The sequence below is a fragment of the Thalassophryne amazonica genome, chromosome 1 (assembly GCF_902500255.1).
Source record: "Thalassophryne amazonica chromosome 1, fThaAma1.1, whole genome shotgun sequence".
In the NCBI taxonomy this organism is placed as follows: domain Eukaryota; kingdom Metazoa; phylum Chordata; class Actinopteri; order Batrachoidiformes; family Batrachoididae; genus Thalassophryne; species Thalassophryne amazonica.
This window is the reverse complement of record NC_047103.1, coordinates 159,592,169-159,663,216: the sequence shown is the minus strand read 5'-3', so window position 1 is coordinate 159,663,216 and position 71,048 is coordinate 159,592,169. Positions and strand designations below refer to the sequence as shown.

Below are 71,048 nucleotides of genomic sequence, written 5' to 3'. Positions count from 1 at the left end.
ATGACATATCCTGATCAAAAATGACTCCAAGATTTCTCACAGTATTACTAGAGGTCAGGGTAATGCCATCCAGAGTAAGGATCTGGTTAGACACTATGTTTCTAAGATTTGTGGGGCCAAGTACAATAACTTCAGTTTTATCTGAGTTTAAAAGCAGGAAATTAGAGGTCATCCATGTCTTTATGTCTGTAAGACAATCCTGCAGTTTAGCTAATTGGTGTGTGTCCTCTGTCTTCATGGATAGATAAAGCTGGGTATCATCTGCGTAACAATGAAAATTTAAGCAATGCCGTCTAATAATACTGCCTAAGGAAAACATGTATAAAGTGAATAAAATTGGTCCTAGCACAGAACCTTGTGGAACTCCATAATTAACCTTAATCTGTGAAGAAGATTCCCCATTTACATGAACAAACTGTAATCTATTAGATAAATATGATTCAAACCACCGCAGCGCAGTGCCTTTAATACCTATGGCATGCTCTAATCTCTGTAATAAAATTTTATGGTCAACAGTATCAAAAGCAGCACTGAGGTCTAACAGAACAAGCACAGAGATGACTCCACTGTCTGAGGTCATAAGAAGATCATTTGTAACCTTCACTAATGCTGTTTCTGTACTATGATGAATTCTAAAACCTGACTGAAACTCTTCAAATAGACCATTCCTCTGCAGATGATCAGTTAGCTGTTTTACAACTACCCTTTCAAGAATTTTTGAGAGAAAAGGAAGGTTGGAGATTGGCCTATAATTAGCTAAGATAGCTGGGTCAAGTGATGGCTTTTTAAGTAATGGTTTAATTACTGCCACCTTAAAAGCCTGTGGTACATAGCCAACTAATAAAGATAGATTGATCATATTTAAGATCGAAGCATTAATTAATGGTAGGGCTTCCTTGAGCAGCCTGGTAGGAATGGGATCTAATAGACATGTTGATGGTTTGGAGGAAGTAATTAATGAAAATAACTCAGACAGAACAATCAGAGAGAAAGAGTCTAACCAAATACCGGCATCACTGAAAGCAGCCAAAGATAACGATACGTCTTTGGGATGGTTATGAGTAATTTTTTCTCTAATAGTTAAAATTTTATTAGCAAAGAAAGTCATGAAGTCATTACTAGTTAAAGTTAAAGGAATACGGCTCAATAGAGCTCTGACTCTTTGTCAGCCTGGCTACAGTGCTGAAAAGAAACCTGGGGTTGTTCTTATTTTCTTCAATTAGTGATGAGTAGTAAGATGTCCTAGCTTTACGGAGGGCTTTTTTATAAAGCAACAGACTCTTTTTCCAGGCTAAGTGAAGATCTTCTAAATTAGTGAGACGCCATTTCCTCTCCAACTTATGGGTTATCTGCTTTAAGCTGCGAGTTTGTGAGTTATACCACGGAGTCAGGCACTTCTGATTTAAAGCTCTCTTTTTCAGAGGAGCTACAGCATCCAAAGTTGTCTTCAATGAGGATGTAAAACTATTGACGAGATACTCTATCTCACTTACAGAGTTTAGGTAGCTACTCTGCACTGTGTTGGTATATGGCATTAGAGAACATAAAGAAGGAATCATATCCTTAAACCTAGTTACAGCGCCCTAGCTGTCTCCCTCACCACATCTGCAGTACTTTTCCAGTTGTCCAAAATTGCTTCCCCTCCAACTAGTGCTTCTCTCACCTGCTCGCTAAATTTCACACAACAGTCTTCCTCCTTCAGCTTCCACCATCTGATCCTTTGTTGAGCTCTCACTCTCTTCTTCTTCTTTACCTCTAAAGTCATCCTACAAACAACCATCCTATGCTGTCTAGTGACACTCTCTCCTGCTACCACCTTACAGTCTGTGATTTCTTTTAGCTTGCATCTCCTATAAAGAATGTAGTGCACCTGTGTGCACCTTCCTCCACTCTTATATGTTACCCTGTGCTTCTCCCTTTTCTTAAAGTAGGTTTTCACCACAGCCAATTCCATCCTTTTTGCAAAATCAACTACCATCTGTCCTTCCCCATTCCTATCCTTGATACCATATCTACCCATTACTTCCTCATCACCTCTGTTCCCTTCACCGACATGCCCATTGAAGTCTGCTCCTATCACCACTCTTTCATGCTTGGGCACACTCTCCACCACCTCATCTAACACACTCCAGAAATCTTCTTTCTCCTTCATCTCACAACCTACCTGTGGGGCATATGCACTGATGATATTCATCATCACCCCTTCAATTTCCAACTTCACACTCATCACCCTGTCAGACACTCGCTTAACCTCCAACACACTTTTAACATACTCTTCTTTTAAAATGACCCCAATACCATTTCTCTTCCTGTCCTCACCATGGTACGACTTGTACCCACCGCCAATGCTCCTGCTCTTACTTCCCTTCCACTTGGTCTCTTGCACACACAATATGTCTACCTTTCTCCTCTCCATCATATCAGCCAGCTCTCTCCCTTTACCAGTCATACTACCAACATTCAAAGTCCCCACTCTCATTTCCACCCTTCTAGTTTTCTTCTTCTCCCACTGTTCGTGGCAGCGTTTTCCTCCTCTTCTTCATTGTCTTCGCCCAGCAGTAGCCCAATTTCCACCGGCACCCTGTTGGGCAATAGCACAGGTGGCGGACGTTGTTAACCCGGGCCGTGACCGATCCGGTATGGGAATTCGATTCTGAGTCTGCATAGTTGGGTTGACTTGTTTTACGCCGGATGCCCTTCCTGACGCAACCCTCCTCATTTATCCGGGCTTGGGACTGGCACTCAGAATGTACTGGCTGCACACCCCATGTGTCATCTGTGAACTTGAATATGTAATTTGTCTGATGAATGGGAGAGCAGTCATGTGTGAAACGTGAGTATTAAAGAGTGGACTGAGAACACACCCTTGGGGGGTGTCAGTGTTCAGGATAGTGGTAGAGGAGATGAGGTCTCCAAGTCTCACATTCTGTGATCTGTTGGAGAGAAAGTGCTTAAACCAGTTAGAGAGGTGGGGCCTAATGACAGCAACTTGTCAACCAGCTTGCCTGGGTTGGTGGCGGAATTGAAGTCGACAAACAGCATCCTCACATGTATCCAGTTGGTCTCAAGGGTCTCCATTTGGTTCAGAATGATGATGCTAGGGAAAGTTTAATCACATTCCTCCAACCTGACTTTACGATTTTGTTATTAACAAAACCGTAACACACAGCTTGGGACTCCGACGAGGGCGGTCGCATCTCCTCCACTCTCCCTTATCTCTCTGCCTCTGCCTTTAACCTTCAAGTCCCTACTTACCAGACGGTGAATTCCTCAAAACTATATTGGATTCTGGATCTATTGGACTACTATTGGATTAACCATGGAATTTATCAACTGGTCTCTGAACGCTATTGACACCATTTTTTCTACAAGAAGGTCAGGACCGGGGGATCCTACCTGCCCAGATGGAACATATCCTGCGGGCTATGTCCTCGACTCCTGGGGGTCTTGGTGTGTTGCATGCTTGGTGCCTGTCTCCGTGGAGGACGTCGAGGATTTATTCATCTTTGGTCTCATGGTAGTGGGGCTGGCACTTTTTGTCTTATGTGCTGCCCTGATCTACCGGAAGATTGGCAAGACGGCGGCATCAAGAACCACAGGCCCTCGCTTGGCCGTCATGATTAACGAGGTTGGCAAGGCAGTGCATTCTCAGACTGCGATGACTATTGAACTCAGACGCAAAGTGGATGACACCCTGGAGCTGATGTGTGCCTTGCAGTTGAAGCTGAAGGTTTCGGAGGCCGGTGAAAATTCTTAATTCATAATTGGGAATATTCCTAATTCACAATTGGTTTTGGTTTCGAGTGAAGCTTCAAAAAGTGTTTTTCACTGCTGTGAGCCATAATCAAGGTCAAATTGCCCACTGTTTTTTCTCCTGAGGAATGTGGCCTTGGTGAGATATTCGGCTCTTCATATTTCAACCCACATAGACAATATCCATGGTAACGGACAGACTTCTGAAGCATGGTTCCACTCCCTTCCCCCTACCCCCTCCCTTCCCTGATCAACACCTCCCCTCTCCGGCGCCGTCAATGTCACTTTCCCAAGCTGGCTGACTGGCGGCGTGACTCAAGGTTGCAGCGGCTGTAACACACCACATCGCCTCAATTGAGAAAACGGACTGTTCAAGTTTTAGTGCACATAACAATGTCAATTAATTTCTGATGTGTGCCATTATTACGATGAACAAGTAATAATTGTGGATTAATTGCGGTTTGTCTGTGGTATGTGAGTGTGCAAATCTCATTGTTGTCATGACAATGATAAATAAAGCTATCTATCTATCTATCTATCTATCTATCTATCTATCTATCTATCTATCTATCTATCTATCTATCTATCTATCTATCTATCTATCTATCTATCTATCTATCTAACAATACAAAAAGCTAAAACACTTCACTTAAAATGTAAGTAACAGTGCATCTAAAAAGTATTCACAGCATTTCACTTTTTCCACATTTTGTTATGTTAGAGTCTTATTCCAAAACAGAATAAATTCATTTTTCCCCTAAAAGTTCTACTCACAACACCCCATAATCATAACACAACTTTAAAAAAAAAAACATTTTTGCAAATTTATTAAAAATAAAAAACTAAAAAAAATCACATGTACATAAGTTCAAAACATTTGCTTAATACTTTGTTGATGCACCTTTGGCAGCAATTACAGCCTCAGGCTTTCTTGAATATGATGCCACAGGCTTGGCGCACCTATATTTGGGCAGTTTTGTCCATTCCTCTTCGCAGCACCTCTCAAGCTCCATCAGGTTGGATGGGGAGCATCGGTGCACAGTATAGGTGTCAACCTGACTCCAGAAAGGGCAAAGAGGGTGCATATTGACATGAAATTTTCACGAGATGTTGGTTACAACCCAAGCAATCCGCACATACAAACCAATTACACCTCAGATGTTCATAAATTAAGATAGGTGTAATAATGTGAAATGACATGAAAAAATATTGAACACCTGAAGAAAGGGAGGTGCAAAAAGGCATGGAAAGCCAAGACTCCAGCTGAAGTCTATCAGTAATTAGAAAGCAGTCCTGCTCCTTGTCAGTGCTGGTTCAGTCAAGTTTGTTTAAAGTTTACTGCCCATCATTTAGACATTCATTCATTTTTCAACTGCTTATCTGAGCCAGGGGCACAGCAGCAACAAAGCAAGCAGCTTCCCACACTTCCCTTTCTTTGGGCAAGTTCTGTAACTCTTCCTGGGGGATCCTAAGATGTTCCCAATCCAGCTGGGAAATATAATCTCCTGGTTGGACGTGCCTGGAAGACCTCCCTAGGGATACAACCAGGGGTCATCCTCACCAACTACCTGAACCACCTCCACTGGCTCCTTTCTATGCAAAGAAGCAGTGACTCTACTCTAAGTCCCTCCTGGACAGTAGTGCATCTCAGGATCTGGGAGATGTTTCTTCAGAGGTGTGAGCTGAAGGTCATTTGGACAGGCTCTTCCACCAAACGTTCCCAGAAAACCCTCACCACATGTTTAGATGTTACATGTTTAGGTGTCACACGTTAGGCCATCTGAGCCTACTCATCACCAGGTGATGATCACTTGACATCTGTACCCTTCTCTTCACCTGAGTATCCAAGACACACGGTCACAGTTCTGATGACACGATTACAAAATCGATCATTAATCTTTGACCTAGGGTGTTCTGGTACCAGGGTACCTAGGGTACTTGAGCACCCTTGTGTTCAAACAAGGCGTTTGTTATGGACAATTCATGACAAGAAGTCCAATAACAAAACATCACTCGGATTCAGATCAGGGGGTGTTCCTCCCAATCACTGCACTCCGGGATTCTCCATTGTTGTCCACGTGAGCATTGAAGTTCCCCGGTAGACCTAATAAGTCTCCAGCAGGAATCTTTTCCAGGATCCCACTCAGAGTCTCCAAGAAGGCTGGACACTCTGAACTGCTGTTTGGTGCATATGTACAAACAACAGTCAGATTCCTCTTTGCAACACAAAGTCACATAGAGGCAGCCCTCTCGTTCACTGGGGAAAACTCCAAAATAAAAGCACCCAGTTTGGGACTTATGAGTATCCCCATACCCACGTGGCACCTCTCATCCTGGACAATTCCCGAAAAAGAGAGAGTCCAGCCAGGAGTATGGTTCCATAGCTGGTGCTACTATTGGTAGTTGGTATGTCTCAACCTCCTGCACAAGCTCAGGCTCCTTCCCCACCAAGGAGGTAACGTTCCACACTGCAAGAGTTAAGCTCCATAACCGAGTGTCAGTCTATGTGGGCATTTGGTCCTGTCCACTGCCAGAAAAGCAGTGCACCAGACCCTCTACAGATTCCCTACAGGTGGTGAGCCCACTTGGAGATGACACCATGCTGTTTCTTTGGGCTGAGCCCAGCCAAGTCCCACAGTGGCAGACCCAGCCACCAGGCACTCGCCCGGCACCAGGAGGAGGTCACATGGTCTCACTAATCCAGGAGAGGTGACTCCATCACTAACTGTATCAATCATAAAGGGTAATGAAAATTGCCATTTTCCTGTCTCCCCACCTGGGACCAATTTGTCGAGGGTGGCCCTACCAGGAGCTAATGCTCCAGACAACACAGCTCCCAGGATCACTGGAGTACACAAATCCTCCACCACAATAAGGTGGTGATCCAGGGAGGGGCATTTAGACAAGCCTGTGAAATACTGGGAGAATATAGTCTGGTCAGATGAGACCAAAATTGAACTCTTTGGATGCCATAATACACGTCATAAATGCCACTGCACATCAGCCCAAAAACAACCACGCCAACAGTGAAGCTTGGATGTGAGTGTATCGTGTGTGGGGCTGTTTTTCAGGATCCGGAACTGGCAAACTTAATATAACTGAAGGAAGGATGACTAGAAAAATTTGTCAAGACATGAGAAAAAACTACCAGGATGATGAAAATGAAACAAGGGTGGACAATTCAGCAAGACAATGATCCCAAACACAGGCAAAGAAACGCTCAACTGGTTTCAAGGAATGAAATTAAAGTTGTCCCAACGAATCACCTGACTTGAATCCAACAGAAAACCTATGGAAACAACTGAAGATTAGAGTTCATAGAAGTCCACAGAGCTCTCAAGATTTGAAGACAGTTTGTGTGGAAGAATAGGCCAAAATCACAGCTGAGCAGTGCATGTGACTAGTTTCTCCATAGAGGAGGCATCTTGAAGCTGTCATTACCAACAAAGGCTTTTGTACAAAGTAAATACATTTCAGTATGTGTGTTCAATACCTTTCCCTGTCTCGTTCCATTTTATTACATATAACTTTGTTTCTGTACTTATTTGTTTTGGGGTTTTTTGCATGTGTGGATTACTTGGGTTGTTACCAACATCTAGTGAAAATTTCATGTCAGTAGGACCTTTAAAATATATTTACTGATAAAAATGGTGACATGTTCAGACTTATTTACTCGATATATATATATATATATATATATATATATATATATATATATATATATATATATATATATATGAAACCAAGGCTGGAGTAATATTTTTAAACTTTCTTCTCAGAGTTAGAACTCTTGCTGTAGCGTACTGAGCCATCTGAGGACCCCTAATACTTATATGTGGCAAACCAGAAAATAAAACATTACAATAATCACTTCTAGATGAAATGAAGGTATGAATCAAAGTTTCTGAATCCGCCATTGATAAAATTAGTTGAATCCTTGCAATGTTACAAAGATGAAAGAAGTCACTTTTTGTAGTCTCTCTAATGTGCAGCTCAAGAGATAGTGCAGGGTCAAAACTCATCCATGATTTCTTCACTATGTTACTCTTTGCAACCTTAATGTGAAGTGCTCAGATTGGCTTTTGTGCCTCACAGGACCAATAACCCTCAATTCTATCTTCTCTGATTTAGGGACACCCATTTTCTCAGTGACTCCACACAATCTTTCCAAGTCCCAAATTAAGAGGTATCATTAGCATTAATCAGTACAGTATATAAAGCTGGGTGTCATCAGTATGATAATGAAAAGTGATTCTCTAACTTTAAAATTTATGTCCTAGCAGCTCTGAATAGAGAGAAAACAGCAAAGGATCCAATACAGAACCCTGTGGTACCGCATAATTCATCTGAACTAGCTTTAAATTGACATTGCTATACAGAACACATTGATAGTAGTTAGACATGTAAGATGTCAACCATGATAAAACCAGAGTAGTGATACCACAGTGGATGGTGAGCCTATCCAATAATATATGATGATCAATCATATCCAGTGCTGCACTAAGGTCAAGCAAAAGCAGCACTGTGGTGGTGCCCAAAAGGACATTCACTAGTAAGCAGCATAACTCTGTTCTTAGTAGCATTGCATTTTTTTGTGTTGATATTTGCTTAACTATCATGAAAGTCATCTAAGATATCATCACTTCAAATGTGAGATTGAAACTCTCTACAAACAAATCAAACAATGAGCTTATGAGAATTTTAAAGGACCCAGTTCCTTCTGCACAAGGCGGCATGCCAGTATCCACTTGACAAGGCGCGGCAACACTCTCGTCTTCAGCATCATCCTGCTAACAGGAACTCCCTCGCTCCTCTCCCAGTTTCCTGCCATTGTTCCCGTCAGCAGGCACAGGCTCCTCCCAGGATCTGGGAAAAGGTGGGATGTTAAAGCGACCAATTTCCCTTTGGATCAAATGAAAGGCGTGTACGTGTGTGTGTACTTGTGCATGTATATACGGTGGTTGTTCATTTTCACTTCTTTTCACTTTTTTCACCCAAACGTGTAGCTGAGGACACTGTGGAAACATTGCAGCTGCTCACATCAACACCAAACTGGAAAACAGGCATTGACCTTTACCAGGTCTTTGCTGTTCTGAACACACCTGTGTTTGGTTAAATGGATGTGAATTAAAACAGAAGAACAGACAGGCTGGCCATCAGATGAGGAAAAAAACACAATAAACTGAGAAGGGTGCTCGGAAATTGTCAAGACCGAGAGTCAACTGTTCTAAGATATGTGTTATACAGTATCCTCCAAAAGTATTGGGCCGCTTGATATTTCACACATATTAATTTGCTTTAAATCGGGCTTCTCAACATAAAAATTTCTAAAATCATCTTCCTTAAATTCAAACTCAAAGCAAATCTCTACAACTTGATATAAAGTAATTACAAATACACTAAACAAAAATATAAACGCAACACTTTTGGTTTTGCTCCCATTTTGTATGAGATGAACTCAAAGATCTAAAACTTTTTCCACATACACAATATCACCATTTCCCTCAAATATTGTTCACAAACCAGGCTAAATCTGTGATAGTGAGCACTTCTCCTTTGCTGAGATAATCCATCCCACTTCACAGGTGTGCCATATCAAGATGCTGATTAGACACCATGATTAGTGCACAGGTGTGCCTTAGACTAGAATTAGTAGAATTCATCATAGTACAGAAACAGCATTAGTGAAGGTTAAAAATGATCTTCTTATGGCCTCAGACAGTGGACTCATCTCTGTGCTTGTTCTGTTAGACCTCAGTGCTGCTTTTGATACTGTTGACCATAAAATTTTATTACAGAGATTAGAGCATGCCATAGGTATTAAAGGCACTGCGCTGCGGTGGTTTGAATCATATTTATCTAATAGATTACAATTTGTTCATGTAAATGGGGAATCTTCTTCACAGACTAAGGTTAATTATGGAGCTCCACAAGGTTCTGTGCTAGGACCAATTTTATTTACTTTATACATGCTTCCCTTAGGCAGTATTATTAGACAGCATTGCTTAAATTTTCATTGTTACGCAGATGATACCCAGCTTTATCTATCCATGAAGCCAGAGGACACACACCAATTAGTTAAACTGCAGGATTGTCTTACAGACATAAAGACATGGATGACCTCTAACTTCCTGCTTTTAAACTCAGATAAAAAGAAAAAAGTTATTGTACTTGGCCCCACAAATCTTAGAAACATGGTGTCTAACCAGATCCTTACTCTGGATGGCATTACCCTGACCTCTAGTAATACTGTGAGAAATCTTGGAGTCATTTTTGATCAGGATATGTCATTCAATGCGCATATTAAACAAATACGTAGGACTGCTTTTTTTGCATTTGCGCAATATCTCTAAAATTAGAAAGGTCTTGTCCCAGAGTGATGCTGAAAAACTAATTCATGCATTTATTTCCTCTAGGCTGGACTATTGTAATTCATTATTATCAGGTTGTCCTAAAAGTTCCCTGAAAAGCCTTCAGTTAATTCAAAATGCTGCAGCCAGAGTACTGACAGGTACTAGAAGGAGAGAGCATATTTCACCCATATTGGCCTCTCTTCATTGGCTTCCTGGTAATTCTAGAATAGAATAGTAGAGAAGCTTGAATCTTCGACTGGACTGGGTTGCTTGACACGAGGACTTTTCGCTTCAAATCGCAGAAGCTTACTCAGCTAAAATTCTTGCTCTGGTGGTCTGACTTCTGTCTTGACTCTTGTAGAGAATAATAATCAAGAAGTCACAAAAGCTGGAGTTTTAAACCTAACCAGACCCCTCCTACCGAGAGGCAGACTGCTATAGGCTGGTGACTAAACAATAGCTCTAATTAGCACTTATTGTGCTCTAGTTCGCACCCTCCTAATGACAGGGCAGCTGTCCCTCTCCTGATGGCTCCCTTGACAACTCTGCTGATGACGTGAATCACTCATTACCATGAACAAAAGACTGAAACTGCTTTGATCTGAGTACCCCATTGTAAACAGGGGATAAAGTGTGTCTCAGACCCCCTCCCCGGTTAAGGCTGGGTTTCAAACGTTTCACAAAGAATGCCTCCTTGACCCCTCTCTCAAACCATTTCTTCTGTCTGGCTAATATTTTAACTTCCTTGTCCTCAAACATGTGGTTAGTGTCTTTAAGGTGGAGATGAACTGCAGACTGAGGTCCACTGGCGCCCTCTCTGCGGTGCTGGTATAGCCTTTTGTGTAAAGGTTGCTTAGTTTCACCTATGTAGTGTTCGTTACAGTTTTCCTGACATCTGATAGAATACACTACATTACTCTGTTTGTAACTAGGGATCCTGTCCTTAGGGTGAACTAATTTCTGTCTCAAGGTATTAACCAGTTTAAAGTAAACTGGGATTTTGTGCTGTCTGAAGATCCTCTGTAGTTTTTCCCCGACTCCTGCTAAATAAGGGAGAGACACTCCTCTTCTTCTTGTCTCTGTCTCCTGTCTATCTGGTCTCTTTGTTCTCTGGGACTTCTGCACTTTGTCCAGGGACCATCGGGGGTACCCACATACTGTGAGGGCTTTCCGGACAAGTTGTTGTTCTTTAGCCCTTCCCTCTGCAGAATAGAATTTAAAATTCTTCTTCTTACTTATAAGGTTTTGAATAATCAGGTCGATCTTATCTTAGGGACCTCATAGTACCATATCACCCCAATAGAGGGCTTCGCTCTCAGACTGCAGGCTTACTTGTAGTTCCTAGGGTTTTTAAGAGTAGAATGGGAGGCAGAGCCTTCAGCTTTCAGGCTCCTCTCCTGTGGAACCAGCTCCCAATTCGGATCAGGGAGACAGACACCCTCTCTACTTTTAAGATTAGGCTTAAAACTTTCCTTTTTGCTAAAGCTTATAGTTAGGGCTGGATCAGGTGACCCTGAACCATCCCTTAGTTATGCTGCTATAGACTTAGACTGCTGGGGGTTTCCCATGATGCACTGAGTGTTTCTTTCTCTTTTTGTTCTGTATGCACCACTCTGCATTTAATCATTAGTGATCGATCTCTGCTCTCTTCCACAGCATGTCTTTTTCCTGGTTCTCTCCCTCAGCCCCAACCAGTCCCAGCAGAAGACTGCCCCTCCCTGAGCCTGGTTCTGCTGGAGGTTTCTTCCTGTTAAAAGGGAGTTTTTCCTTCCCACTGTCGCCAAGTGCTTGCTCACAGGGGGTCGTTTTGACCGTTGGGGTTTTTCCGTAATTATTGTATGGCTTTGCCTTACAATATAAAGCGCCTTGGAGCAACTGTTTGTTGTGATTTGGCGCTATATAAATAAAAGTGATTTGATTTGATTTAGACTGTCCACAATAAAAGGCCACTCTGAAAGGTGCAGTTTTGTTTTATTGGGGTGGGGTGGGGTGGGGGTGGGGGATACCAGTCAGTATCTGGTGTGACCACCATTTGCCTCATGTAGTGCAACACATCTCCTTGCATAGAGTTGATCAGGTTGTTAATTGTGGCCTGTGGAATGTTGGTCCACTCCTCTTCAATGGCTGTGCGAAATTGCTGAATATTGGCAGGAACTGGTACACGCTGTCGTATACGCTGGTCCAGAGCATCCCAAACATGCTCAATGGGTGACATGTCCGGTGAGTATGCTGGCCATGCAAGAACTGGGACATTTTCAGCTTCCAAGAATTGTGCACAGATCCTTGCAACATGGGGCCGTGCATTATCCTGCTGCAACATGAGGTGATGTTAAGGTGTGGGCTTTGTTTCAGCCCACACCCTTTTGGACTCACTAGTTTTGTCTGTGTTTGTTTGTGGAATTGTTCATTTTTTTCTATTTGAATATTTTGTGTGCCGAATTAAAAACTTTGTCAAACTTTGTCAATGTTCTTGGATGTATGGCACAACAATGGGCCTCAAGATGTCGTCACGGTATCTCTGTGCATTCAAAATGCCATCAATAAAATGCACCTGTGTTCTTTGTCCATAACAGACGCCTGCCCATACCATAACCCCACCGCCACCATGGGCCACTCGATCCACAACACTGACATCAGAAAACCGCTCACCCACACGACGCCACACACGCTGTCTGCCATCTGCCCTGAACAGTGTGAACCGGGATTCATCCGTGAAGAGAACACCTCTCCAACGTGCCAAACGCCAGCGAATGTGAGCATTTGCCCACTCAAGTCGGTTACGATGACGAACTGGAGTCAGGTCGAGACCCCGATGAGGACAACGAGCATGCAGATGAACTTCCCTGAGACGGTTTCTGACAGTTTGTGCAGAAATTCTTTGGTTATGCAAACCGATTGTTTCAGCAGCTGTCCGAGTGGCTGGTCTCAGACGATCTTGGAGGTGAACATGCTGGATGTGGAGGTCCTGGGCTGGTGTGGTTACACGTGGTCTTGCGGTTGTGAGGCTGGTTGGATGTACTGCCAAATTCTCTGAAACACCTTTGGAGACGGCTTATGGTAGAGAAATGAACATTCAATACACGAGCAACAGCGTTGGTTGACATTCCTGCTGTCAGCATGCCAATTGCACGCTCCTTCAAATCTTGCGACATCTCTGGCATTGTGCTGTGTGATAAAACTGCACCTTTCAGAGTGGTCTTTTATTGTGGGCAGTCTAAGGCACACCTGTGCACTAATCATGGTGTCTAATCAGCATCTTGGTATGGCACACCTGTGAGGTGGGATGGATTATCTCAGCAAAGGAGAAGTGCTCACTATCACAGATTTAGACTGGTTTGTGAACAATATTTGAGGGAAATGGTGATATTGTGTATGTGAAAAAAGTTTTAGATCTTTGCGTTCATCTCATACAAAATGGGAGCAAAACCAAAAGTGTTGCGTTTATATTTTTGTTGAGTGTATAAAAGCCAAAATGATGGGTTGCATAAGTAATGGGCTCCTTTGGTGTAATACCTGTAAATAATCAGTTTTATTGCCAGATTTCTTTAGACAAGTCAGAGGATGGATACATGAACATTTCCAAGTCATTGGATATGTCTTCAATATCAATTTTCAATTTATTTTCATTTATATAGAGCCAAATCACAACAGAGTTGCCTCAAGGCACTTCACACAGGTAAGGTCTAACCTTACCAACCCCCAGAGCAACAGTGGTAAGGAAAAACTCCATCTGGGGAAGAAACCTGAAGCAGACCAGACTCAAAGGGATGACCCTCTGCTTGGGCCATGCTACAAACATAAATTACAGAAACAATTCACGGACGAATATACAAGAATTGCTGTTGGTGCACAGGACAGGAGGGTCGCCAACACAAATATAACTCCCATCTCTGGATGGAGCTGCACCTTAAACAGAGAAAAAACAGAATCAGGCATCAGAAAGATAAAAAATACTGTATAATTTGCCAGCATTAAACAACAAGAAAAACAGAAGAAATACTAAGGTGACCGCCGGCCACTAGCCCTAAGCTTCACTAAAAGAATTTAGGTAAAGCTGAGGCCACGGCCCACTCCAATTACTAATAACATGAATTAAAAGAGTAAAAAGCGTAAAACAAAACTGTACCAGTATGCTAGCCATATGAAAGGGAAAAGAAGTGCGTCTTAAGTCTGGACTTGAAAATCTCCACAGAATCTGACTGTTTAATTGACGCAGGGAGATCATTCCACAGAACAGGGACACAATAAGAGAAAGCTCTGTGACCCGCAGACGTCTCATTCACCATAGGGACACAAAATAGTCCTGCACCCTGAGAACGTAAAGCTCGGGCCGGTACGTAAGATTTAATTAGGTCAGCTAGGTAGGGAGGTGCCAGTCCATGAATAATTTTATAGGTTAGTAGCAGAACCTTAAAATCTGATCTCACTGGGACAGGAAGCCAGTGAAGAGACGCCAAAATGGGTGTAATGTGGTCGAACTTTCTGCTTCATGTCAAAAGTCTGGCTGCAGCATTTTGAACCACTTGGAGACCCCTAATGCTAGACTGTGGTAAACCAGAAAATAGAACATTGCAGTAGTCCAAACTAGAAGAGATGAACGCATGGATCAGGGTCTCAGCATCAGCCATAGACAGGATGGGATGAATCTTCGCTATATTTCGCAGGTGGAAGAAAGCAGTCCTAGTAATATTTCTAATATGGAGGCCAAAGGACAACGAAGGATCAAAATTACCCCAAGGTTCCTCACTTTGTCAGTGTGATGTATGACACACGAGCCGAGGCTGAGTGTTAACTGGTCAAATTGATGCCAATGTCTCACTGGACAAAGAACCATCATTTCAGTCTTATCAGAGTTTAAAAGTAGGAAGTTTCTAGACATCCAACTTCTCACTGCTGCAAGGCAATCTTCTAAGGATTTTATGTGAACGAGATTACCAGCCGTTATCGGCATCTATAACTGAGTATCATCTGCATAGCAGTGAAAGGTAATCCCAAAACGCCGCAATATGTGCCCAAGGGGTGCTATATAAAGGGAGAAAAGCAGCGGGCCTAAGACAGACCCCTGTGGAACCCCACATTTCATGTCACTAAGGTTAGAGGTAGTGTTACTGTACAAAACACAGTGAGAACAACTTGAACTTTATTTACATCAGTTATGAAGAAATACAAACAGTATGACACTCTATGGTAAATCTGTGTGGAGTAGCAAGTTCTCAAAAACTGAGTGACTGTGCAAGAAGGAGAAGAGTGAGGAAAGCCACCAAGACACCCAGACAACCCAGAAGAAGTTACAGGCTTCTCTGGCTGTGATTGGATAAAGTGTGCACAATGCATGTTTTGCATTTTGTATCACCAGTTATACAGCTTCATGATGAAGTGGCACAGAGGAGGATTCTCTTAAAAAGAAGACCTGAAAGTTCAACTACAATTTGCCAGAGATGCAAGCCTAGATTTGATGTTTTGGTGAAAGGGAATTCACTGACACCCCCCGCATTCCCATAAAGATCTATCTAATATTTCTAAAAGAAATGAATAAAAACAAAAAATGAGTGATTTCTTCCTTCACTGATATTCCATCCCTCCATCAGGTGATAAACAAATAAATAGTCATGAAAGTCTTTCTTTTCTGGAAGTAAATATACTGGACCAGAAAATCACAATTTTATGTAAGAAAATAATGTGTGCAAAAGAGAGAGATTTAGCTAAATATTTAACTAAATATGAAGCTAAACCTTTATAAATATTTACATATTTTGCTAAATGTGTAATAAAATATTTTCCAATGTTTTTTGCATTTACTGAAATATTTATTATATAATTATATTTAACTAAATATTTAAGTAACTATACTGCATGTTTAGTTGTTTTGCTTGACATATACTATATATACATAAGATTTTCTCTTTAAACTCATTTTGTAAACAAAAAATAAATCTAATAAAAATTTTTAAACGGAAGATGACATTGTTCCATTTGAATGTCACTCACATATAAGGTAAAAATATGCAGGCTGATTTATTATTATTAGTAGTAGTAGTAGTTTGATTGTGTTTTTATTGTAGCTAAAGGTAAATTATTTATAATGTTGGTGCAAGACAAGATTTACAGATGTGTTACAAAGGTCAAGGTCACAACACCTGAAGGGTTTGTCTGTCAACACTGTAAAGGTCAAGTTATGTTTTGTACATCCAGGTGTGTGTTGGCATGAGTGTTTCCAGGAGTGTGCATCAGTGTGTCACTCCTGTCTTGCACATATGCAGCTGTGCGTGAGTGTAAGTGTGCAAGCAGCACGTGCATAAGAACAAGCCTTTTGGTTCAGAGTGATCGTGTGAAACCTGTGGTCATCCGCATGTGCACAATTTGTCTGTCAAGAGTGCAAAGATGATCACCTAAGCTCAGGCCCATAAATATTTGGACATATGTCAAGCAGTTGTTACTGTAATTTATCTTTAATTTTTTTTTTTTTATGGGTCACAAGACAAAATGTTTCTTCTATAAGCAACTAAATGAACTCAATCTTTGCAACAAATTTCACTTCAGTGCAGTCTTTCACAGTAAAATGAGGCAAAAAGCTCCAGCTTTTTATCATTTAGTTTCCTTTAAAATGTGACACTGTGAGAATTTCTGTTTCCCCACTGATGAGAATAAATTAGTGATCTTTTCTCATGTGGCTTAAGTGTTTTTGAGGGGCGGCGTTGACGTGGGGGGTCAAAGGGTGCACAGGAAGGAAAAGGTGTAGCTGGGAAATCTCATGGAGGCTCCTCAGTGAACAAGGGAGACCCCAGCCAGGATCTGGGCGTTGCTGCCAAGTCATCTCAGGGTCGTAGACTTCAACACTGCAGGCTTTAGGTGCGGAGTCCACAGCACGTCAGAACGCCGCAGTGAGAGTTAAATATGACCAGAAACAGAAGAAAGAATCACCTCCGGGCTCATACATTATCTCAGGGTACATGAAAACCTTGAAAAACCTTCTTTATGGATACGAGCTGACTGAAGGAGGCTGCTTCTGTAAACCAGCACCACCATGTGTCTATTTGTGACAGACACATGTAATAGCTATTATGAAAGGATATTCAGTTAACATCCAGTCCAGCATAATAGGATGTTAGAAACTGAAACTGACAAACCGCCACAGATATTAAAGGAATGCAGCAGAATTTAAATTGCTATATAAATCAATTTAAAGTGTTTTATATAGCAATTGATATATAACTAAAACTCAATATATAAAAAGAAGTCAACAGAAATCAGCAAATGTCTCAGTAGGTGTGCCTTTGAGAGCAGTAAGGAGCTCAGCTGTGGACTTCTGTGACATACAGTGAACAAAAATATAAACACAACACTTTTGTTTTTGCTCCCATTTCTCATGAGCTGAACTCAAAGATCTAAACATTTTCTATATAAAAGACCTATTTCTCCCAAACATTGTTCACAAATCTGTCTAAATCTGTGTTAGTGAGTATTTCTCCTTTGCCAAGACAATCCATCCCACCTCACAGGTGTGACATATCAAGATGCTGATTAGACAGCATGATTATTGCACAGGTGTGCCTTAGGCTGGCCAAAATAAAAGGCCACTCTGAAATGTTCAGTTTATCACACAGCACAATGCCACAGATGTTGCAAGTTTTGAGAGAATGTGCAATTGGGCATGCTGACTGCAGGAATGGTCCACCGGAGCTGTTGCCCATGAAATGAATGTTCATTTCGCTACCATAGGACATCTCCAAAGGCATTTCAGAGAATTTAGCAGTACATCCAACCGACCTCACAACCACAGGCCACGTGTAACCACACCAGCCCAAGATCTTCACATCCAGCATGTTCACCTCCAAGAACATCTGAGACCAGCCACCCGGACAGCTGCTGCAAAAATCGGTTTGCAGAACCAAAGAATTTCTGTATAAATTGTCAGAAACCATCTCAGGGAAGCTTATCTACATGGTCATTGTCCTCATTGCGGTCTCAAACTGATTGCAGTTCTGAGTGGGCAAATGCTAACATTCGATGGTGTGTGGCACGTAGGAGAGGTGTTCTCTTCATGGATGAATCCCGGTTTTCACTGCTCAGGGCAGATGGCAGACATCATGTATTGGTGTCATGTGGGTGAGTGGTGTGCTGATGTCAGCATTGTGGATCAAGTGGTCCATGGTGGCATTGGGGTCACGGTATGGGCAGGCATATGTTAAGGACAATGAACACAGGTACATTTTATTGATGGCATTTTGAATGCACAGAGATATCGTGATGAGATCCTGAGGCCTGCTGTTGTGCCATTCATCCCACACCACATCACCTCATTTGAGTGATGTTGCAGCATGATAATGCACGGCTCCATGTCGCAAGGATCTGTACACAATTCTGGAAGCTGAAAACATCCCAGTTCTTGCATGGCCAGCATTCTCACCGGACATGTCACCCATTGAGTATGTTTGGGATGCTCTGGATCGGCATATACGACAGCGTGTTCCGGTTCCTGCCAATACCCAACAACTTGTCCAAGATGAAGTCCAAGGCTTTTAGTGACCTGGTGGTACCTGCTTGACACTACACAGTGACCTAAGGTGACAACTGGGACTAGGTATCTTTGGAAAATCCATTGGGTATCACTGGAATGACTTTCAAATGAGTGGGTACTGTTAGATATTTCATTCATTCATTCATCTTCTACCGCTTAGTCCAATTAAGGGTCGCGGGGGGCTGAAGCCTATCCCAGCAGTCGTCATAGAGTGCAAGGCGGGGTACAACCAGGACAGGACGCCAGTCTGGGCCACAAATAGACAAACAAACACAGACACACCCACACACATACACCTACGGACATTTTATTTTGTTATAAAGATCCCAATCCACCTAACCCGCATGTCTTTGGATGTGAGAGGAAACTGGAGCACCCAGAGGAAACCCACGCAAACACGGGGAGAACACGCAAACTCCACACAGAAAGGCCACGGGAATTGAACCCACGACCTTCTCACTGTTAATATCTGTGCTAATGGTTTAATTTATGCTAGCTATCATGTATTTGTCTGTGTTATTTGTTTAGAAGTTCTGAGGCATGTAAGTAGACTTTCACTTCTATCGTATTTCTAAGTTTCAGACACAGGGAGAGCTCCCCCTGTTGGTGAGAGCAGGTAACATTAGAAATGTGAGACTAAACCACACCCATTGTTAACATCCACATTGTATAAAAGTGTTGTACAAGCTACTCCCTCGTGCCTTCACAAGATGAACACTGTCTGTGAGGGACACAGGCCTGGTTTTTGTTGTGACCTTTAATAAACTAAAAATGAGGAATACAGTGGTTTTGTTCTTCGTAAGGGGCAGTAAATTACATGAACCAGGTAGAAATAACTTTACTTAGCTAGACAAAGATGAAGAGTATCATTTGCACTGTGAGGGAGCATCAGCTTCAACATTATGGTCATGTGGAACGGTTCCCTATACACTGGCAGGAGTGGTAGCCAAGCACCTAACTGTGCTCATTTCCAGTGCAGAAGGTTAACTCTCAAACAACTGAGTGGGGTCATGTATGACCCTGGCCATATATTTTTGCACACCATTTTTCTAATCTTAATTGCAAAAAATGTTTCCAACCATGAATTTCTATTTGTCCTGCATTTGTTCATAGAATTTTGCAAGGATCTGCCGATCCGTGTGGCAAGTATAATCCAACCTTGTGCGGCGTCACTTATGACCCTGGGAAGATTTTTGACATTATAGCTTCAGATGGTATTGTAGTTTACCAACTTTGCAAGGAAGCCAACAGACCTACAACAGCAAGATTTACAGCTCCACAAGTATTGAGACTGATTCTTGATGCCCAGAATGAGAATGAAAAGGATGATGGACAAATACGAGGTCTGTGATAAAAGTAACGGACCTTATTATTTTTTTCAAAACACATATGGATTTGAATCACGTGTGATTACATCAGACATGCTTGAACCCTCATGGGCATGCAAGAGTTTTTTCACGCCTGTCGGTTACGTCATTTGCCTGTGGGCAGTCTTTGAGTGAGGAGTCGCCCACCCTCTCGTCGTTTTTTCATTGTTTAGGAATGGCTCAGAGACTGCTTCTTTGTTTGATAAAAATTTTTTCAAAAACTGTAAGGCACAACTGAGTGGACACCATTCGATAAATTCAGCTGGTTTTCGGTAAAAAGTTTAACGGCTGATGAGAGATTTTGGTCTGGTAGTGTCACTTTAAGGACGGCCCACGGCGCCTGACGGCGATCTGCGCTTCGAGGCGGCAGCGTCACGCCGTTTCAAGTTGAAAACTTCCACATTTCAGGCTCTGTTGACCCAGTAAGTCGTCAGAGAACAGAGAACTTTCAGAAGAAGTCGGCATGAGGCGTTTATTCGGACATTCCATTGTTAACGGACATTTTGTAATGAAAGAACGTGCGGGCAGAGTCGCATGTCGGGCCGGACCCAACCGCGGGGGGTCGCAACAGGAAAAACACCTCCGTTGGAAACCTTAAGGGGCAAGTTGGAACATGCCCAAGCTGTTAAACAGTTTCTCAGTTACTCACTTGTTGAAAGCCATCAAAAGCCGCCTGAATTTTACAAATGGTTTTCAACACGGAGGTGTTTTTCCTGTCGCGGCACACACAGATTTGCCGAGTCGTCACGGAAACAACTCGGCGAATTTGTGCGCACGTCTTTCATTACAAAATGTCCTTAAACAGTGGAATGTCCACATAAAGTCCTCATGCCGGCCTGTTCTGAATCTTCTCTGTTCTCTCACGATGTCCTGGGTGAATTAAGCCTTAAATTAGGATGTTTTCAGGTCGAAACAGACGGCGCCTGGAAGCGCTGCGCGACGTCCCCCTCCGTGGGAAGTCCTTACAGCGACAGAAACACCCCATAATCTCTCATCAGCCGTTAAACTTTTCACCAAAAACCAGCTTAATTTCTCGAATTCGGATATTCCTCACAGGTCCAGAAAAAATGTTGATAAAGCAAAGCGCGCCATCCGCAGCGGCTATTCAGACAAAGAGATTCCGACGGGCGGGGTGGAGCACTCCTCACTCAAGGCCTGCCCGCAGGCCTTGAGTGAGGTCACCGACACGCATGAAAACACTCACGCATGCGCACGAGGGTTCAAATCCATTTATTTTTTGAAAAAAATAAAAAGGACCGCTTTTTCATCACAGACCTCGTATATTAGTGAGGGAAATAACAATGAAGAACCCTAAAACAATCATTTATATACAAATATTCTAATATAAAGTCAGTGGGGTCATACAGTAAATAACCCCACTCGGTCATATTAGTCACCAAACTAGCTTGGTTGTTTGAGGGTTAAAGGTTGCTACCCCTGCCCATTCTCCATATAATGTGGAGTTAAATGAGGAAGGACATTCCGCATAAAAGTTGTACCAAATCAACATGCAGATCCACGTCAAATCTGCTGTGGCAACTCTGAGTGAAAACAAGAGAGCAGCCAAAGGGAGCGTTTCCGTGCATGATCCAGCACAAAAGCACCTGAATGTTGAGGAACTCAAGGGGAAGCCCACACTTCACCAGGCTGCAGCTGATCATGGTTCTGTTTGAGATGTGGGGATGGCCCTGTTTTCTGCCCGGATGGTTGCTGTCTAGGACCAAAAGAGGTTCCGTGGTGTTGTTGATGCAGTGCAGTGCGGCACCACATCATGCTCCTAGACTTGACTGTTGTGCTGCCTTGGGGTTTTGCTCTGCTCTCCCTCCCCTCCCTTTCTGTTTCCTCCATCACGGAGCTGATTACCTCACCTGTCATCAATCAACCCACCTGCTTATAAGCCCTGGTTCAATCACTCCAACTTCACCACCTTGATTCAGTGGTACATGGCCTCCCTTTCAGTGTTGATAGTTTTGTTATTAGCATTCCTGACTCTGTACCCCGTCCTGACTGATCCTGTTTCTCTGTATTCCTCAGCGTTCCTGCATCCGTCAGCTCCGTGTGCAGCCACCTGGTCCTGGTTCCCTGCCATCTCCGTCATTCTGGTCCAGCTGATGTCTCCTGCCTCCGGTGTCTCTTTGCACATTTCCAAATCCTGTAAAACCCATCTGTACAATAAATTGTTATCCTGTTTTGCACCACAGCTCCCATCATTCTTGAGTCCTATTTCGGTTTCGTTGGCTCGATCGTAACATTGACTTGATTTTGTAATAAACATCCTGAACACAATATATGTAATAAATTTCCCCACATTTTGTAATAAATGATTACAGATTATTCCAACATGTCGGCCTTACACTTATAATATGTAATAATATAGTGTAATAACCTATTAAAATGTGTCCCCATGTTTTGCTCATGTTTAGACTATAGCTAAGCACAATATGCTCTAAACCGTACGGTAAATAATTTAATCCAATATTAATATCCCTTATTATGCATCGTGGTCTTTGGTAATGTGCAACAAAAAGTGAGACACAAAAGTAACATTTTGTGTCTCACTTTGACTGTGTATTTTAGTGCACATTTGTAAAATCATGATCTCAATACTGTGATCGGGCTCTTTATTACAAAATATGACAGATTTTTACAAAATGCAGGTGGTATTACAAAAGTCCTCTACAGGCCACGAGGTCTGTTGGTGCTGATGCTTATCTCTGGATGATTCCGTAGTGTGAAGCAGATGAATCCGAGTCCCAGTGGAAGGGACATCAGTACGACACAGGTCACTACCCCACCCAGGGCTGGTGGCCATCTACAGCTGGGTGGACTGAGACAATGCAGATTCAGTGTCTTGTCCAAGGACACAGACAGGGATAGCAAGCAGGATTCAAACCCATGTCTATATATTGGCAGATCAGTTTCTTGTCCACTGAGCTGAGGTGGGGTTCACCCTGGACAGGACGCCAGTGTGTCACAGTGCCACATATAGACAATCAAACACAACCACACCCACACACACACACACACACACACACCTATGGACAATTTAAAGATTCCAGTCAACCTAACCTGTGTATCTTTGGATGTGGAAGGACGCCGGAGCACCCAGAGAGAACCCACGCAAACACGGGGAGAACATGCAAACTCTACACTGAAAGGCCGCAGGTGGGAATCAAACCCATGACCTTCTCGCTGTGAGGCAACAGTGCTAACCACTAAGCCAATGTGCTGCGTGCTTATTACAAAATGCATTTCTACAGTTTTTTTGTTTGTTTCTTTTTTTTAGATTTTGGCAGTGTCTTCTAAACACGGCCAGCTGAGATGATGTCACAGTAGATGATGGGTGGTAATTTTAGCCAATCATCTATCATGATGTCATTTCAAATCGCCTGGCTTAAATGACATCACCAAAATCTATTGCACAATAAAAATGCACCTTATCCAGCACCAGAATATGCAGCTAAATATCACTTGGCATAATTTTGTCAGGAAACCTGTGTCACAATCAAAAACATGCTTATTTAGAGTCTGCTCCTTTCTCTGCCCCTGATCAAGGTAGCGCCTACATCTGGAGTTGGTCCACGGGTGCCAGACTGTGGCTGCTCACTGCTCCTAGCGGTTGGATTGTGTCTAACTGTATTTAGGATGGTTAAATACAGAGGGCAAGTTTTGTTGTATGTATATATGTGATTATCTTGGGACTCCGACGAGGGCGATCGCATCTCCTCCACTCTCCCTTATCTCTGCTTTAACCTTCAAGTCCCTACTTCACCAGACTGTGAATTCCTCAAATTATATTGGATTCTGGATCTATTGGACTACTATTGGATTTACCATGGAATTGATCAGCTGGCCTCTGAATGCTATTTACACCATTTTTTCTACAAGAAGGTCAGGAGCAGGGGATCCTACCTGCCCAGATGGAACGTATCCTGCGGGCTATGTTCTCGACTCCTGGGGGTTTTGGCGTATTGCATACTTAGCGCCTTTCTCCATTGAGGACGTCAAGGATTTATTCATTTTTGATCTTATAGTAGCAGGGCTGGTACTTTTTGGCTTATGTGCTGCCCTGATCTACCGGAAAATTGGCAAGACGGCAGCATCAAGAACCATGGCCCCTCGCTTGTCCGTCATGATTAACGCGGTTGGCAAGGCAGTGCATTCTCAGACTGTGATGGCTCTTGAACTCAGATGCAAATTGGATGACATCTTGGAGCAGATGTGTGCCTTGCAGTGAAGTTGAAGATTTCAGAGGCCAGTGAATATTCTTAATTCATAATTGGGATTTGATTGTTCAAGTGGAACTGGTAAAAAATGTTTTTCACTGCTCAACCACAACACTCCAGGCTTATCAAGCCTGAAGGACAAATTGCCCAACTGTTTTTCCTCCCGAGGAATGTCTTTGGCCTTGGTGAGATTATTCGGTTCCTTTCTTATCTCAACCCACAAAGACAATAAACTGACAGACTTACACGTGGACAAGATTGACGCATGCTCCATTTTTTTTCGCTATACCCCCCTTCCTGCTCCCCCATCACACACCCCATCCTTGGCCACCGCTCACGCCACCCCTTTCCCCTCCGGGGGCTGCACGGTTTTTAGCTGTGGCAGGACCCCGTTCCCCCCAAGCTAGCGGCACCGTGACTCTAGTTGCAGCGGCCTTCACCCACTTTGCCTCAATTCGGGTGACGGACTGCTTCAGGTTTAGTGTACATAAACAATGTCAAATGTATCAATCAATCAATCAATCAATTTTTTTTATATAGCGCCAAATCACAACAAACAGTTGCCCCAAGGCGCCTTATATTGTAAGGCAAGGCCATACAATAATCATGTAAAACCCCAACGGTCAAAACGACCCCCTGTGAGCAAGCACCTGGCCACAGTGGGAAGGAAAAACTCCCTTTTAACAGGAAGAAACCTCCAGCAGAACCAGGCTCAGGGAGGGGCAGTCTTCTGCTGGGACTGGTTGGGGCTGAGGGAGAGAACCAGGAAAAAGACATGCTGTGGAGGGGAGCAGAGATCGATCACTAATGATTAAATGCAGAGTGGTGCATACAGAGCAAAAAGAGAAAGAAACAGTGCATCATGGGAACCCCCCAGCAGTCTACGTCTATAGCAGCATAACTAAGGGATGGTTCAGGGTCACCTGATCCAGCCCTAACTATAAGCTTTAGCAAAAAGGAAAGTTTTAAGCCTAATCTTAAAAGTAGAGAGGGTGTCTGTCTCCCTGATCTGAATTGGGAGCTGGTTCCACAGGAGAGGAGCCTGAAAGCTGAAGGCTCTGCCTCCCATTCTACTCTTACAAACCCTAGGAACTACAAGTAAGCCTGCAGTCTGAGAGCGAAGCACTCTATTGGGGTGATATGGTACTACGAGGTCCCTAAGATAAGATGGGACCTGATTATTCAAAACCTTATAAGTAAGAAGAAGAATTTTAAATTCTATTCTAGAATTAACAGGAAGCCAATGAAGAGAGGCCAATATGGGTGAGATATGCTCTCTCCTTCTAGTCCCCGTCAGTACTCTAGCTGCAGCATTTTGAATTAACTGAAGGCTTTTTAGGGAACTTTTAGGACAACCTGATAATGAATTACAATAGTCCAGCCTAGTGGAAATAAATGCATGAATTAGTTTTTCAGCATCACTCTGAGACAAGACCTTTCTGATTTTAGAGATATTGCATAAATGCAAAAAAGCAGTCCTACATATTTGTTTAATATGCGCTTTGAATGACATATCCTGATCAAAAATGACTCCAAGATTTCTCACAGTATTACTAGAGGTCAGGGTAATGCCATCCAGAGTAAGGATCTGGTTAGACACCATGTTTCTAAGATTTGTGGGGCCAAGTACAATAACTTCAGTAAATGTATATGTGTTGTCTTTAATTTTGATGTGTGCCATTATTACGGTAAACAAGTAATAATTGTGGATTAATTGCTGTGTTCTGAGGTAATTGGAGTGTAAACGTAATTGCCCTTTTTTGGGATCAATAAAGTTGTCTGAAGTCTGAAGTATATGTGCAATGACGATAAAGTTTCTATTCTATTCACACAAACCGAGACATCTGCGTTATTCTGATTCCTGCACATGAGTCTGGATCAATTCCGAATGTAAATCCAAAAGTCCATTAAAAGGGATTTATTATAGGAACACTCCATCCATTCAAACATTAGATGGTGCCCCCACAGGTCCTTGGTTGTCATGCAGTGGTTGGTATTGCTTCTGTTATTATAAGTTGAAAGCGGAAGTTCTAAACTTTCCAAAAAAAAGAGACTGTGATTGGCAGAAATTATCACATGACTGATTAAACATAGCTGATATTATTTACAAGAATTTAGCTTTTCTTTTTCTTTTCTTGCCTCAGGGGAAAAACACCTGTAAATAAAAGATAAGTCTTTCTGTTGCTCATCATCCTCTGCCTTGTGAGCCACATCCGGCTCTTGGGCCACCAGTTTGAGACCTCTGAACAAAAGAGTTGACAGATGCATCGTTCAGCTTCATCTTTATGCAGCAACCACCCCACCTCAACCCCAATAAATAAATAAAAACACCTGTGAGCATCACAGTTGAAACTAATATTGGAAAATTTCTAATGTTGAGTTTACATAACATTACATGATTTTTCCACCACTTTCAGCTCCATCTGTGAGGTTTTGCATCAAAATGAAAAAGTCTAAAAATGACCACAGCAACAGATGTGGAGCTGAGCCAGGCTGCAGGAAATGGAGAGAGTGCCACGTCTATCAGTGTGCACAGAGGTCAGGCCACGAACATGTGCTGCTTAAACTTTGGCTCTTTTGCTTCCTGTGAGGACGCGTTCTCTCCTTTTCTTTTAATCTTGTTCACTCACTCAACCTTCCAAACACTCCCACTGAGATGACTTAACCTCCACTTCAGTAAATTATAAACTATCTACAGCTGGGCTGATCAGAGGCTCATCTGAGATGAAAAGTGTTTTTGTGTGTGTGTGTGTGTGTGTTATATTAATTTATATAATTGCATACAAAGCTTCAGAAGTCCCGCCCCCAAAAAAAGTTAAACAAGAAAATTATTTAATCATGAACTTCTTGCGTGTTCAAAACAGTCTGTAAGCAGTTTATCTCTGGAGCACCTCTGGTCAAACTTTACCTTCTGCACACAAGATATGATCTTCAAAGATGTCGCTGTTATCTTGTACAGAAAATATAATTTTGTTGGAACAAATGATTATCTTATGTACACAAAAAGTGAATTGTCTTTTGGGAAATGTTATTTTATAGATACAATAAACCTGTAATATTTCTGGTCTTGTTGGAGTAGAAGAATGATATTGTAGGAAGTTGCTTGTGTGCACAAGATAATAATCTTGAGGAAAAATATCTTCTCCATACAAGATGACAATGGTGGAACCAATGGTCATTTTGTGTGCACAATCATAATCTTATGAGAGCCTTATATTTTGTGCACAGACAATTATTTTGTGAGGAAAAAAAATGTTTTTGTGCACACAAGAAAGCTAGCAAGCTATATTCTACTCTAATTAAATTTTTTCCACAAATCTGATTGGTTAATCGTGTGAGATTTCAGAACAGGTAATAATATCAGGCTAACAGTGGCAAAATATTTGACCTTTTCACATTTGGATGTATCACTCCACGCCCTGACCGGTGTTCTGACGAGATGTCATTCCTGTCATATATCATTCCTGTCTTCCGTACAATTGCATGCATGCGCACGCACGCGCAGTATTGTCAGGACGCGGAACTGTCGATTTATGCGACGAGACACGCAATTCGACAGAACACCGGCCGCACGTGCTGCTAGCTGTTAACGCTGCTAGCTGTTAGCATTGTTAGCTGAGAGCGAGAGAAAGTTCCGTACCAATGCTGCCGCCACCGAAATGGGTGAATTTAAGCTACCATACAAAAGTATCGATGTGGATTCTGATATAGAATTACCTTTTCACATTTGATGGATTCCGCACCCTGACCGCTGTTGGAGTGACGCTGCCTCACGGTAAGCCTCGCAGACCGAATTACCTACACAAAAATAAACTGTGTAAACAATGGAATTGGATTAGAATGGGAATAATCCTGTTGTGTCTGATTTGCGGACGTTCGTGCTAGAGTCCGACCGATATATCAGGCGGCCGATATTATCAGCTGATATAAGCACTTTTCAAAGTACTCACTATCGTCTGAAATTTTGCCGATAGAACGCCGATAATTTCTCATAAACAGAACAGTTACTGAAATAATGTTTGTGTCGGCAATGTAAAATGTCCTTGCACCGTTTATCCAGTAGATGGAGCTCTGACTCCATTCAACTGAGAGCTGCTTACACCCCTGCTTAAATGTGTTCACCACCAGCCCCGTAGTTCGCCGTCACACTGTACTGATCAGCTGACAAAAGCATACAAGTAAGTTTATAAGGATGTTGTTTGTAATAACTTGGTGATTACATTCATCCCACATTTCTCCCATTTCAGTTCAACTCAGTTTGATTAACTCAGTTTATGTGGTAATGTGTCAAATGTGCTCCATTGCGTCGGTCACGCTTTTTATTAAGCCCACATTGTGTAGACCTTATTTCTAGCATGAAAAACTTTCGTTTACTGCTAAGAGGTTGAAACATTCAGTTGATCTGCTGATTTATCGGCTATCGGCAAATCAGCTGATTTATCAGTTATCTGCTGTTTTTTTTCATCCAAATATCATTATCGGCTGGGCTCTAGTTCATGCTGTTAAATATCCATTTTACTGCAAAACACCTTTTTACAGTAAAACTCAATTTGCAACTGTATAACCAGCATGAACATTCACAAATCAGACACAACAGGGTTATTCCCTAAGTGTGTGAACAAGATACTGCAATTATTGGACAAGTTGTCTAATGCATACAAAAAATTATATTACGAAGAACAAGTTATCTTTTGGGAAGAGGAAAATTATGTTGGAGAATTATTATAGAGTGCACAAAAATAAAAAAAATAATGAGTGCACAAGATACTTTAATTAGGCTGAGGGGAAATATATTGTGTATCTAAGACAACTTTTTTAGAATAAATATTGTCTTGTGTGTACATGAGAACTATTTAGTTGGAACATTTTACGATGCTCTGCACACAAGATATACTTGCTAGAACAAATTCTAAACAAATTTGTCATAGACACAAGAAAATGATCATGTTGGAGCAGGTATGTTGGCCAATGTCCACACAGGATAATAATCATGTGTTTACCACTAATTATGTTATACAGACAAGATAATTGTCATGTGCACACAAGACAGTTATTGTATGGGTAAAAATTAGTTTATGCGTAAGACAATTTGTGTATTTTGTGCACAATAAATATGCTTCTTTGTGGAAAGTTATCATCTTGTGTGAACAAGATAATTATTTTGAGCGACAAGTTAATTTGGACATTTAAAAAAAACCTTAGTAAGGCCCGTGTTTGCACTCAGGGTCACCACAGTAAATCCGAGGTGGAGCTGCATGTTGAATTGGCACAAGTTTTACACTGGATGCCCTTCCTGACACAACTCCACATTAAATGGAAAAATGTGGCAGAGGTGGGGCTTTGAACCAGGAACCTTTTGCACTGAAACCAAGTGCACAAACCACTTACACAAACCTTGTTGGAACAAATTATCATCTTGTGTTTTCATGACAGTTGTCTTGTTCCAATTATTTATTACGCTTATTCTCACAAGAAAAAAATCATTGTCAGTGTTACTGTCTCCAGAACAGTACTGGTTCTGACTCTGCTTTGGACTTTTACACCTGGTGTGTCACATGTCACATCGCTGTCTCCCTCTAGAGGTCAGTTTTGGTCATTCAGATTTTTTGCATTTCAGGAGGGTGATGAGTGTTTATTTAAAAATTCTGTCTTTTTTTTTTTTTTTTTTTTGATTTCTGGGAAGAGCACAGTAATTTTAAAGAAATACATTTATTCCACATCCACAGTCGACAATAAAATAATTAGCAATTTACAATCATATACCGCATTTACAGTTTGCACTTGAGCAAATGTAAAAATGAAATGAAATATTTTCATTTGAAAGACTAAGCGAGTTCCAGCATATTACTTAATAATTTAGGTTCAAGAACAATTTTCATTATTTTTAAAAGTTCATAAAAATTAAAGACTAAGTGTAAAAAAAAAGAAAAACAATCCTCCACCTTCTACATACCAAATAAAAATAGCTCATTAACATTTGAATTAGCGTTGGCTGTATTTCATTTTATGCAAGTGTTTGCTCTGTCTGAGGCAGGTTTTGGATGTAGGTAGGCCTCGCACTGAACATCTGAGGTACGTTTTTGCATTTCCTCACAGAGAACGTAGGATTACCAACAACAAGAATAACGGACGTCAGCGCCCTGTGAGTCATGTAGCAGAAACGCTATGAAACATCTAAACTCTGATGATGCTACTCCACTGAAACAACCTTTTTCTATCCGTCTGATGATTTGTGTTTGTTTTAGGAGAAGCAAACAGGTCCAATGTCCAAGCCGAACTCGTCATCAGCCTGTCCGGCGTCCACAGCGGCCACGTCCACGATGGGAAGCCTGGCCGGAGTTTGAGTCCTGTACTCAATCACTGTCTTACCCCACTGTGCACTTGATTTCTGAAGGGGAAAAAAAATATATGTGCAGATATATGAGCAGAGCGTCACCCAGTAGCTATCAGATGTGTATTTGGTGCACTGGAGACTTACTGAGCAGCTGTCCTCGATTACGGTGTATCGGAGGCGGTTGTTGCCCTGCATCCTCATTTCTTGGCCGCTGGAACCTTTGAGGATCAGACCTTTCTTTGCACCACTGCTCTTCTCGTCTTTGGATGCTCCATTGTTCTTGCAGTGGTAGGTGATGTTCTGGTGCGACTCTTTGGAAAGAAGCTGCAGCAGCTTCAGTTGAACTGCCACCGCGTTTGGCTGATCTTCCTTATTTCCATAGCGGAACTGAAATTGGCCACATTTCACATCACACAGATATCATGACTTTACTTCTACTACATAAAGCACGTTTTCATGATGATTAACTAAAACCCACATCTCACTTTCATGGATGTGTGTCCCTGAAGCTCAAGGTCTGAAACCTTGCCCTTACCTTGGAAAACCTTACAAGGTCTGGTATGGTGTCCACGGTGAACTGGGAAATTCCGTCATTGTGCCGTGGTTATGTTTGAGCAGTGGAAGAATTTTCAAGATGTTCAAAAATTTCCTCTTTTTTAATAGTCACAATCTTTGAAATACTTTGATAATGCCTTGTCTTGCTTGAACCATGCTTGGGATAAAGTTGTACTACAGCCATGCTAGGGCATCTACAGTTGTTTCTGCATAACTGGGATAGTACAAGCCTCACACTGTGTTGGATGACACTGTGGGCAACCATAACCTTCACATGTCAGTTTCTCATGGTTGTAGGTCCTGAGCTCCAAGGCTGCACATCCACGAAAGTTAGAACAGGGCCTAAAACCGGTTTCTTACTCTGGTTCCATCATTTATGTCAGCTCCAAACCAGATGGGTCTCTTGGCGTTGGAATTGGATTTGTTCCACCAGGCTTTGCGAGGAATGACGGCAGGATTGGCAGAAATGCAGGTTTCACCACTCTCCATGTTGCAGAACACCTTGATTGCATCTTTAGCGCTTCCTTGGTTGGGATCAACCCAGTACTCACCTGGATCAAAAGCATAAACAATTTGGCAAATGCAAACATGAAACCTTCACGTTCCTGCATCGATTTATGAAGCGACACAGTAAAACTATAACATGTTCGCATGAAGCATTTCATATCAAATGGAAAGTTAAGCACCATATTTTGTGCATAATCCTATGAATTTCCATGTGCTAAAATATGTTTTATGCAAATGGGTTACAGTTAGGCTTAGAATAATAAAATAAAAGAGAATGTTTTTCCAGTCACAATTCACTTTTTTTTTGTTACAGTCACGTGATCACAGCTTCCCGACTGACAAATACATGGAATATGTAAGAATTTTTGTGCATTAATTTTTTTATGTTTTGCTACAATTTCTTTTTTTTGTGGGGACACATTGAAATGTAACAGAGGTTGTAAGGCTATGAGTGAAATGTTTGCTTTGCGGTAAATTGTCTTGAACATTTTTGTTGTGCCTGTAAGTTGCACAAACAGTTATTACGTCCGCCATTGCCGTTTATTTATTTGTCTGTCTGTCTGTCTGTCTGTCTTTTAGCAAGATTACGTCAAAACTACTGCACGGATTTTGATGAAACTTTCACCCCAGATAGATGTTAGGCCATGGAAGACTCCATTAAATTTTGTAGTGCAGCAAATAAGTGAAACAATCATGCAAATGGTGATAAAAGCATCAAATTCGGCAGAAATACTCCTTAGACCCTCTTTTGAAAAAAACGATTGCCCACTTGACTTTTCAATTGGTGGTCAGGTAGGGGTCAGTTGAAGAATTACACAGAGGTCAAAATTAAAAGATGCTCCAATCATATTGAAAAATATTCCACATTATTTGCCTGATCATAAAGATTCCAAAAAGGTATAGTTCGGACTATCTGTGACTGAATTCTATGGAGTTATGGGATAAAAACAGCAAGAATGGTGACAAAGGTCGGTGTCATCTTGTACAGGGGTCAAAAATTAAAGTTGGTCCAATTTTGGTAAAAAGTGGTGCAAATTACTGGTTGAGTTAATAGGATTAATAAATGGAATAGTTTTGACTGCGTTGCGTGCTTGGATTGCAAAATAAAGGTTAAACAATGTCGGCATCCGTTGGATTTTATGACATGTGACATATGTTACCCTGTAACATGATAACTAAGCATAATACATGATGCAAACCATCCATCCATTATCTTCCGCTTTATCCGGAGTCGGGTCGCGGGGGCAGCAGCTCAAGCAAAGCTGCCCAGATCTCCCGATCCACACACACCTCCCCCAGCTCCTCCGGGGGGACCCCAACGTGTTCCCAAAACCATATTCACTCAACTAATAATTTGCATCACTTTTTACCAAAATTGGAGCAACTTTAACATTTGACCCCTGTACAAAATGACACTGACCTTTGTCACCATTCTTGCTGTTTTTATCACGTAACTCCATAGAATTCAGTCACAGATAGTCCAAACTATACCTTTTTGGAATCTTTATGATCAGGCAAATAATGTGGAATATTTTTCAATATGATTGAAGCATCTTTTAATTTTGGCCTCTGTGTAATTCTTCAACTGATCCCTATCTGACCACCGATTGAAAAGTCAAGTGGCCAATATTTTATTTTTTTTTTTCAAAAGAGGATTGTCTGAGGACTATTTCTGCCGAATTTGATGCTTTTATCACCATTTGCAGGATTCCCCTCTAAATATTCTCTTATCTGCTGCACTATTGGAGGTGATCCGGATGCAGATTCTGGATCAAGTTTCACTTTATATAGGCTTTGAAGGATTACATCAAAACTACTTCATGGATTCTCACCAACGTTTCACCACGGACACTTATTAGGCCATGGAAGACTCCAATAAATTTTGGAGGTGATTCGGTTCTGGATTCTGGATCAAGATTTCACTTTATATACGCTTTGAAGGATTATGTCAAAACTACTTCATGGATTCTCACCAACTTTTCACCATGGAAACGTATTAGGCCATGGAAGACTCCACAGAATTTTGGAGGTTATCCAGATCCGGATTGGCGGACGTCAGGAATCTCTGATTGCTCTTGTTTTAGCCTGTGTCGTAACATGAAATGTGATCAGTTGATATACAAGCCGTTACAACAAAACAAAAACTCTCACCGCTCTTTTTCAGAGGGTAGCACTCTCTGATGTCCTGGCAGGTTTTAGCTGGATTCATCTTGCTGCCATCAGGACTTCGCAGGTTTTGTAGATATCCGCTGAGCGTCTTCAGCGTGGTGTGGACGCCAGTGTCGGTGCGCAGAATGCCTGGACCAGTATTGGGAAGGGCCTCATCTTTGTTGATCTCTGGAGGTGGAGGAGGCTCAGCCGCGACATCGTCTTCAACAAATTCCGCAGCTTCTGGTCCGACGCTGTTTGCAATGTAATCAACTATGTCACCGAAGCTGTGCTCCTCAGCTGCTCTGATAGGCCCAGGTGGGCCTGGAGGTCCTGGGGGTCCAGGTTCACCTGGTGGTCCCTGACAAAATAAAAAATAAACAGAAATAAAACAAAGAAATAGATATTTGTTTGCCAGTTTTCATCAATAGCATTTACTTTTACACAAGAAATACAATTGTGTTCAAAATAACAGCAGTGTGTTTTAAAAAAGAGGATAAAGCACAAAATCCTTATAGCAGATTTTCTTTCCACACACACACGTTCACTGAGAACACTGCACATTCTATTCCAAATCAAAACATGAAGAAAAATTGATCAAACTTATTATTTTACAGAAAGTGAAGAAAGGAGAATATTAGGCTGTTCAAAAATAGCAGTGTCTGTATTGTTCTTTACAAACTCAATCATTTACTGTATAAACTGAAAAATGCTTGAAGATTTATAAGTTTTAGTTTTATATTCATCGTTTCTGATAAATGCTTCATATCCGTGTTGCATGGAGTCGACCAGCCGAGGACGGCTTCCTGCTCATAGCTTGACTTCACACTGGCCTCTTCTAATTGTTACAGGACTCACAGCTAACTTTAGACCTTCTTTGATCACCCTTCGATCCATTTGAATGGCGGTTTGCTGTTTTCTTCCAGGTCTTTCTGGTTTTGGTTGTCATTTGAAAGCATTTGAGGTCATTTTAACTGAGCAGCCTTCTTTATATCTACCATAGCTCACGGCATTTCGTGATTCAGCATCACAAAATATACATTAATCTATTGGTTTGTGATACAAAAAGTGCCACATTTTCATAACGACAGCACAAATTAATTCAAATACATTCTGTGGCGGGAGCACGAAATGAAAAGTGATGAAAGGGACTCTGGGGGGGTTATGGTTAGGGAAGGGGTAGGGTTAGGTTATAGTTAGGGGGAGGAGTAGGGTTAGTAAAAGTAAGATTAAAAAAACTCGTGAGACTGGGTTGGTTTTCTCTCTACAATCAACTTTTTAATCAAAGTACACTGTTCTTTTGAACAATGTCTCGACCGCATTTCACTTATTTTTTTTTTTTCTTTTGAACAGCCTGATATTCCCTTTTCTTCACTTTCTTTAAAGCAATAACAAATCTGATCAATTTTCCTCCATGTTTTGATTTGGAAAAGAATGTGTAGAGTTCACAATGGATTTGCGTGTCTGGAAATAAAAGCCATTTTAAGGATTTTGAGCTTCACTTTTTTTTTAAAAAATCTGCTATTATTTTGAACACAAATGTGCCAAAAACTAATTTGCCAACTTTGTACCCAAAAAATTAACAGTGTCAGCTTTAGACCTTAATGACCTGTGGTCAACCACCACCTTCAAGTCAAAATTCGGTTATATTTTTATGAATGCTGACACTGGATACATGCATTACCTGTGCCCCGATGTCCCCACTAGCACCTCTACTTCCAGGAGCGCCCATCGGTCCAGGCTGACCAGGCTTCCCTTCTTTCCCAGGAGGTCCTGTCACTCCAGGAGGACCCTGTGTGGGTTTCATAAAAGAAAAACAAGAAGTCAAATCATGCTGCACTTTGTGAATACTTTCATTTCATTAGATTTTTGTTGTTGTGGCTTTGGTGGGTTTGTGCGCACCCTCTGTCCAACTGGTCCAACAATGCCTCGTGCTCCTGCATCTCCCGTGGCACCCTGAAACAGAGCAGCATCCAAACATTTAGTTGTGTTTCCGTGCTCAGTTTTTCCTGCTTCTGCAGGTGGGTTGAGTTTAAAGTCCGTTTTTTAGTGTGGGTATTTGTCCACAGCGTGTCTGCAGATGCACAGCTTTAACCCATAAAAGTTGCTCACACTTGTTCCTGGCAAACCGTGGAGTCCTGTGAAGCCTCTGTGTCCCTTCTGACCCCTCTCTCCTTGCTCTCCTTCTGCTCCCTTTTCTCCCTGTGGCCCTTGAGGTCCCTAGAAGAAACACAGTGAGAATGAATGAAATTGTGAAACAAATCCCTGATTTTTTTGTTTGTTTGTTTGCTAATTTTTTTTTATTATTTATTCAGCACAGGGTGAGCAAATTACAAATGTTCCTTACTACTTTCCCTCGCACTCCGGCTTGTCCATGGGGTCCAGGGGATCCTTTGCCACCCTAAAATCAAAACCAGAAAAATCATGACAGATGAAACAACGACACACCATCAACACATTAAGTCCACATAAGCAGCTTCCATTGAGCAAACTCACATTTTCACCTCTTCGTCCTGGACTTCCCGTCAATCCCACTGGACCTTCGGTCCCTGGAGACCCTGGAGGTCCAGCCAGACCCTCTGAACCTGGATTACCTTTGTCACCCTGAAAACACACATTTAGTTGAAACGCAGCTTTGCGAGAGCTGATTGAATGAGTTGAAAATACTGAAGTGAGGAAGAGGTTGTTCAAACCATTGGGGAACTCTTACCCTTTCTCCAATGAGACCATCATTACCGGGTGAGCCATCTGCTCCGGTGACACCCTGACAAAAACAAATAATGACACAATAAATGTCCAATGTGTATCAAATAGATCTGAGAAATAACAACTCAATAATGACAAAAGTTGTTCAACAGTCACAGCTTCTACCTTACAATCAGTCATTATAGCCAGAGCCTCCACCAAGTCCCAAAACGCCACATGTTGCACTGTATAACAAACAGCAATACCTTGAAATGTCTGGGCTCCGCCCCTTTATTTTGCAGGTATAGGCCTATCCTTGACACCAAGTTTTATTAACTTCTGTTCTTGCAGAATGAACTACGAACTCGTATCTCATCATTATTTCCAAAATGCTTTTTATTGTCCGACTCGTTTAGTAGATCCTTCCAAAAATTTGTACTTTCTTCCCCAAAAATGTTAGTTTGTGTTTGAGTAATTATGCTAATGAAGTAACATATGTAGAAAAACTATTTGATCTCTTTTTTTTTTATTAAAAGTGTTTATTTTTATGTTGAATGGAAGAAGGAATTTGTTGAATTTGTGTCCACACACCAACCTGATCTCACACCACTTTGTGCTGGCATCATTAAAAGTGATTTAATCGATTAGTTTGTGGTACTGTCACAAAAACATGTCATGATGGTATCATGAATTTTAGGGTGATGCAACTGGGGACAGGACATGGGGGTTATGGTTAGCGGTAGGGGTACTGAACAAAAAAACAAAAAGACTCTCGCACACTGCCTCGCTGGCAACACAAAGGTGAATTTAATCAAGCAATGTTTCAGCCATTTGCCTGATGATGGCCGTTGGCCGAAACGTTGCTTGATTAAATTCACCTTTGTGCTGCAAGCGAGGCAGTGTGCGAGAGTCTTTGTTTTTTTTGTTCAGCAGCCTGTGCCCTCTCTTACGCACCTGTCGTCAAGGGATGGGCGAAATGATTTCCTTTTCATGTTTTTGGCATTCTAGTGGTAGGCTTAAAAATAGTGAACTAAACTTGACCACGTCACGAAAATATAACACATTTTGTGCCCGGCCGGTACGTAAGGTTTAATTAGGACAGCTAGACAGGGAGGTGCCAGTCCATGAACAGTTTTATAGACTATTAGCAGAACCTTAAAATATGAGGACAGGAAGCCAGTGAAGGGGTGCCAAAATGGGTGTAACGTGGTCAAATTTTCTGCTGCCACAAACATCTCAACTGGAAGTTGTAATGACAGTGAATAAATGAACAAACCTCAGGCCCTGGGTCTCCTTTTGGGCCCGTGGCTCCTGGTAAACCAACTCCTCCAGGAGGCCCCTTGACACCTGGAGCTCCAGCTGCTCCTGCTTTTCCGGGCAAACCCTGAAAATAAAAGTTAACACCCGCTTGAAAGCTTTGTTTGCACATTTTTGGAGCTTTATCTATTTTTAGAAGTACATACAGCAGGTCCCAGCAGTCCTTGCATGCCCCTCTCCCCTCTGACTCCAGGCTCTCCCACGATGCCTCGCTGTCCTGAGGGTCCAGCAGGTCCTGGCGGTCCATCAGCTCCCTGGCAGAATTGCATATAGATGTATAATATATGTATTTCAGAAATGAAGGCTTTATCACTGTGTCCGTGAACCTCACCGGAGGACCATCCTCTCCAGAGTCTCCCTTCTCTCCAGCAGGCCCTGGTAGGCCTGCAGGTCCTCGCTCTCCTTGTCGTCCAGTGGCTCCATTTTCACCTCGAATTCCTGGAGGACCTGGTTTTCCTGGTTCACCAATGGGTCCGTCTGCCCCAACAGCCCCCTGTGTCACACACACAGGATCTCACCTCAGTGCAAAGTTTGAAAATGCAACACCGGAGATAATTATTCTACAACAAGCATGAGACTCTAACTGTGTTAAAAAAAAATCTTAATTTTCTATTTATCAACACACCCACGGGTTAAAATTAAAGTATCAATGCAATGATGTTGAAATAAAAATAGAAAAATAAAATAATAATAATTTAAAAGTTTTAGACTTTTGGCTTTTTGCTTGATTAATAACAAAAACTTTCAGGATTCTACACACAATCATTCTTGAAGCAAATTCTACAGAACTACCAAATTACTCTGAAGATCATTTTAATCAAACTGTTCTGTGAATAAAAGCTTATCAATCGAAAATATTTTCTTTTTTCACACTGAATTCTGACATGTTTTATGCAATAAGTGAGTTCAGCATCTCGGGCGCACGGGGGCTGATGGGAAGGCATCGGGACAAACAAATGCACGCGCTTGACGGCAGACGCGTAATCAACATAATGTCGCTCACTACTGCGTGCGATAAATGGCAGGTAAATGAAGTTAGATGATATGTGTACTGGCTCAAGCACCAACTACGGAAGCGTACTGCATTCACTGGATAAAAAAAAATTTAACCGCTAATCTCGTAATTACGAGAAAAGATCTTGTAATTACGGGATAAGGATCTCGTAATTATGACAAAAGATCAGTTGTTGCCAGTGGGACAAAACGGGTTAAAGAACGTATGTGCGCTGTGTGTGAAAACCATAAATGCATTGGGTGGAAACTATGAGCGATGCTTGCACTGCGCTGTGCACTTCTTTTCCCTGGGTGGAAGATAGGGCTCATTATCTCTAACAAAGCTGCAAGATATGGACAATAATGATGAGAATCAACTTTAAAAAACTAGAAAAACTAGCCAGACACAGGTTGACAAGGAAAACGTCTTGAAAGAAGAAATAAAATGGTGCACAAACAACAATAGAGGGAATCCTGAGAGATAAAGGCAGGTACAGAAACAGCGTCCCTGATCACAGACATTTAGCAGGTGTGAGTCATAACACAGTCTGGTCCCATAACACGTGAACACATTAACGAAATGAAACTGTGATGTTCCATGAGTCAACTGTTTGGAAGAAGAAAAAAAAAAGAAAGAAAGAAGGAAATGGTGCAGGGATTTAGGTTTATGTCCTAACAGGTTGACTCACAAGAGAGCCAGGTGATCCGACTCCTCCAGGCAAGCCAGGAAACCCAGTAGAGCCCTGAGGGAAGAAAATCATTTAAAATGATGAATTAAAAAAGACGGTTGTCTTGACTTTGTAGTCTGTAAGTGTTATGAGTTCTCAGGCACATGATGGAGTTTACTGGAACTCACCGTTGGGCCCTGTGTCCCTCTGCCTCCTTTTAGTCCAGTAATTCCAACAGGCCCCTTTAACAAATAACCCACATGCATGAATATGCGGTGTGTTTGTTTTTAACAAATGAATAGTGTTGACATTATTAATCCAACCAGACCGATTCTTCTTTAGCACGTTTTATTCTTTCAGTAAAATCAAATCAGGCATAAAAGAACAGACTGCACTTAGTGTACCTGAGTTCCTGGTGTCCCAGCTATGCCCTGTGGTCCGGGTGCTCCTGCTTCTCCCTTCGGGCCTGGCTCGCCAGTTTCACCTTTGACCCCAGGCTGGCCATCGGGACCCTGATAAAGAACACATATGTTGTTTTAAGTGAGTTTCTATTCATTACTGTGCGTCTCTGTCTGGACACTTGACATCTTTTAGGCCTTTTGGTGCTCACATGGTGAGTTTTGTAAATTCTGAAATGTTGATTTTATCTGCATTTAAATCTGTTTCACATCACTTATTTTGGATATGAGACAGTAACTGTCGTTTTCTTTCGGAAAACCAAACCTCAGATGAAATATTGACCAAAACTGTATCAGTTGGATTAGTTGTTGTGGACGTGGTTGCTGAGTCACTTACAGGAGGTCCAGCGAAACCAATGGCACCAGTAGGACCAGGCTCTCCGGGAGAACCCTGTTATCACCATCACACACAAACAGTGTTTAAATGATGTGAGTGAAGCCTTTTAAAACATTTCTGTCGGGCAGAAAATCTAAAGTTTACTAACAGCTATTCCTCTCGAACCTCGGCGACCTGTTGGTCCTGCTGGTCCAGGTTCACCCTGAAATAAAGAAAAGAAGAAGAGGTAAGTCCCACATATGCCCTGGGGCCCATTGGTGCCCGTGCCAATCCCCAGATTCTATAGTGTGAGAAGGATGAGAGTCTACAACTTCCCTGGGCAGGACTCCAGTCTGTCGCAGGTTGCTTCTCCAGCCTAGGCTTGTATCCATTTACAGCTTGGTGGACTGGGACAATGAAGATCAAGTGTCTTGTCCAACAACTCAGGTAGTTTATCAGTAACCAAACCCAGGTCTACATAATGGTCTACTGCTCTACAATATATTATAGTTCAATGTATATTGGAACAATATAAAGACTTTTGTTCCAATCGTCTTCCTCAACATGTCTTGGTCAAACAAGGAAAAGACATTTTGCCTGGAGGTCTATTTCACCAACAAATCATACCATTTGGAGCATAATTTTGAAAGAACATGACTTTTATGCAAAGCGACCAAGATAACTGAAACATTGGGGAATGATCGTACACAGACTGAAGTTTAAAATTTTACCTTTTCACTGCAAAAATTGATATATAAGAAAGTTAAAAAAAAAGAGTTGTTTAATGAAAATTTGACTTAATTTTTGTCTAAATAGAAAAATCTTGTTGAGCATTTTTTTACACAAGAAAAAAATGTCTTATTTTGGGAAAATGTATCTCACTTTTTCTTAATAAGTGTTTTTTCCAGCTAATATCAAGCTGTATTTATCCAGCAACAAGGAAAGGCAATGGATTTCAAATCATCCAAGAAAGGGAACAATATTGTTTTCCTTATTTTGCTCCTTCGTTTGATTTGAATTCTTTTTTCTCAGATCTAATACAAAACAACTTAAATGTTGGAAATGTTTTTCTCCTTTTTGTCTTATTTTTATAGATTCTTTTTCCAGAAACTTTTCACTGAAATTTCCCCTGATTGTTGTGTGACATGCATGCTAAAAGTTTGTTTAGCTGGTCTCACCTTCTCACCATTGGGGCCACTTGAACCAGGATGTCCAACAGGCCCAGGAAGTCCCTTTCATGACAACATAGCAAAGAAAAACAAACAAAAAAGACTATGATCATCCACTGTGGTATAAAAGCTTTGATAAAACACTAAATATGTGTTCCGTATTGTTACCAAAGATGGTACTATTTCCACAAGAAAGGTGTACGCCAAAAAGTATTGTGCTGACCACTCACCCTGGCACCATCAGCTCCTGCTTTGCCCTCAAGTCCAGCCTCTCCAACTGAGCCCTGTGAGAAAAAATGATCCTAGATCAATGATTATAGACAAACTTCTGTTTAAATCCTACACAAAATCTGCCAGACAGTTTAACTCTGGAGTGATTTTGATTCAGAATTATATTTGACAACACCAAGAGAAGGTGTTTCATAGTTAAAGTATCATGTACATATGAGGAGAGAAGACCAGGACTTCACCTGTGTTTCAGTGGACTAACTGATTTGTTTCTCCACCTTTCTACAAAAAAGGATCAGTGCATTTGATCACTTACGTCATCTCCTTTTGGTCCTGAAGGTCCTGGGATGCCTCTCTCTCCTGGCATTCCCTGAAGTCCTTGAGCTCCTGCTTCTCCCAAACTACCCGGAGGTCCAGGGTTACCCTGATACAGGAGTGTCAAAGTCAGTCACACTAAGGACCACACAAAAATTTGTAAATTAAATAAAGGGCAGGTCATTTAGTTGAGGGTGCTAAATATGTGTCGCTAGACCTGTAAGGCATGTGGGCCCAAGCTAATGAAACACAGCACATACGGTGCATCAGGAAAGTATTCACAGTGCTTCACTTTTTCCATAGTTTATGTTACAGCATTATTCTAAAATGAATAAAATTCATTTTGATCCTCAAAACTTACACACAATACCCCATAATGACAATGTAAAAAAAGTTTTTGAGATTTCTGCAAATTTATTAAGAATAAAAATGAAGAAATCACATACACGTAAGTGTTCACAGCCTTTGCCACAAAGCTCAAAATTGAGCTCAGGTGCATCCTGTTTCCACTGATCATCCTTGTTTCTACAGCTTAATTGGAGTCCACCTGAGGTAAATTCAGTTGATTGGACATGATTTAGAAAGGCACACACCTGTCTACATATAAAGTCCCACAGTTGACAGTGCATGTCAGAGTACAAACCAAGCGTGAAGTCAAAGGAATTGTTGTCTGTAGATCTCCAAGACACAGGATTGTCTCAAGACACAAATCTAGGGGAGGGTACAGAAACATTTCTGCTGTTTTGAAGGTCCCGATGAGCACAGTGGCCTCCATCAGCCATAAATGAAACAGTTTAGTTTCACCAGGACTCTTTCTAGACAGAGTGACCCAGTGGTCATTCTGTCAGAGCTCTAGCATTCCTCTGTGGAGAGAGGAGAACATTCCAGCAGGACACCCATCTCTGCAGCAATCCACCAATCAGGCCTGTATGGTAGAGTGGGCAGACGGAAGCCACTCCTTAGTAAAGGCACATGGCAGCCCACCTGGAGTTTGTCAAAAGACACCTGAAGGACTCTCAGACCGTGAGATACAAAATTCTCTGGTCTGATGAGACATGGATTGAACTCTTTGATGTGAATGGCAGGTGTCATTTTGGATGAAACCAAGGACCATCCCTACAGTGAAGCATGGTGGTGGCACCATCATGCTGTAAATGGACTGCATTTCTATAGCACTTTTTCCATCTACAATGAGACGCTCAAAGTGCTTTACAGTTATGTCTCACATTCACTTATTCACATAAACACACTCGCACACCGATGTCAGGGTTCTGCCATGCAATTCGTTCACTATACACCAGGAGCAACTTAGGGATTAAGAACCTTGCCCAAGGGCCCTTAGTGATTTTCCGGTCAGGCTGGGGTTTGAACCGAGGATCCTCTGGTCTCATGCCCAACGCTTAACCACTAGGCTATCACCATCCCCATGCTTTGGGGATGTTTTTCAGTGGCAGGAACTGGGAGACTAGTCAGGATTGACGGAAAGATGAATGTAGCAATGTACAGAGACATCCTGGATGAAAACCTGCTCCAGAGCGCTCTTGACCTCAGACTGGGCTGACAGTTCATCTTTCAGCAGGACAATGACCCTAAGCACATATCCAAGATATCAAAGGAGTGGCTTCAGGACAACTCTGTGAATGTCCTTGAGTGGCCCAGCCAGAGCCCAGACCTGAATCCGACTAAGCATCTCTGGAGAAATCTGAAAATGTCTGTGCACTGACGCTCCCCATCCAACCTGATGGAGCTTGAGATGTGCTGCAAAGAGGAATGGGCAAAACTGCCCACAGATAGGTGCACCAAGCTTGTGGCATCATATTCAAGAACACGTGAGGGTGTAATTGTTGCCAAAGGTGCATCAACAAAGCACTGAGCAAAGGGGATGAATACTTATTTCTTAGTTTTTAGTTTTAATAAATTTGCAAAAATTAAAAAAAAAAAACTTTTCATGTTGTCATTATGGGGTGTTGTGAGTAGAATTTTGAGTAAAAATAAGAATTTACTCCATTTTGGAATAAGGCTGTAACATAAGATGTGGAAAAAGTGAAGCACTGTGAATACTTTCCGGATGCGCCGTAGGTAGTCCTAGTGTGCCTTAATTGAGAGAGTGGCTGTTGTGTGGGCCGCCAGAAGAGGAGGTACTGCTGGCCCACCACCAGAGGGCGCCCTGCCTGAAGTGCGGGCTTCAGGCACGAGAGGGCGCTGCCGCCACGGACACAGCCCGGAGTGACAGCTGTTACTCATTACTTCCTGACAGCTGTCACTCATTCTTCATCACCTCACTCCATAAAACCCAGACGTCATCTCCACCTCATCGCCGAGATATCGTACTTCATTGAAGGTAATATCCTCAGCCGTTTTGTGTTACAATATATCTGTATATTGTGAGTGTTTGCAGGAGTACCGGTTCCTCTATCTGTGGAAGCTGAGTGAGTGCAGGACGGCACTCTTTCCCCTGAGGAATCACTGCAGTACTCATCACATATTGAGTGAGAGGTGGAGGTGGCATTCCCACCGTTGTTGTTACTGGGTGTACACACACCCACACTTGACTGTCTTTGTTCTCGCCAGCAGTACCAGATCCAACAGTCGGAGACGGTGATCACCTGGGAATTCGGGACTTGGCGGCTCCAGTATTCACCAGGTTCGGTGGTGGCAGAAATCGTGTGGTTCCGGCCCTTCTCAGGAAAGACGTCTTCTATCCTCGAGCCTGCCCACACGTCACCTTTGTAATTTGACTGTAATCATATTCTGAGATCATCTGTATATTCGTTGTGCACATTTCACAACATTAAATTGTTACTTTTTGGCTCATCTATTGACCGTTCATTTGCGCCCCCTGTTGTGGGTCCGTGTCACTACACTGTCACAACAGTGGCATCAACTCAGAACATGGCACCATTTGGGTTCCAACTGCGCTGAACTGCTGAATGAACCTTTAATGTTTTCAACATTTTTTAAAATCATTTAACCACATACAGCAACACATCCAGGTACAGGTACTATCAAAATAAACAAAAATAGTTAAGATATCAAATTTACATACATTTACAATTTATGATGATTTATTTAATACATTTAAAGCCTGATTTATGCACCTGCAGCTCTGTAACTCTGTCATGCAATGATGTGTGTGACAGTTTTGTTGCTGGATTATGCTTTATTCTGGACTAATCTGACCCTCAACAAGATTGTCTTTCTACAGACATCACCTCCAAATCAAAGGTAAGCTGTATAATGTCCTCTTTTCTGACTTTGTGCTTTAAAGTTGAACTATTCTGATCCATTTTTAATCCGCGTGTGCACTGTAAAACTGTTATAAGATGATGGCAGATGAAGGACTGCAAGCAGAAACATGTGAAATCACAGCCTTTGTGTCTAACAGGTGCATGTCAGGCTTCAGGGTCCCAGTCTGAACACGTTTGAAAAAAAAATAAAAGGTCAGGCTTTTAATCACAGAAATGACTCCGGTCCCACTTTCCTCAAATCAGCAAGTGTCAGAGCTAAACTTTAATTTAATTTCTGCACATCCAGATTGCTCTGGGTTTTAATAGAAATACACTGGGATCAGATGGGACATTTTATCCGATGTGAGCGATATGTATGTAACGGATTAGTCACAGTCAGGAGGCGCCAAACAGCTAAGGGAATCCTGAATGGGGACGTGCGCCTCATTTAACGACCAGGTCAAAATTTCCTCTGAAAATGTATTTGATCCATTATCAAAATGTAATCAGCGTGCGCACTGCAAAAAACTATTATAATGAAGTAGTGAAAGCAGCAAAGTGTCAAATCACAGCCTTTTGCTGTGTCTAATTTAACAGGTGCACATCAAGCTGCGGCTCTGACTCTGAACACGGTGTGAAAAAAATAAACGGTCGGACTTTTAATCATGGAAATGACTCCGGTCCCACATGGGAGGTGTTTCATGGAAATATATTGAGATCGGATGGGACATTTTATCCGATGTGAGTGAAAATCCGTTGTACAAAATCTGTTATATACGGTGCTTATTACATGGAAAACAATACAAAAACTTTGGGGCTTTTTTGTCCTCTGACTGCAAATATCCTGTTTATACGATGACGGTTTAGGTGAGTTTTACTGTAAATGGGATTGAACAATAAATTTACCTCTCAAAGCTTTGACGATTAAGTTACTTTATTTTCCCAAATTTCCCTTCTCTTCGGATCTGAAGGGAATCTGTACATCTTGAAGCCCTTGTTGTGTCTATTTGTGAATCCAAATGCACAGCAACCCGGCATTTTCAGCAAATAAATAAATAAAATAGCTGGATTTACATGCAGACAGATTAACAGTGAACAAAATGATGAACCAAGATGAGCCACATGACCGGGTTTTTCGAGTCCTCATGTCGCCACTCTCTCAATTAAGGCACACTAGGTAGTCACAAAGGCTGGAATGATCACCATAGCAACAGTGAACTGATTTGTATATTATTTAGGCCATGGGGTCAATGAGTGCATAGTTAAAATTTGAATCATAGAGATTGTATTACTTCAGATTGGATCATCATAGTTTGAAAACAACCTACAAGTGACTCCAGGGTACACTCACAGAAATATTTAACCCTAACTTTTAAGATTTATGTAATTTTATTACATGACAAATTCCCATTTACTTTTTTAGATAATTTTAATGCAAACTACCAAATAAAAACTACCAAATAAACCTTACATGATGCATATTTATTACTGTAATAAATCCTATTCATTTGAAATGCATAATCAACTTTATTTAGTATTAATAAAATATAATTACTCTAAATCAATAATAATGACAGTATTTATTTAAAATACATTAAATATATTGTTTGAATTGCACAATAATTATGTTACCTATGCCATTTATCTTGTATAGGTAACATAATTGTAAGTAAGTAAATCGACATGGCAGTGATAACTGTGACAGCGGCCACTAGCCATTTGTCTGAAGAGGAAAGAAGGCAAAAATTCATTGTAATGAAATCATTTCATGGTATTGTCATGCACAACCAAGAATGGATCCATCAATGCCAAACCCAAGCTAGCATGGGCTGAAAAATGAAAAATAAAGCCTATGTTTATGTAAGGTTAGGTAGGCCTATGTCAGCTACTCCTTTGAGCCAATGTCTCTTGTAAAATTAGTTTGTTTCTGCCTGTCAGTAATTTAATATGAATAAATGGATTATATTGTCACTAAAAAGAAGATGTTACACTAAACTGCTTTATTCTCAGAAGCCATATCCAAATAATAAATTGTTTTGATCTCTAGGCCAAATCTAAAGTTGTTGGTAAGGTGAATTTAAATGGCATATGTGACATAAAATCTATGAAAAGAGTTCACAGACACACAGAATAACAGTTTTATGAACTACCTTTGGCCCATCTGGACCTGGTCCTCCTGGACTACCTTTGGGCCCCTGCAGACCATTTGGTCCGATTTCACCTCTCTCTCCAGGAGGGCCTCTTTCTCCCTACAGGAACAACCAGGTGTTAAAGAAAAATGGCAAAAACTCTTCATCAAAAGGAAAATTAAACAGAGTGATGGGAAGAAGAACAGCGTCAGCGTCAAATATGTCACTGACTAAAAGCATTTTCTCTGTAATACTTCCATAAACAAGTATAAAGACATTAACGAACACACCCTTGGACCTGTCCCACCAGCAGCGCCACCCTCGCCAGCAACACCCTAAAAAAAAGGGAGGGGGTGGAAGCAGTGAAAGATGAAGAATTTCTATGAAAAGAAATAGTGTAATTTTTGTTTAATATATTGTTTTGTCATACCTCATTGCCTGGTTTTCCTGGCTCTCCAGGTGGGCCTGGGAGCCCAGGCAAACCCTAAAATACACAAAATTATTTTTCTTAACATGAGATATTAAGCACAGTGACCCCTGCTGACAAATAATGCTGTTATCATTTGAGTTGTGCTTTAATTTCTAATAATTTTTACACAAACCATCTTTATGACAGTTTCATTTAATTTTCACAAATATTATTATGACAATATCTGAGTGGCTAAATTATTATTATTATTATTATTTAGTAAGACAGATTGTGAAGTTTATTGATTATAAGATGCAGTGTACCTGGAAACCATTTAGTCCCTGAGGTCCCTGCTCTCCTCTCTTTCCTGCAGGACCCTGAAAATGCAAATATAATCTAATAATAATATTGGTTCATAAAGTGTGATACTTTCACAACAGAAGATGCTTACAGCTGGACCAGATTTCCCAGCAGGACCCTCCTCTCCATCCTTTCCATTCAGTCCCTAAAGAGGGGAGTGTCTGTGTTTAGAAAGCACAGCAAGAATTAAGACATGCCAATACATTATTTAAAAAAAAAAATCACAGCATACCCTTGGACCTTGTGATCCGGGGCTCCCAGCGTCTCCAGTCTTCCCAGGATCTCCCTAAATAATAACCAAACATGCACAACAAAATCAGTGACAGGAAGCTCATGATTATGACTGCCATCATTTCTGGGTCAGACCTCTGGAAAATATATGGCAGTTGTAAAATACACCAATAACACATTTAAAAACACTCCCCTGTACTATTTTTAGCAATATTCTGCTAATATTAATATTTTCTTGGGGGGTTATTTCCAGAAAAGTGTTCATTTTAAACCGAGATAAATAGAACTCCTCCTCCCTCACTGAAAATTCCAGGAGTCCCAAGTCCCACCCACTACTACTGTGATTGGCCTGTTCAATTTGTGATGCAGCAAATCAATATGTCCATCAGAAATGTTTCTATTACTGATTTCAGGAAATAATAAATATGACAAACTGCAAACTTCATGAAAATGAACCATAGAGACACACTTGTAATGAAAACAAACCCTTGCTTCTTTTAACTGTTTGCTCTTTCATTGACTCTGAGTCTTTCTTTTGCCCTTTGCAGGGACTTGGTGGGCCAATGTTGTGCTTTGCATTTTTTAACAAATGTATCTTTTTTAAAAATAAAACAAAATAAAAAATAAATGGATCTTTAAATGCAACAAAACATTTTGTTAAGAAACAATTGAAGAGCTTCTCTGTCAGTGCATATGTGCATCCAGGTGTCAGTTACACTTTCTTGTGTTCATGCTAATTTAAGTACATCTGCCAACAAAGTTATATTTTCACCCGTTTGTTTGTTTGTCTGTTTTGAACAGCCTGTAACCCACAATTTTTCATATATCATTATGACATTTTTACACAGGATTAATATCCTGATAGACAAGAACTGATTCAATTTTCAAGGTCATAGGTCAAAGGTCTCAAAGTCAGGAAAAATCTTGGAGAATTGGAAAAATCCCTATCCTTTAACATTGAACGCATGTTCATAAATTCATAACTCTGTCAAAAATATCACATTTATTCCATATTTCAGAGTGTTGTGTAGGATGGTGTCCTTTATCAGCTGACAAAGTTTCATCTGGATCTGATCCAGATTTTGTCGCCATTTAAATTTAACATTGAAAACCCCATTTAAAGTATATATTACATTATATCTTAATCAAACATGCCCCAATTACTCTCATATTTGAAAGTGAGGTGCAGGCTGACACTCACTATCACCTGACAAGGTTTGATCTGGATCTGATCTGGATTGTGGATTCTGTGGATGTTTGATTTGATTATTGAAAAGGCCATTTGGTGTACATTTTGCATTATATCTCAAAAGTGCCTCAATCACTCTCATTTTTTCTGTTATGGATTTACCTACACCATTAAAATTTTATGCCTCTTTGTTTATCTTCCAGTTATCAGTCGGAAACCAAGCGCCAGAAAGCAATGACAAATGGTACATAGAGATAACCAATGTTCTGTCCAAATTATCTGAAAAAGCATTCAGAAACTGAAAAAGTAGAAAAAAAACTGACAACACCACAAATAAACTTCGATTCAAGTGCATGAACTAAATACATTCTCCTGACATTTGATCACATCTAATTTAGCTTATGAAAAACCACTTCTAACAGGACTTTTATCTTGAAAATTTTTTCTAAGGTAAAAATTGAATTGGAAACTAGTGTTGATGGAGGTTTGTGCTCTACAAGCGCTGTGCTGTAGTTTAATTTAGTCCTATTTTGATGAGAGTTATTGAAGCTATCTTTTAGCTGTGCCCACCACTGTTCAGGAACCAGAACCCCCTTTTCAAAAAAATTAGAGCAGCAATAACACTTATACTGACAGTGAAGCCTTTTGGTCCTGGCAGGCCCATGTGTCCAACTGGACCTCTGTTCCCTGTAGAACCAGCGGGACCTGGTTTCCCATCCTCTCCTGCTGAGCCCTGGAAAGACAAGGTGTAAACAACAAAAACTTTAATGAACAGTTTCAGAGAGATATTAAACAGAGGGGCGTATAAAAGGTTCTTGTGTACCATTGGTCCTTGCTTTCCTTCTGCTCCCTGAGCACCTATCAGTCCCGTCAGGCCCTGTGAGTTCAGAACGGTCAGAGTTAGAAAACAAAATCAAATACTGATGTCTTTCCATCAATCCTTCAAATGTCAATATTTTACAGCAGTGGTTCCTAGAGTGTAAAAACCGCTCCCTCCTGCAAGAAGGTATTGCGGGGGGAGTGTGGCAAGGCAAATTAATTGTTTGTTGCAAACAAACGGTTTGTTGCTGCAGGATTTTTATGTATGTTTCCGCATTACCCTTTTACGATACGTTAAACTACTGGGGCAGCAAAAATATTATTTTATATTTTATTAAAATATTATATGTCTAATATTTATATATTACATAACTAATATTTTTACAGTTATATAGTTTTGTGGGTATTTTTGGTAGTTTCTGAATAGCTTTTGGGCTGGAAACCATCAGCTGTATCTGGCAACACTATTGATGATCATGCTTGAGATAGAACATGGACAAATTAGTGAGAAATAAATGAATAATTATTCATATATATATATATATATATAATTATATACATATGATAAATGTCACTTTTAATAATTATACTGTAAAGGTGATTCATCACTTTATTTTGTTTTGTTCAGTAAGAAGTTGTAGTAAACAACATTGTTTAGAATAAATGTGGAGTCTGGAAACACAAGACCTGTACGTGTACGTTGGGAGCTCAAAAATACATTTGGGAACCACCGTTTTACAGTGTGTTCAATGATATATATTACTTGGACCTACAGAGATAAAGAAAAAATATATTTGTCATTGCATTGCAGGCAGAGTTAATGTAATCCAACGACCATCACCTCCACAGAGGTTATGTTTTCACCCATGTTGGTTTTGAACACCTCAAGATTGCACTGGAAGAGTTAGAGGACTTGGCCGAGGACAGGGAAGTGTGGGATGAACTGCTTCATCTGCTGTCACAGCGACTGGGACCCAAATAAGCAGCAGCAGTAGCAGCAAAAAAAAGACAGTATATGAAAAAACAATTAAGACTGTATTTTTTTAATGCAGTGATGTTTGCAGAGGTTTGTGAGGAAAGATGGGTGGAGCTCAGAAGAGAAAGTATGATATTTTAGTTTGAAGGGGTGGAGTTTGGTAAGACTACAAGTTGAAACATTTTGAGTTTTGGTAGAAGTATTTACCTTGAATACTATTCTATTTGGGACACATTATGAGGACAGTTGTTCCCAAAGTGAGGCAAGTAAATATCTGTTTAAAACAAAAAGTCAGTTCAAATATAGTTTAAAAGATTTGTCAAGATTTAAAAAAGTAACAATTAATTTTAGGCATAGAAAAAGGAAAGTGTGTTTGAGATTGAACCAGGCATGCGCTCATGCATTATCTCTTATTTTGAAAACAGAATCCAGTTTTGCAATGTCTGAAACAATTCTTGTTTTGAAATGTTTCAAAACATGTTGATGTTACTGCACAGCCTAGTGTCAGAACAGTGTACTGCAGTATTTATGAGGAGAGGGGTTTGAATGTGTTTATAGCAAACTGAGCTTTGGTGTTGAAATTTTTACTCCATCGTTCTCCATCAGTGTTGCAAGTCTTAAATCTTAAACATCAATGCAACGTTTAAATTTTCAGTGGTTAAAAGTGTGTAAAAAGGTGTTAAAAGTGCTGCAGGATAAAATATGTGCTTTATATTGGTATTTCATAGGTTCATATTATAATAATAAGTCTATTTAACCAGATAAAAAAGCCCATTGAGATCGAACCTCTTTAACAAGGATGACCTGGCCAGAAAGGCAAGTAGCACGTCATAATCGACAGGTTAACCTCCTCATGAGAACATTACACAAATAAAATACAGCAATATACAGAAAAAAGACAGTCAACTTGATAATTTTTAACAATGTATAGGATAAAACAAATTAGAATTTAGAAACACAGGCACCCATGCAAAAGAATTCCGTTCACAGTCTCAAAGTAGAGCAGAAGGCATTCAAAAAGTTAACCAGAGAGTTTCAATTCAGTTTGGAGGATATTCCAATCAGAGGGAGCAGAAAAACTAAAAGCTTTCTTTCCTACCTCAGTGTGAACACGAGGTACACGGAAGCACAACATGTCATTCGAGTGTAAAGCATAACAGCTTTCAGATCTCTGAAGTAATCCAGATAAATAGATCAGAACCAACCCAATAACAGCCTTGTAAACCAGAGTCATCCAATGTGTACATCCCCTTACAGTCAAAGAAGGCATGCCAGCATTGACATACAACTCACAGTGGTAGGTGAGACAGCTACAACCAGTGATAAATCTCAAGGCACAATGATACTGACTACAACATCCAAATCAAAAGTTTCAAAGGTCACACAAGATACCAACAGAGGAAAGATACTGTACTAATGAATGCTACTGATTCAGTCAACAACTTTCAACCTGAACCGTGCCGTTGTGCCAGACTTACCCGAGCTCCTGTTAAACCTGGCTCCCCATTGCGTCCTAGATCTCCAGATAAACCTTTAGCACCAGAGGTCCCTGGGGGTCCTCTCTCACCCTGAGCACCCTGTTGAGACAGAAGTCAAAGGTTTAAAGTCACAAACTAAATTCTGCCATTATTTGTATTTTGATGAGCAGCAAACTCACCTTTTGGCCCAGCAAACCATCTGTCCCGGGGAACCCTCTGTTTCCAGGAGCACCCTACAATGACATAAAAAAAAACAGAACTGTTATAAATGAGCAAAAAGTTGGTGAAAATAAATATCTAACCATGAAACCTTTTATAAATTATTTCTTTATAAAATTTTGGAACACATACAGTTAAATAATATTAGTAATTACTTGCTTTAAGTAACTGATGACCAAAAGTTGATCTATAAAAGCATCAGTTCCCATTTCATGGTTAAACAGGTCCCATTGTGCAAAATCTATTTGTTATAACTTGCATGCTGTTGCACTTTTATGTTGAAAAACAACAAATTCCCACTCGCTTATCTTCAACTGCTTACTCCAAAAAGAGCCACAGGGGGACTGGAGTCTATCCCAGCAGTCATAGGGCATGAGGTGGGGTACACTCTGGACAGGACACCATAATAGACAAAGGAACACATTCACACAGGCACACACACCTACGGACAATTTAAAGATTCCAATCCAACTAACACTGCATGTTTTTGGATTCTTATTTAATTTATTTCATTTATATAGCGTCAAATCACAACAAAGTTGTCTCAAGGTGCTTCACACAAGTAAGGTCTAACCTTTACCAACCACCTAGAGCAAGCACACAGGCGACAGTGGTAAGAAAAACTCCCACTGATGATTTGAGAAAGAAACCTCAAGCAGACCAGACTCAAAGGGGTGACCCTCTGCTTGGGCCATGCTGCAAACACAATTTACAAAACAAATATACAGGAAACCCCATGCATGTGTTGGATGTGGGAGGAAGCCAGAGCACCCGGAGGGAACCCACGCAGACACAGGGAGAACATGCAAACTTTACAAAGAAAGGCCACAGGTGGGAATCAATCCCATGACCGTCTTGCAGTGAGGCAACAGTGCTAACCATACATCCACCGTGCTGCCCTTTCCACCAATTCTGTCTACGCAAATATGCTCAGTGAAATTATAAATGCAACACATTCACTTTCACGCCCATCATGAGTTGAAGTAAATTATCTGAGTTTTGTCGCACATTAAGGTTTATTTACACAAATTTTGTTCACAATACATAATATTATTTGAGAAATGTTCGTTTGTCTGTTTGCTTGTTCTCCTACTCCTCCCATGTCCACTGGCTGATTTGCACCAAACTTGATACAGAGATGACACTCAACCCCAGACCTGACCTTAATGGGCTTAATTTGGCAATGGTCAAGGTCAATGGGGTCAAAGGTAAAAAACAAAAACAAAAAAAAACTTTTTTTTTTCCCTCCACTCCAATTTCAATCAAACTTGCCACACTTATGTAGTTGGGTTCTTAAATTATCCTTGGTGACATCAAATTTACCAAAGGTCAGTCATTAGGGTCAAGGTCTTGAATGCCTGTTTGTTTGTTGGCATAGTCCTTCATGATTGTTTTACTGACTTCTATCAAACAAGTTGTGTCAGTGCAGGTTGGCGCCCAAAAACTGCTGTTGGAAATTCCAGTGTGAAGGCCAGCATGAAGAAATTTTTCTGTGGGGTGCCCAAATTTATGCACCTGCCTAATTTTGTTTAAAGAATTATTGCACACTTTCTGTAAATCCTATGAATTCATTTCACGTCTCAAATATCACTGTGTTTGTCTGTTATATGATATATTTAATTGAAATTGCTGATCCAAACAACCATTGATTTATAAAGGAAAATAATGGAAATCATCAGGGGTGCCCAAACGTTTACATATAACTGTATGCTTGCACATGGATTGTGGCGGGGTTGATGATTATCCTGTGAGTTTGCCGTTTCGCAATTTATTTCTATCGAGAAACATGACAGGGGGTTTTAGTTTGTTAAAAACCCTTTTAGCGAGCACCTTCACCTTTGCAAAGGTGTGGCATAAATGATGTTGAAACATGATAACTGCACAGATGCACCTTGGACTGGTCACAATAAAAAGCCATTTGAAAATGTGCTGTTGATCTTGGATGTAGTTGTCCTGGGCTGAGCTGTCAGACTGATTGGAAACAACATTTGAGATGATTTATGGTAGTAAAATGAACATTCAGTTCACAAGCAACAGCTCTGGTGGGCATTCCTGCAGTCAGGCCGCTTTCACTCCCCCTCAAACCTGTGACATCTGCGGCCTTGTGTTGTGTAATAAAACTGCACTCTTCCAAGGCATGTGAGCAATAATGCTGCTGTTTAATCTCCACACCAGCCAAGCGGACAGATTATTTTGGCTAAGGTGAAATGCACATTAACACAGATTTTAACAAATTTGTTAAGAAAATTTGTAAGAAATAAGTTTTTTATGTGCAGACCACAAATCTTAGCTCTTTTACTACAACACATGAAAAATGAGAATGAAAACAAAAGTGTTCAATCAATCAATCAATTTTTTTATATAGCGCCAAATCACAACAAACAGTTGCCCCAAGGCGCTTTATATTGTAAGGCAAGGCCATACAATAATTATGTAAAACCCCAACGGTCAAAACGACCCCCTGTGAGCAAGCACTTGGCTACAGTGGGAAGGAAAAACTCCCTTTTAACAGGAAGAAACCTCCAGCAGAACCAGGCTCAGGGAGGGGCAGTCTTCTGCTGGGACTGGTTGGGGCTGAGGGAGAGAACCAGGAAAAAGACATGCTGTGGAGGGGAGCAGAGATCGATCACTAATGATTAAATGCAGAGTGGTGCATACAGAGCAAAAAGAGAAAGAAACAGTGCATCATGGGAACCCCCCAGCAGTCTACGTCTATAGCAGCATAACTAAGGGATGGTTCAGGGTCACCTGATCCAGCCCTAACTATAAGCTTTAGCAAAAAGGAAAGTTTTAAGCCTAATCTTAAAAGTAGAGAGGGTGTCTGTCTCCCTGATCTGAATTGGGAGCTGGTTCCACAGGAGAGGAGCCTGAAAGCTGAAGGCTCTGCCTCCCATTCTACTCTTACAAACCCTAGGAACTACAAGTAACCCTGCAGTCTGAGAGCGAAGCGCTCTATTGGGGTGATATGGTACTACGAGGTCCCTAAGATAAGATGGGACCTGATTATTCAAAACCTTATAAGTAAGAAGAAGAATTTTAAATTCTATTCTAGAATTAACAGGAAGCCAATGAAGAGAGGCCAATATGGGTGAGATATGCTCTCTCCTTCTAGTCCCCGTCAGTACTCTAGCTGCAGCATTTTGAATTAACTGAAGGCTTTTTAGGGAACTTTTAGGACAACCTGATAATAATGAATTACAATAGTCCAGCCTAGAGGAAATAAATGCATGAATTAGTTTTTCAGCATCACTCTGAGACAAGACCTTTCTGATTTTAGAGATATTGCGTAAATGCAAAAAAGCAGTCCTACATATTTGTTTAATATGCGCTTTGAATGACATATCCTGATCAAAAATGACTCCAAGATTTCTCACAGTATTACTAGAGGTCAGGGTAATGCCATCCAGAGTAAGGATCTGGTTAGACACCATGTTTCTAAGATTTGTGGGGCCAAGTACAATAACTTCAGTTTTATCTGAGTTTAAAAGCAGGAAATTAGAGGTCATCCATGTCTTTATGTCTGTAAGACAATCCTGCAGTTTAGCTAATTGGTGTGTGTCCTCTGGCTTCATGGATAGATAAAGCTGGGTATCATCTGCATAACAATGAAAATTTAAGCAATACCGTCTAATAATACTGCCTAAGGGAAGCATGTATAAAGTGACTAATAATTGGTCCTAGCACAGAACCTTGTGGAACTCCATAATTAACTTTAGTCTGTGAAGAAGATTCCCCATTTACATGAACAATTGTAATCTATTAGACAAATATGATTCAAACCACCGCAGCGCAGTGCCTTTAATACCTATGACATGCTCTAATCTCTGTAATAAAATTTTATGGTCAACAGTATCAAAGCAGCACTGAGGTCTAACAGAACAAGCACAGAGATGAGTCCACTGTCCGAGGCCATAAGAAGATCATTTGCTAACCTTCACTTAATGCTGTTTCTGTACATGATGAATTCTAAAACCTGACTGAAACTCTTCAAATAGTACCATTCCTCTGGCAGATGATCAGTTAGCTGTTTTACAACTACCCTTTCAAGAATTTTTTGAGAGAAAAGGAAGGTTGGAGATTGGCCTATAATTAGCTAAGATAGCTGGGTCAAGTGATGGCTTTTTAAGTAATGGTTTAATTACTGCCACCTTAAAAGCCTGTGGTACATAGCCAACTAACAAAGATAGATTGATCATATTTAAGATCGAAGCATTAACTACTGTTAGGGCTTCCTTGAGAGCCTGGTAGGAATGGGGTCTACTAAACATGTTGATGGTTGGATGAAGTAACTAATGAAAATAACTCAGACCGAACAATCGGAGAGAAAGAGTCTAACCAAATACCGGCATCACTGAAAGCAGCCAAAGATACCGATAGTCTTTGGGATGGTTATGAGTAATTTTTTCTCTAATAGTTAAAATTTTGTAGCAAAGAAAGTCATGAAGTCATACTAGTTAAAGTTAATGGAATACTCAGCTCACATAGCAGCTCTGAACTCTTTGTCAGCATGGCTACAGTGCTGAAAAGAAACCTGGGTTGTTCTTATTTTTCTTCAATTAGTGATGAGTAGAAAGATGTCCTAGCTTTACGGAGGGCTTTTTTATAGAGCAACAGACTCTTTTTCCAGGGCTAAGTGAAGATCTTCTAAATTAGTGAGACGCCATTTCCTCTCCAACTTACGGGTTATCTGCTTTAAGCTACGAGTTTGTGAGTTATACCACGGAGTCATACACTTCTGATTTAAAGCTCTCTTTTTCAGAGGAGCTACAGCATCCAAAGGTGTCTTCAATGAGGATGTTAAAATACTGACGAGATACTCTATCTCCCTTACAGCGTTTAGGTAGCTACTCTGCACTGTGTTGGTATATGGCATTAGAGAACATAAAGAAGGAATCATATCCTTAACTAGTTACAGCGCTTTCTGAAAGACTTCTAGTGTAATGAAATTATTCCCCACTGCTGGGTAGTCCATCAGTAGTAAATGTAAATGTTATTAAGAAATGATCAGGACAGAAGGAGTTTTCAGGGAATACTGTTAAGTCTTCTATTTCCATACCATAAGTCAGAACAAGATCTAAGCTATGATTAAAGTGGTGGGTGGACTCATTTACTTTTGAGCAAAGCCAATAGAGTCTAATAATAGATTAAATGCAGTGTTGAGGCTGTCATTCTCAGCATCTGTGTGGATGTTAAAATCGCCCACCTATAATTATCTTATCTGAGCTAAGCACTAAGTCAGACAAAAGGTCTGAAATTCACAGAGAAACTCACAGTAACGACCAGGTGGACGATAGATAATAACAAATAAAACTGGTTTTTGGGACTTCCAATTTGGATGGACAAGACTAAGAGTCAAGCTTTCAAATGAATTAAAGCTCTGTCTGGGTTTTTGATTAATTAATAAGCTGGAATGGAAGATTGCTGCTAATCCTCCGCCTCGCCCGTGCTACGAGCATTCTGACAGTTAGTGTGACTCGGGGGTGTTGACTCATTTAAACTAACATATTCATCCTGCTGTAACCAGGTTTCTGTTAGGCAGAATAATCAATATGTTGATCAATTATTATATCATTTACCAACAGGGACTTAGAAGAGAGAGACCTAATGTTAATAGACCACATTTAACTGTTTTAGTCTGTGGTGCAGTTGAAGGTGCTATATTATTTTTTCTTTTTGAATTTTTATGCTTAAATAGATTTTTGCTGGTTATTGGTAGTCTGGAGCAGGCACCGTCTCTACGGGGATGGGGTTAATGAGGGGATGGCAGGGGGAGAGAAGCTGCAGAGAGGTGTGTAAGACTACAACTCTGCTTCCTGGTCCCAACCCTGGATAGTCACGGTTTGGAGGATTTAAGAAATTTGGCCAGATTTCTAGAAATGAGAGCTGCTCCATCCAAGTGGGATGGATGCCGTCTGTCCTAACAAGACCAGGTTTTCCCCAGAAGCTTTGCCAATTATCTATGAAGCCCACCCATTTTTTGGACACCACTCAGACAGCCAGCAATTCAAGGAGAACATGCGGTACTAAACATGTCACTCCCGGTCCGATTGGGGAGGGGCCCAGAGAAAACTACATTCCATTTATATTTTTGTTCATTACATAAACTTTCCTTCCAAAGTTATATTTTAGGCCTAAATGGGTGTGTTTTAGATTTCTGTAACATACTGTATGTGGGCATGGTCAAGTGGACTCACTGTTTCTCCTGGAGATCCTGGAGGACCAGCTGACCCCATGTCACCTCGAGGTCCACGCTTCCCCTCATCTCCCATGGGACCTAATGGACCGTGATCACCAGTGTCACCCTGTGACGCAGCAGTCGATGACAAAATTAAACAATAATCAAATTCCATAATTTAGCAGAATTTAAAATATTCTTTATAGCTTGGTTAGAGGAAGACTAAAATGTCTCATCTTACTCGTTCTCCCTTAAGTCCAGGATCTCCTTTGAATCCCGGTGCTCCAACATCACCCTGTTAAAATAAATAAATAATAATAAATAAATAAAAAAGCATGAGATAACTTCATGAGCAACTACCAGTAAGAATTTATCAGTCACAAAGATTATTCAGATTTTGCAAAATATTTCAAGGAAAATCAGACAAACTAAGAGTTTGTACCACTTGACCCTTTGGACCCTCGACACCAGTAGTTCCCTGTGGGCCAGGGGTGCCTGGAGGGCCAGGTGCGCCTGCTGGACCCATGATGCCTTGCAGACCCTGGAAGGGAATGGAGTCATCTTTGAGTCAAAATTGCTTTTCACGTTGAAAAAAGCGAAAGTCATCATTTTTAATGCAGCTGTTTTATGAGCACGATGCTGCATTCGACTTTAAGAAGGAACTTGAAATTCCCAGTTCCTATTGAAAAAGTCAAAGAAAATGCACCTTCAAGTTGACCACACATTCTGAAGCCTAAGTCTGATGTGAAACCAGTTTCACCATAACTGCTAGCAACATCAGTAACACTAAAGAAGCCCCCTTTTCTTACAAATAAATGTTTTTTTCCCCCCTCTTTTCTTATAGAACACATACAGACATTAAGCCAGTTCAGCATCTCAGTATGCGCGGTGCATGCTGGGCCGGGTCAAAGTTCATGACTACCCAAAACATACAATAATGGCCAACAGCAATGTAAATATTGAAGATTCTGAGTACTGCAAATTTAACATTTTGAAAGAATTTTAATTTCAATTCAATTTATTTTCATTTATATAGCGCCAAATCACAACAGAGTTGCATCAAAGCACTTCACACAGGTAAGGTCTAACCTTACCAACCCCCAGAGCAACAGTGGTAAGGAAATACTCCCTCTGAGGAAGAAACAGGTTGGAAGTTTGTTCATAGAGTGTTCCACACTAGGTAACTACACTTACTGTTTGCCCGCGAGCTCCTGGAGCTCCATCAGATCCCGCGGCCCCCTATAAGGAAAACAAAATGTTAACCTAAAAGAAATGTAAATCTCATGATGTAATAAATTTGTCAGAAATAACAAAATAACGATGAAGCAATAATTCTTATCTTTAGAAAATCCTTGTTTATTAAACACCTGGTTTCCTTGTGGTCCAGGTGGCCCGACATGGCCAGCATCCCCTCTGGGCCCCTGCTGTCCGGGTGTCCCTCTAACTCCAGTGGGCCCTTGTTCACCCTGTATCAGAGAACACATTCTGGGTCACAATTATCCCTGTATCAAATTTGATTTCTTTATCCATGCTTTAAGCAAAGGTAGCAAAATGGGGGCCTGAGGGCCACATAAGACCCATTATCCAAACAGTAAATGCCTGTAAGTTGCCTTATTATTTATTAGAAAGGTGACATTATGGGTTTACAATGCAAATGCAGTTTTTGCCTTTCAAAGTAAAACAGAAGTTTGGTGCTGCAGCTATTGTTTTGCAAGTATGAGGCTACACACATAAATGTAGGGTTAGCTAAGATTACCCTAATAATAAAAATCAACTGGATAACAACCAGACGATAAACACATTATTTGTTCACAAATTAATTTTATGGATTTATTTCCAAACCAGCTACATGCTAAGCTAGCATGCAAAGCCACAACTCCAAGTAATAAATTAAAAATTATGTGAAGGGAGCGTATTCATACAATCCAGCATTCTTGTAAAACTGACTGTAACCTATACTGCTTTTTGTTAAACAGTTTACACTTTTGCAGGGTAGAATTTTAAATGGTGTGTCATGTCTTAACAACACATACTACCTGCCATGTTATCTTAAATTTACTGTCATTAAAAGTTCCTTGCATCACTTCAAGGTCTGTATTCATTACAACTGTATTAAAATCACTCAAATAAATACTTTATTTTTCAAAATCTGGCTTGTAATAAGGCAGAGATGAAGCGCTGTAAGGAATAATGTTGCTCCAAAATGTTAAAATCTGTAAAATATATGACACAAGACAAACTAATCTCACCTTCAGTCCTGGGTTTCCAGGAAAACCTGGAGCGCCGAAAATTCCCATAGGACCCTGGAGCAAAAATGAGAATTAAATAAAAATCACTGCAGAATTTTAATTGAAGGTTGGAGTTTCATTACAGAGGAAGATTTGATTTAAAAAAAGATTGAAAATTAGACTAACAAGATTTGGTTACAAGTGCAACCACATTAGAAACTGTAGCTTTGATTTTAGTAATCCACTTCATTTTAAAATGTTTCAAATTAGAGAACCTAGATGAAATGAAGAAAATGATTTATGTTTAGCAACACACAGACGGGAGGGATATATATCAATCTTCACTTGTGTCGACCACTGTCTCACGTTCTTAGGTTTGGTAAAAATAATCACATGTGTGTGAGTGTTTATAATAAAAATAATAATAATAATTTTTATTATTATTATTTGAATAATCTTTGTTGGCAGGGGCGGTAGCCAAGTGGTTAGTGCGCTTGCTTTCAGTGCGGAAGGTTCCGGTTCAAACCCCACCCCTACCACATTTCTCCATGTAATGTGAAGTTGCATCATGAAGCACATCTGGTGTAAAACGTGCCAAATCAGCGTGCAGATCCACGTTGGATCTGCTGTGGCACCCCTGAGTGAAAACAAGGCAGCTGCCGAAGGGACTTAGTTTTTATTGGAGTAACCTTCATTAATTATGATGATGATTTTTATAAAACCATTATTATTACTATAACTGGAGATTGTGTTAATGGACACTTTTGAATAACTGTATATGTGGTCTTGCACTTTAAGTGAGAATGAATGTTGCATGTTTTTACATTTTTATGGTTCAAGTTTTAAATATTTTTAAATATTATCTATCAGATGATGCAAGTTCAATATCGAGGGAAGGGTGTAAACACAAGTCAAAGCTGACTTTAACTCTACAGTTTACCTCCTAAATTCAACATTTTAGAACATTTTAAAGCAGATGCAAAACTTACCTGAGGACCAGGTTTACCAACATGGCCATCGACACCACGTTTTCCCTGGGGGGCAGATATGTGACTCACTTCAGCAATATTATCTTACTTTTTTTCAGGTAAACAAAGAGGACTTTTTTCTTCTTCTTACCATAGGTCCACTTGGGCCTGCTCTGCCTCTGTCTCCCAGCATACCTGGTGGCCCCTGAAACAGAAAGTTGGCTCTATATAAGATGTTCTATGGGGGCATGTTCACAATCCTGGTTGATGAACCTACTGTAATTTAAACATGTTCTGAGCATGGTAACCAAAAATAAACTCAAGAAAAGTATAAATCTGAAGAACAGTCAAACCTGCGTGACACAGGAGTGATTCGGATTGTTTTACTCATGTGATGCTCCCTGTCTTATTGTTTGGAATGTGAGCTTGGTTGTATATATATACTTTGTGGTCTTGGAACAGACTTGTGATACCCCACAAGGTACATTACTGAACACACTACGGAGTGTTAGAGCTCTTTTTATGGACTATTAAATCCTTGTAGTGAGAGCTATGTGTTTTGTAGAAGGTCAAACACCTTCAGAATTACATCGCTGCATTGTTGGGAAGATGTGAAACAATTTTGTGGACTTTGGGAGGGACTGTAGCTGAGGTGGAAATGTATCTGGCCCCTTAAAGTGACTGATTGTTGGTTTGATTATCTGCTATTTCTGACTTTATGTGGGGTATCCTAGATGAAGACAGTGATCTCAGTATGGCTTCTGTTGTACAACTGAGCAATCACATCATTGTTTAGTGCGTATTCAAATGTTCGTGATGGTAAGGCATTTTCAGAATTGTACTGGCCATTCTTCAGAACATGACCTCTAGCACTCCACTGGAAGAACTTCCAGCTGAGTATGAGCCAACTGAGATGATTGTTACTGCCTGCATATTACCCTTGTATTCCACTATCTGTGAGCAACTTATTGCTCCAAGTGATTGAGATCATCGTGCTTGTGGTCTTGTTCATAAGGTATTGGTTTGGGCCATTGTCTGAGAGACACGATTAACTGATTTGTTGATTTTTTTTTTTTTTTTTTGGGTGGGGGGGGGGGGGGGGGGTTGCACTCTTGCTTGTGTTTGATTCTCTATAAAAGCCCAGTTCCTTTATGTTTGGAGTTTGCTTATTATTTATTTATTTATTTATTTGGAACCCCAGCAGTGTATGACATAGTATGTTTATATTGAACTCATTCAGTACCTTTAACCACTCTAAGGTGGTTAAAGGTAAAATATTCATGTTGCATTGCCATTGGTTTCCATCCGCTATTTGAGAAACACACTCTGCCTTCACACACTTGACATTTCCCTTGGCCAAGGCAGTGTCCATAACCCTGGAGTTGGTCCCCAAGCATTAGACCATAGCTGCCCACATCTCCTCATGGATAGACTGTGTCTACTGGTGTTCTGGATGGGCTAAATATACCCAAGTCTGATTAATACTCCAACTTTTACTCATGTACAAGAATTCTGGATAGAATGGGCAGTTATGGAGTGAGAAATTATGACATTCTGAATCATTACCAAGATGCTCAAAGAAAAACTGCTTTTTCAAACTTTTTTGGGCCTGTCAAACTCGGTAGAAACCTACAGTATACCTTAGTTATACTGGTGGAATTATACATCCAATATGTGCCCTGGTAGTGCCTTCAGATCATCATGAACTCATGAATGTGATAGAGGAGAAGAAAATCTTATCCCAGCCTCAGGTAATCAGTGGAACATGCTTGAATCAATCATTAGGTGCACTGATTTCCAACAAGGTATCATGGTTCCACAGATACTAACAGAACCTGTTGATCAAATGCTTTTTTTTCCCTTTTTTTTGGTGAAGAAACAGTATGCGCCCCCTACCGGTGGACCAGGAGCACCCACTGAACCAGGTTGCCAGATGCACCCTGCAAAACACAAACAACACACATTTTAGATAATACTGTTCCATTTATTACCTCCGCCAAGGAGGTTATGTTTTTCGGTCGGGTTTGTTTGTCTGTCTGTCAGCAGGATAACTCAAAAAGTTTTGAACGGATTTTGATGAAATTTTGTGGAGTGGTTGAAAATGACAAGAGGAACAAGTGATTAAATTTTAGTGGTGATCCGGATCATGATCCGGATCCCAATGCTAACGCGTTAGCATGTCTATGGCATTTTCAATGTTAAAAGTTAGCATTAAGCAGTTGCAGCTGTCATCACGTTCGGGTGCATTTGTTTTCAAATTGTAATATTTTTGTAATTGTAATATTTTTTAAATTTCCTTTACCCTCCGCCAAGGACGTTGGAATGACAAGAGGAACAAGTGATTAAATTTAGTGGTGATCCGGATCACGATGCTAATGCGTTAGCATGTCTATGGCATTTTCAATGTTAAAAGTTAGCATTAAGCAGTTGCAGCTGTCATCACGTTCAGGTGCATTGTTTTCAAATTGTAATATTTCTTAAATTTATTTTTGTTATATATTAATAATCTAATGATTATTATATACAATTTTAGAGAAACAGACAAAGAAATAGATCACTGTGCCAAGGAGGGAATCTCTTTAGTCAGTGACCCTATGGCCTTGTTTAGAGAAGTGTTTCATAAATGTTAAAAAAAATTAATATATTTGCAGTTTAGTTGAATAACAAATTGAATTTTGTCTCTTATTTGTTTTTGTCTATAAGCACATGTAATATCAATATCAGTGCTCAGATGACAGTAGCTTCTATTATCTATCTTTATTCACATAAGTGTGCTGCTGGAACCTCAATTCCTGAGGAAGTCTTACCAAAGGATTAACAAAGTTCTATCTAATCTAATTAATTTGTTTCAAATTGACCACATTTAATTAAGCATGTCATCACCAGTGAAATCAAATTATCCCCCCATTAGAACCTACTTTTATGATCATGTTACATATTTATACCTTAGATCCAACTGCTCCAGACTCCCCTCTTGAGCCAATTGGACCGGTGTGTCCCTGTTGGAAAGATTCATATTCATGTAAAAGCCATTTCTGATCTGGTGGGAGATCAACTGAAGGTTTACTTTCGACCTCATGAGGTGTTAGTCATGCTTATATGACCGACCTTGTGACCTTTAAGTCCTGGGTGACCTGGAAGGCCTGGGAATCCTCGTGCACCCTGCAGAAAGCAAAGTAAAGCTACTTTGAATTTCATTTTCTTTATTCAGCTTCCTCCCATTTAGAGCAGGGGTGGCCAAGTTCGAAAGGTCTTTCATTGGATTCAGGTGTGTTGGAGCAGGGAAACAACTAAGAGTGTCAGGAATGTGGCTCTCGAGGACCGAACTTGGCCACCCCTGATTTAGTCTGTTTTGTAGAAAATGGGCCAAATGGACAAGATATATTCAGGACATTTCCCTTCATCTTAAACACCAGACGGCAGTAAGCAGCCAATCTGCTCTGTGTGTGCCTTATCCTACCAAAGCTCAGGGTAGGAGGTCCCGGTTAGCATGTGGATGGGTGACCTCTCAGCAAGGCCAGGGCCCAGGGCCCAGTTTTTTTTGGGGGGGGAAACTGCAGTTGTATGGGGAACAGCCTAATGGGGATCTGCTGTGGTGACCCTTCAAAAAACCAGGGCAGCTGAAAGACTAACAATTATACCCCAGCCTGTTGATGTACCTTATGACAACCACTAGATGTCACAATATATTGTTTTACTAGATGTTTACAATTTTTTTTTCTTCATGGCATGCCAACATCTTTTGTCTTTTTTTCTTTTCTTTTTTTGTCTTTGCGTGCCCATTTTAACTGAAACCCTATTTACTTCAGATTCCATTTGCTGTGAATTTCTGTACTTGTAACTGTGAAAAATAAACACACATTGTTTCACCATTTTATTTTCAGTGATTCATTGTAACAAGTTCATAAAGGTAAAATCAGTCAGTCAACAAATAAATGTCTTGTCTTCAAAATTTTAAAGAAAATAATTTTGAGGTAGATTGCTAAGTATAAAATATTTAATGATAAAATGTTCTGCAAATCTGAACATTGTACAGAATTCCTCCATTAATAAATTGTGATAAATTATTGAATAGCTTCATTAGGGCCATTTTCAAGTACTTTTTACACCACTGTGTAGTTTAACATATAAAAAAGGGAGAAACTGCTTAGACAAATCTCAATATTGGGTGATTTGTGATCAAATAAATAACATTGTTTGAATCATTTTCTTCTGAAAATTACAGCAGTAAAAGTACTACTTCACAACAAATGCTTCAGGACAAAATTATAAAGTCGTGTTTATCTACTTTCACGACTGATTTTAGATTTAGCATTGGCTTGTAGTTAAAAGTAATACTTACGGGTGATCCTGGATGTCCTTGTTCTCCTGGACCACCTGATAGTCCAGCTTCTCCCTGAGAAGAGTAATTGTTGAAAATCACTGATGTTAGTGTCAGTGTTAAGATACAGTGGTAACCATATCTAATCACAGGCAGCAATACCAGCTTCAATAACGAGTAAAAATGCCAGTAATATTGAGAATGAATTGACTAAGTTTACAGAAGGTTGTGGCTCAATAAGTTGCTGCATTAGTTTGAAAACCTCCATTGATGAGATAATTTTCTCAAACTGGACCTTGTTCTTGAACTTGAGACAATATCAAGCAAACACACAAAAAATAAATAAATAAAACAACAATCAAAGATGATGCACATGCAAAGAGCATAAAAACATTGGTGTATACTTTGACTTTTGTTAAACACTCTCGCTCAGTCAGAGGTTAAGATATGATGATTAAATGCAATTTTTGGTATTGGTAGAGGTCAGGGTCACAGTTCAAATATGTATTTTTGTGTCAGTGGCCTATGCAACAATATCTCATAAGAGATGTTGCAGATCAATAAATGAAAGTAAATTTCAGCTTGGATGAAAGCTAATTGTCCTGGAACTGTCTCTGCCAACTTGTGACCAGGATTTTTTATTATTATTATTTCTTTTTTTTTTTATTTTTTTTTTTTTTTAGACATCATTTAGCACTAGAGACCCAATAAGCAACCATTTAATGGCTGCATGTATGTTTCACTCACATCTGGTCCAGGTTTTCCTGGATGTCCTTCAGGTCCTCGATGACCAGGTTCACCCTGTGAATAAACAGCCAACAGTCGTTCTTATTTTGGCTCAGTACCATGCAGCTAACTGATGTGATATCACACACACAACATCCATTAGCAGTTGTGTAGCTGTAAAGAGGAACTGAAAGGTTCCTACCACTGGTCCTGGTTCTCCAGGCTCCCCAGGAATGCCCTGGCCACCACTTGGACCCTGTTAAAAAAAAAAAAAAAAGTTCATTATAAAATACATCATATTTAAAAAAAAAAAATCTTCTTTAAAATCAGCAGACAGTTTAAAAAGATTAAAAAAATTTAACTTGATCCAACTGAATATGTTATTGTGTAAATAACGCACTTTAGGCTGAAGCAGGCCTCCCCTAAAGTCTTAAAAATAGTGACATTGCATTTTCTGCCTTTTCTTTCCTTTTCATAATAATCTTTTGTACTAACAATGATTCAGCATTTCTCAACAGTTTCAAAATTCCTCAGTCATCTTCTCTGTTAATAGTGGCTCGGGATGCTTAGGCCATCCTTTTTTTCCTGCACTGTCATCTTCCCTGCTTAGAGTTATTCACCATTTTCAGGCCTCCCCTTATTTTTTGTCCTTTGTGCAAACAGTGACTCAGCATTTCAGGTTTTCCATTATTTTATATTATCTGCCCTATTAGCACTGATCAGGCCTCCCTTTTTTAATAATGAAATTGTATTTTGTACCAACAGTTGCTCATCAGTTTCACATTTTCTATTATTTCATAGTTATCTTTGCTACTAAGAGTGACTTGGGAGTTTTAGGATTTCTCTTCCATTTACACAGCTATATTCTGCGCCATCATTGATTTAGCATTATCCTCTGTTCTAACAATGACTCTGCAATTTGTTCTAACAATGACCCAGTCTCATGTTTTGTTTTGTTTGGTTTTTCAGCACAGTGACGTTTTTTTTTTTTTTTTGTCCTCCCCTGATGGGTGGACGAAAGGTTTCCCTTGTTTGTAATAGTCTTTTTTTAAGCAGTGACTCAGCATTTTCAGGCTTTTCCTTCAGCCATATTCTTAACTAACAGTGAGATTTTTTTTTTTTTCCTTCCCTCATTCGTTTTTACAGATTTTCATGTTTTTAGCATGCTATTCAGCAACAACTTTCAATTTGCATCAATACAAATTCTAAGCTGACAATGTATTGCCTTCAGAAAATGTGTTGTGCTGTTTGAAATCCAAGTGGCAAAAGTTAGCCTGGACGCCAAAACGTACTTGTGGTCCGGGCGTCCCTGGAGGCCCTCGTGGTCCGACTTCACCCTGAAATTACAACACTTCACACTGTCCATTCAGGTTTTAACTTTTTAAATGTTCAGTCATTTAAGGGAAAAAAATATATATGATTTTAGATTTTTAAACTTAGCACTCACCCGTGATGCGGATACCATCCCAGCAAGAGTAGACTTCTCATTGAAACCTGACACCATCTGTGAAACCAGGTTGCCCTTGTGGGAAAAATATTGAATACAAATAGATATCTAAATCTTCAAAACCACGATGTGCTTCACAATAGAAATATCACAAACTGCTTATTTCAAATGCTGGTTTCTCATAACAAAAGAAGAAGGTTGGTAAATATACAGAACAAAACATACTTTATGTCAATACAAAGACAGCTTGACTAAAAATCAAACGCCTGTGCGGAATGAAACAATGAAAGCTCACCCCAGGAGGGGACAGCTGGCTTGGGGGTCCTGGTTCTCCTGGATTTCCTGGGATACCGGGTTCCCCATCAAATCCTGGTGGTCCTGCTGATCCCTACAGGTTGTGTAGTGACAACTTGACAAATGATTCACTGACAAAAATTAAACGCTTAGTCAACATGAAATAGGATGAACTGTACAGTAATAATATACCCTGCATCTACACAACTTTGGTCATCTACCCATAGCTAAAAGAAATTGTTTTTGTAATTTAATTGTTATTTTTATGAAAGGAATGGAAAAATTAATAAAATAATAAATGTAGCTCCATAAACAAAACCAAATTGCATTTATGGAAACAAAGTCACATGTAGTGAAATAAATGAACAAATATGGATAATTAAGCTTTACTATATTTACTCTTGCGTGTATTTTTATTTCCACTTTACATTTCAATTCTCATTTCACAGTTGATTTATTTATATTTTCATACACTAAAGGATTATTAACTGAGCGGGAGGTCTGTACGGGAAAGGCAAAGGCTATTACGGGAAAATATCAGACCGAGGTTAAGTACGAACTGAGCGTTAGCGAGGTCTGTGTGAAAAACACCAAGGTCTGATATTCCTGTACAGACTGAGCAAGCAAGGTTAATAATTTGTTTATTATATGTCTATGATATATACTGTATGTAGTATGAAAGCTGCTGACTCCTTGTACTCAGACCTGTTCACTTCAGAACTTGCTAACAGATGGCCCGGTCTATGTTGGTAAGCTTTCAATCTGTGTTTTTTTTCCAGTGCCGTTTAGATATTTATGGAGTATGTTCATGTCCAACTAGGTTTTTCTAATCATATTTTTAGCTTTCTGGTATGTAACGAATGTGATACGCGTTCTGGACCAATTGTCATGGTAACCGGTCTGAAATCAGCCAATGAGAGCACTCGCAGAAGACAAAGGAGAGCCCATTTAATGCGATGACTGCTTACAACATGCAAGAAAAGTAATGCAAATGTGATATATATACACACACATATATATATATCCATCCATCCATTTTCTTCCGCTTTATCCGGAGTCGGGTCGCGGGGGCAGCAGCTCAAGCAAAGCCGTCCAGACCTCCCGATCCACACACACACCTCCCCCAGCTCCTCCGGGGGAACCCCAAGGCGTTCCCAACCCAGCCGAGAGATGTAATCTTTCCAGCGTGTCCTGGGTCTTCCCCGGGGCCTCCTCCCAATGGGATGTGCCCGGAACACCTGTCCAGTGAGGCTGTCCAGGGGGCAGCCACCTCAACTGACTCCTTTCGACGTGGAGGAGCAGCAGCTCGACTCCGAGCTCCTCCCGAGTGACCGAGCTCCTCACCCTATCTCTAAGGGAGCGCCCAGCCACCCTGCGGAGGAAACTCATCTCGGCCGCTTGTACCCGCGATCTCGTTCTTTCGGTCATGAGCCAAATCTCATGACCATAGGTGAGGATAGGAATGTAGATTGATTGGTAAATCGAGAGCTTTGCCCCCCTACTCAGCTCTCTCTTCACCACGACGGTCCGATACAGCGACCGCATCACTGCAGATGCTGCACGATCCGTCTATCGATCTCACACGCCATCCATCCCTCACTCGTGAACAAGACCCCAAGATACTTAAACTCCTCCACTTGAGGCAAGGACACTCACCGACCTGAAGAGGGCAAAGCACCTTTTTCCGGTCGAGAACCATGGCCTCGGATTTGGAGGTGCTGATTTTCATCCCGGACGCCTCACACTCAGCTGCAAACCGCCCCAGTTCACGCTGAAGGTCCTGATTTGACGAAGCCAACAGAACCACATCGTCCACAAACAGCAGAGACGAGATTCTGTGGTTCCCAAACCAGACCCCCTCTACACCCTGGCTGCGCCTAGAAATTCTGTCCATAAAAATAATGAACAGAACCAGTGACAAAGGGCAGCCCTGGCGGAGGCC

The 71,048-nt window shown here is 40.7% G+C and overlaps 1 protein-coding gene across 1 annotated transcript; it reads right to left on the bottom strand.

Annotated features, from left to right (window-relative positions):
- Positions 1 to 29,910: 29,910 nt before the first annotated feature.
- On the bottom strand, positions 29,911 to 65,467 carry LOC117516683 (collagen alpha-2(V) chain-like). The gene is made up of 42 exons (XM_034177528.1): positions 65,427 to 65,467; positions 65,264 to 65,317; positions 64,215 to 64,258; positions 62,470 to 62,523; positions 62,340 to 62,384; positions 61,372 to 61,425; positions 60,490 to 60,588; positions 60,317 to 60,361; positions 59,565 to 59,663; positions 59,364 to 59,417; positions 59,142 to 59,249; positions 52,908 to 52,961; positions 52,729 to 52,827; positions 50,279 to 50,332; positions 50,090 to 50,188; positions 48,268 to 48,321; positions 48,127 to 48,180; positions 47,999 to 48,052; positions 47,697 to 47,750; positions 47,557 to 47,601; positions 47,288 to 47,386; positions 41,912 to 42,019; positions 41,598 to 41,651; positions 41,377 to 41,430; positions 40,368 to 40,421; positions 40,220 to 40,273; positions 39,829 to 39,936; positions 39,613 to 39,666; positions 39,446 to 39,499; positions 38,095 to 38,256; positions 37,910 to 38,017; positions 37,723 to 37,830; positions 36,472 to 36,525; positions 36,258 to 36,365; positions 36,109 to 36,162; positions 35,874 to 35,981; positions 35,664 to 35,717; positions 35,446 to 35,553; positions 33,765 to 34,122; positions 31,467 to 31,657; positions 30,696 to 30,938; positions 29,911 to 30,605 (listed from the first exon to the last, which is right to left on the bottom strand). Exons 4-42 carry the CDS (start codon positions 62,509 to 62,511, stop codon positions 30,459 to 30,461), a joined length of 3,555 nt encoding a protein of 1,184 aa, XP_034033419.1. The 5' UTR covers positions 62,512 to 62,523; positions 64,215 to 64,258; positions 65,264 to 65,317; positions 65,427 to 65,467; the 3' UTR covers positions 29,911 to 30,458.
- Positions 65,468 to 71,048: the final 5,581 nt, after the last annotated feature.

What these genes read in the sequence shown, in the direction of transcription:
- LOC117516683 (XM_034177528.1), bottom strand. Translation starts at nt 62,511, where the DNA reads ATGCTGGGAGACAGAGGCAGAGCAGGCCCAAGTGGACCTATG. An exon ending in ATGGTTTGCTGGGCCAAAAG is followed by an intron (nt 52,828 to 52,907) that starts GTGAGTTTGCTG and finishes CTGTCTCAACAG; the next exon opens with GGTGCTCAGGGTGAGAGAGG. An exon ending in CTGGTGGGACAGGTCCAAGG is followed by an intron (nt 47,387 to 47,556) that starts GTGTGTTCGTTA and finishes TTGTTCCTGTAG; the next exon opens with GGAGAAAGAGGCCCTCCTGG.